Source organism: Miscanthus floridulus, chromosome 5 (assembly GCF_019320115.1).
Source record: "Miscanthus floridulus cultivar M001 chromosome 5, ASM1932011v1, whole genome shotgun sequence".
Classification (NCBI taxonomy): domain Eukaryota; kingdom Viridiplantae; phylum Streptophyta; class Magnoliopsida; order Poales; family Poaceae; genus Miscanthus; species Miscanthus floridulus.
The window spans coordinates 79,105,859-79,177,733 of NC_089584.1; the positions used below are offsets into that span (position 1 = coordinate 79,105,859).

Here is a 71,875-nt window from a genome sequence, read left to right on the forward strand (position 1 = left end):
GTCCTCCAACCGCCGGTGGTACACGAGTTGGTTTTACCTCCGTAACGATGACGGAGGGCTTCCCCCCTACACCGGGCGGATTGTGGGGAGTTGCTCGGAGAAGTGGAAGTGGGGTGTCCCGAAGGTCGACCAGCCCAAGCTGGAGCCGCTCCTGGAGGGGCTAGCGAGGCTGCGGGGCCATGGCCTCACCGTGGCTGTGGTTGTGGCCGCGTTCCACCGCCGGAGGGTGCTGCCGCTGATGGCTCGGTGGCGGCGGCTGTTCGAGATGAAGCCGGGTGAGCCCATTGAGGGCACCCGGATGTCCTCCTCCGCCCTTTCCGAGGAGGAGATTCTTCGTCGGGTGGGGGAGACGGTAGAGGCGAAGCTGAGGGGCGGCAACTTGACCCCTATCGCGATGCGGCCGTCGCGGGGGTTCCTTTCGCTGGTAAGTCGTGCGCCGCTGTAGCCTCTGAACCTCCTCAGTCTCCCCTTACCCCTTGTTCCCTCATGTGCGTTTGTCGTTCCTTCAGGGGATGAGGGACGTGCGCTCCTCTCCACCGCCCGTTCCCGAGGACGCGGGGCGGCGGGCGGTCAACCGCGCTCACGCCGATGCGCAGAAGAGGCAAAAGGACGCCAAGGCGGCGAAGCGCACGAAGCACATCCTCGCGCGCGAGGAGCTGGATAAGCGCCGCCGTCAACAACGGAAGGATGGTCTCCCGCTGGAGGAATCCCCATCGACGTCGTTGTCGACGGAGGCCTCGAACGGGAACAATAAGGGCGAGGGAGGGCAAGGTCCCCTGGACCACCTTCCTGATGTCATGGAGGTGGCGCCCGGGGTGTCGGCAAGCAGCCCGGCACCCCCGGGAAGGGGAGGAGAAGCGGACCCGGGGCCGACGATTGCCCGCTCCGGGGCCGAGGCCGACACGCCCGAGGCATGGGCGTTAGGCAAACGCGCCGTCAGCCCGGTAGACTCGGCGGCCATGGTGGAGCAGGTGGTAGTGGAGGCGACGCCACCGCCCCTACAGAGGACCGAAGGGGCGCCGGGGTCTGCTGAAGACCGATCGGCGTCGATGGATACGGAGGCGACGCTTCTGCCGCCGCCTCCACCGCTGTAGATGAGGTTTGCCATGGCGAAGCGAGGGCTGCCCCGTTCAAGGCAAGTGTATTCTTGGCAGGGTCATGGTGTCCTTCAGTCGCTTTTTTAGTTTTGCGCTGACCCTGTAGGTTAATTTTCCTTAGTCGGAAGCGGCCTGCGGACGACCTCCCCTTGGCGCCCCTTAAGGCGCTTAAGGCGAGCCTCGGCTCCTCCGCCCACTGGGTGGTGGAGGCACAAGCCGCTATCCAACGCGGCGCGGCGTCGGTGAGGGTCGACCCAAAGGGGCCAGCCACCCAAGGAGGGGCTGTCGAGGCGGCCCCTACACAGACGAGGGAGGGAGCGCTTCCGCCTCGTGGGGGCGAGGCTCATGAGTCAGATGGGGCCAGCGTGCCCTTTGTTGCCGAGGCTCCCGGGGTCTCCGAGGCTGAGGCGACGGAGGCTACGGCGCCCACGACCGCCGAGACCGTGGTGGCCACGGTCGGTGTCTCTACGTCTACCGAGGCCACGATGGCGGAGGCCAGAGCCCCCGAGACCGCCGAGGCCGTAATTGCAGAGGACAGAGCCCCTGAGGTCACCAAGGCCGTCATGATGGCGGCGAGGCTATCTGTGCAGGAGGCGGAGATGTAGGCGGTGGAGGCCTCGGTGGTGCCCTTGGTTCAAGGCCCGCCGTTGTTGCGAGAGAGCGCCCGGGAGGCGGAGGTCTATCCGATCTCCTCCGACGATACTTCTCGGGCGCGGGAGGTGGTTGACACCGAGGAGACCGATGCCGTGGAGCAGCCGGCGCCGCTCTTGGACAAGGGAAGCTCGGCCCTCGTGCGGGTCCGGCCCGAGCCTCGCGGGTGGGATCACCCGTGGGTACTGTGGCGGAGCCGGGACGACCCTGAGGGGGAGCCTCTGTTCGCCCTTGAGGACGCGGCCGAGGGCGGGTGCTGGAACAACTTTGAGCAGTACCGCCAGCTGGCGGAGCGGTCGCTACGGACGGCGCTGTCCATGGTGGCCGACGAACTGCCCGGAGTCGCCCAGGTTCGTGTTTTCCTTTCTCGCGCAACATTTCCTTTCCTGATTTTGTTGCGACCAATGACCCTTGTTCTGCTTCCCCAGGAGCTCGAGACCCAGTCGCTTGGGAAGTCGGTCTTTCTCCGGCGGGAGAGGGGCATCTGGGACCAGCTTCAGCGGCAGAAGGGCCTTCTTGCCGACGCTAACGAGCTTCTATCGGCACGAAGCGCGGAGGTGGAGGACCTCCACCTTCGCTGTGCTGACGCGAAGGTCGAGGCGGCCACGGTCCAGACACAGCTCGCCCCTTTGGCGGCGCGGGTCAAGGAGCTGGAGGAGGAGCTTACCCACGCGGTCAGCGATCAGGATGCCTTTAGATCCCGGGCCAAAGAAGCGACAACCTCGGGCAAGGCCCTCGCCGGGCGGCTGGGGGTAGAGGAGAGTGCGCACCGGCTGACAAAAGGCGCTCTGAATGAGGCCCTTCCTACGGTTGAGGCCTCGCAAATCGAGGCTGTGGTTTTGAAGGGGGCGGTCGAGGGTGAGTTCCAGTCCCCTTGTTTTGTTTCCCTTTCCTTATGTTTGCTCCCTGACTTCCTTGTATGACGCAGAGCTGGGCAGTGAAGCTTCCAGGGCGGCCGAGGCCTCTAGGTTCGAGGCCCAGCGGTTGAAGGAGAAGGCCGAGGCCTGTCAAGCCGAGACCCGTCGCTGGGAGCAAAAGGCCAAGGGTGAGTTCTGTGGGCTTCCGTCCCTAACTTAGGTTGTCCTTTCTCTCGCTCGACCTCATTCCATCTTCTGCGGTGCAGAGTCAGAGGCAGAGATCATTCGGGCCACCGAGGCTTCCAGCGCGGTGCAGACGGTGCTCAAGACTGAGATCGGGGAGCATGAGGCGCTGAAGCATGCTGCCCTTTCTACCTGCGAGGCCTTGGAGGTCGAAGGGGTTCAGTCAGGCAGCTCCCTTGGGAGCCGCTTGATTGCGCTGAGCAGCCAGATGCGCGAGCGGCTCCGAGGGGCACTGCACACGGGTGTCAAGCGGACGCTGGCCGTCATCTCCTCTCACTACCTTGGCGTCGACCTCCTGGCCATCAGTGATGGCTATGTTCTGCCTGATGATGATGAGGAGGCCGATGCGGCGGTCGCAAAGCTGATGGAGGCGGCGGAAGGCCCTGGCACGGCGCTGGCGACGCTCTTCGAAGAGGAGGTGGTTCCTCCCCTGCAATCTGCCGGTGCTGAAAGCCCTGAGCCTTGATCTGGGCCTCGGGGGCTATGTAAAAAATAGAATAGGGGTTATTTTTTGTATCGTAACGCTTGTGGCCATCGAGGCCTTTACTTTTGAAGTACTTGTGTTTCTTAGTTGTTTTTTCTTATGTTTCCGAGCCTCTGCCCTCTGTCGCTCCTGATCGGATTTCGTTTGCAAAACACCCCCTTGGGGCCTAAGCCGTCCCTTGAGCGAGAAGTAGTGAGGGAGTGCCGTAGCCCGGAGGCGTAGGCCGTCTCGCGACTCTACCGGCCTCTTGCTTAGGAAACAGACCTTGGTTCGAGGGGTTTTTACAACTGATTCGTCAGAGCCTGCTAGGGACTTAGCATAGGAATTTTTGAAAAACAACTAAAGAATGGCGCATGGAACCTAGGGGATGCCCAGGGGGGGTCCCCTATCTAGCCCCCGAGGGGGGCTTGGTTCTGCCGAGGCAAAACCGAGTCTCCCTTGCTGTGTTACTGTATTGCCGAGGCCTACGATGGGCTCGGGGGGTTTCTCGAAAAGTTAGACCAACTAAAGAACGCTTTTTAATTGTATTTCAAGAAACGATATATACAATGCTTGGAAATTTAGGGATAAAAGCGACGTAGCTGTTCTATGTTCCAAGCGTTGGTGAAGACTTCGCCCTTCTCGTTGGCCAGCTTGTAGGTCCCGGGCTTCAGCACTTGGGCGATGATGTACGGTCCCTCCCATGGTGGGGTCAGCTTGTGGCGACCCTTGTTGCTTTGCGCTAATCTCAACACCAGGTCGCCTACCTTCAAGTCTCGGCCTCGGACGTGTCAGGCCTGATAGCGCCGCAGGCTCTGCTGGTATTTGGCCGAGTGCAGTAGCGCGATGTCTCGGGCTTCCTCCAGTTGATCAAGGGCATCCTCCAGTTGAGAAGCACCAGATGAAGTCTCGGAGAGACTCGTCTGGCTTTTGGCGATAGCTCTTAAGATCCTAGGAGTTCCCAGGACGCACGTATGTGCCCTGGAAGTTCCCGACGAATATCCTCACCAAGTCACGCTAGTCGTGGATTTGTGAGGGAGGAAGATGCTCGAGCTAGGCTCGCGCTGAGTCCGACAAGAGCAAAGGGAGATTGCGAATGATGAGCAGGTCATCGTCCGCGCCACCTAGCTGGCAGGCCAGGCGGTAATCGGCGAGCCAGAGTTCAGGGTTGGTCTCGCCGCTGTACTTCACGAGATTGGCTGGTTGCCGAAACTGGGCGAGGAAAAGAGCAGCGCGGATGGCCCTGCTGAAGACCCGAGGGCCTGGCGGTTTAGGGGAAGGACTGCGGTCCTCTCCGCTATCGTAGCGACCACCTCGGTGTGGGTGGTAGCCCCGAGCGGGCCCCTCGTTGTCGTGGCGTCGTCGCCTGCTGACCACCTCCTGGTCTCCCTGTACCTCGCGTCGATTGCCGAGGCGGTCCAGAAGCACGGGGGCCCTATGGGCTATCGGTGCTCGGTCAGGCTCGGGACAAGCTGGGGCTTCCCTGTCCTGCCGAGGTGGTGCCGTGGGCAGGTTCGAGGCACCCCCGTGTCGTCAGGAGGTAGAACTCTTAGCCTGCTGAACCGCGGCGGTCTCTAGGAGATCCCGGAGCTCGCCGCGGACCCACCGCCCCTCCGTGGTAGAAGGCTCGGGCATTGCGCGGACCAGCATTACCGTAGCCGTGATGTTCTGGCTAGCGCGATTGAAGACTAGGGGTTGCTCACTCCCTTCATCGTCATGGATGTGGTGATGCACATCGCGGGCCCTCCGTCGGGCTCCCCCGCCTTCGCTGTGACCTCGCTGTTCCTGTTCGAGAGAGTCTCGAAGCTGCTGCAGAAGGAGTTGGTCTTGTTCGACCTTGGCCTGGAGCTCGCGGAGCTGTTCTAGGTCTGGGAGCTGAGGTCGCGTAAGAGCGATGTTCTCATTTCGTGCGGCCGGCAGGACGGCGCGTGGAGGTGTGACGGCGCCCGCGCCTGGGCGAAGCGGGGAACGGCTACCTGCCCCCTCGTCCTCCTCGCCCGCCCTTGGCATCCCGAGCCCGATGTGAAAACACTCGCGAGTAGGGTCATAGGTGCCTTCGTCGTCAGAGTCGGAGTAGCCGAAGCAGTAGTCGCTTGCGGCCAGGAACTGGCGCAGAGCCCCAGGGTTGTTGAGTCCGGGGAAATCCACTCCGGGCCATGCCTCGTTCTCATCCGAGGAGTCAGCGTGGGTGCTCAGGTCGAGAGGGAAGCGCTGGCTGCGTTCTGAGGGATGCTCGTGAGCGGCAGTGTAAGCGTAGGCGTAAGAGGCGGCGGCATTTCTCAACCCAAAGGGGTATGGGGACGGTGCCGTCGCCAGATTCTGCCCTGCCGGGGTTGGCTCTTCAGGGAGTGGTGGAGCGGAGCTTGATGACTGGGCATCGCCGCATGCCACAGGCAACTTTCCTTTGTCCAAGCTCAGGCTAGACAGGTCCCCAGCCAGGGACCCTGTGCCAACAGCTGGTCGTAGGATATCGGCGGGGGGGGGGGTGGCGTGTCGCCCCGGATTCGCGTAGCGTCGGGGTGGCCTTGTTCGTGTCGTGCTTGGCGAGCGCGGCGAGAGCGGCCGCCCGGACACCGCCTGCGCCTGGGCTGCCGGGGCGTAACTTCATCGTCGGATGGTGGGGCTCGAGGAGTGAGGAGTACCATGTCGTACTCATGCCCTAGAGACATGAACTCTAGGCTCCCGAACCAAACCACGGTGCCAAGACGCAATGGTCGTACGGGGTCTGCCATCTGGAACCTGCTGGGATGACGAAACCGACACGCAGACGCCCCTACCTGGCGCGCCAACTGTCGGTGTTTCGGATCGGGGGGTCCTCGACCAACCAGTGAATTTGTTCTACGTGCTCCCGATTCCGGATGGTGATGCAAAGAGACATAAGGTTTATACTGGTTCAGGCAATCGAGGCCCTACGTCCAGTCTGAGAGATCGATCTTGTATTCCTTGCACCGAGGTGCTCGTAGTAGGGGGTTACAAGCTAAAGGAGAGAGGGAGCTGGTCCTAGGTCTTGGCAGGGTGTCGTGTGGGCCGCTTGAGACGTTGCTCTCAGGCGGCAAGGATGTGCGTGTGTGTGTGTTACAAGGTGTTCTTCCCCTTTTTTCTAAAATAGCCCAAGTCCTCTCCTTTTATAGCATGAAGGGAGGACTAGGACGGTACATGAGCTAACTATACGGCGTCTTGTGAACAGAGATGGCATGTCCGGGCCCTATAGCCTGTTCCTATGGCGGTGTAGTCGTCAGAGTGGTCTGTCCTTGGAGCACTGGGGCGGCGTGGCCGTCCCATCAGATCCTGTGCGTCATGGGAGCCCCGGGACTGCCTCAGAGTAGGTGCGGCGGTGAACGTGCAAGCCACTATGGACAGACTTTGCGCAAGGCCGAGACTTGGTCGGTGTCGAGGCTGCACCGCGGTGGAGGGGTCTCGGCAGGCACGAACCCCAAGATAGCCGAGACCTTGGTGTATAGTGCTGAGGCCTCGAGTGGGTGGCTGATCGTGGATACAGCGTTAGGACACAGTGGCCGGTAATCCCCGCTGTACCCTGTCCCAGCCGGTATGGTGCTGATCGTGGACACAGCGTTAGGACACAGTGGCCGGTAATCCCCGCCATGCCCTGTCCCGGCCGGTATGGCGCTGATGCGACCTCGGGTCGCGTTGGCCATTCTGTGGCGTTGAGCCGTCGTTCGGCTGAGATTGCGGGAGTGGTTGAAGCATTAATGAGACTTGACGCGTTGTCTGGAGGGTCGGTCGAGGCGGGGGATGATGGGCTGCGGGCGACCTGGCCTCGAGCGACACGGAGACTGAGGCCTCGAGTGAGACGGAGATCGAGCTCCTTGCCGAGGCCTTGCGCGAGACGCCTCGCGCGATACGGAGAATGTACCCCCTGCCGAGGCCTTCCCTGGAGAGCCTCGGGCGAGACGGAGACGGCGCTCCCTGCCGAGGCCTTCCCTGGGGAGCCTCGCGCGAGGCGGAGTTTGTGTCAGGATGCCGAGACCTCCTGCTCGAAGCTTGAGGCGAGGAGGAGGAGGACCCAGTGGGCTCGGTCGTGGCAGGTGAGGGGCCCATGGCTTACCTTCTAGCTTTATTTTTCAGATGGGATTTTAGCGACCCATTTGATGTTTGCTTGGGGTACCCCATTCTAAGGTACCCGACAAGTACATAGATGCATTTAAGTTTTTCTTCCTATGCCAACACTCTCATGGCACAGTGGTGCCTCCTCCAGTCGCAGAGGCCACCCACCCAGGTTCGATTCCCAGTCTTGGCATAGGTTGGGCGTGGCACCGAGGTCTTCCCTTGAGGGAACCGAAGCAGTGTGTGTGCTTGGTAAACACGTATCGAGTCTCGCCTGTATTTGAGTGTGTAATAAGTATAGGTGTCTGTACCAGTCTTATATGATATACCAGTGCTCCTGCGATGTTTAAAAAGTGTTTCTTCTTATGGAAAGTTTGGTATATATCCTTATCGTTTCAAATTATAAGTCATTATGGTTTTTCTAGATACATACTTGTAGCGATGTACCTGGATATAATATATATCTAGATACCTGGTAAAAACTACGTATCTAAAAAATCAAAACAACTTATAATTTCAAATGCAAATGGAGAGAGGCTTCTGGCTCTTCGCGACGAGTGATTGAAAGAGAGAGAAGTAATGACTACAGTATCTATGATAAACCCCATAGAGGAAATGGACTTACATGCTCCTAGTCCCTTAGTAAGCCTACAATTATTACTTTGTAAGATATTGCTTAGCATAGCTCCTCTAAAATCAAACTCAAATTCTGAAATTGAGTTAATCAACACTTAATAGTGTTAAAGCGTGAATGTAAATGAACAAAATTTGAGAGAACTGTTTCTTTCATTGATCTCTGAAATATATTTATACAAGTGAAGGGGTGTCACGAAGGGACACGACTATTCCCAAAGGATATGCCCTTTGGAGTAAAACTAACTGTCTAATCCTATCCACTAATCTTGTAATTGATGGATGAGATCACTTCGTAAACAGGTGTCTGTTCATGGCGTCGTTGATGAGATCACCGAAGGGGTGTCTGTTGAGAGACACCGTTTCGTAACACTCCCCCTTGATCGAATCTTCCTTGAGATCAATGCAGCTGTAAGCTGAAATTCCTCGAAAAAACCCTATAGGAAAAATCTGAGGAATATATGATATGCCATAAAAACTCCTTTAAACCTTATTAGAAAATAAGGAGAAAATAGCATATTTATTTGTGATTTAAATAAACCACTATGTCATTGGTATCCCATTAAAAACCCCAGTGGGGAAAAATATTGGAGATGCGACATAAAGATAACTCCTCCAAAAACCTTTTCAGGAAAAATTTGAGGAGCAATATAAAGTGAGATGTCGCTAAAACTCCTGTAAAAACCCAGTAGGAAAATTAGGAGAAAATATGATGACATATTATTGGTATTGCCTCTTGGATAACTCACATGAAAAACCTTCTCAGGGAAAACCCATGAATGAGTTGTGAGGGCAATATGTGTCTTTGATATTTTCCATAAAAACCCCGGTGGGGAAAACAGAAAATATGACACATGCTTGTGTTAATATTACCTCATTAAAAACTTTGACAAGAAACCTTGTAAGTAAAACTTGTGAAAGAAAAGAGTATAATATGATGCTAGTATAGGTCAATATTTAGGAGATGTCTCCCCCTGATTCTAGCAAATCTCAAAGTCGCCGCATACCAATTCCATGTACCAATTTTTGAAACATAGAAGTTGGTAAGGACTTAGTAAATAGGTCAGCGAGATTATCACGTGACTGGATTTGCAAGATGTTTATTTCCCTGCTTTCTTGTAATTCATGGGGATAAAACAGTTTAGGAACAATATACTTAGTGATATTGCTCTTTATGTAACCTGTTTGCATCTGTGTAATACAAGCGGAATTATCTTCATAGATAATTGTAGGTGATTTAATCGAACCAATACCACATGCCAGTTATATGTGGTTAATCATTCTACGAAGTCATACACATTCATGTGATGCCTCGTATAGAGCAATAATTTCAGAATGATTAGTAGAGGTCGCCGTCAGAGTCTGTTTAGAAGACTTCATGAAATAGCTGTACCTCCATGTAAGAATACAAATCCAGTTTGGGATGGGGACCAGATAAGTAACCAGCATCCGTGTATCCAATCATATTGGGATCATGATTTCTCTTAAAGAGTAAACCAAGATCCTTTATGCCACTAAGATATCTAAGGATATGCTTCGCTCCCGTCTAATGACGGTGAGTTGGATTGGCACTATGTCTAACTAGTATGTTCACTGCAAATGCGATATCAGGCCTGGTGCAATTTGCAAGATACATAAGTACTCCAATGACACTAAGATATGGAACCTCGGTCCCAATATCTTTTCTCCAAAATCTCGTGGTCTAAATGGATCTTTCTCTATTTCTAAAGAACGAACAACCATCGGGATTTTGTTTTGATATGATTTGTCTATATTGAATTTCTTCAATATTTTCTGGATATAGGCTGATTGATGCACTAAAATCCCTGAAGGACGGTGCTCAAGTTGTAAGCCTAGGCAACATTTGGTCTTACCCAAATCCTCCATCTCGAATCCACATGATGGAAATTGTATCTCAAATGATTGCATAATTATTTCTGTATCATGATGATATCAAAATAACCAATATGCGCAATCATGCTTAATTATACACAATATATGTTGCGATCTATATTTGGATTCAGAATATGAAGTCCATTGGGACTTATACGTCCAAATCTATCAAATTCATTTGATCCACCAATTATTGAATTTGGAAAACTTCATTTTCACATATACCATGGGGTATGCTATGCTGGGTCTCTGCGTGAAACCATATGCTACAAGCTCTCATTGTTCACCACCTTGCTTCTGAAAAGAAACTCTGTGAGGGAAGATATTACTATGGTAATACTTCTCATCATTGAATAAGAGCAATCTCTTTAATTGCCACCTTTTAGTTTGACCAAATTTGAGTGTGAAGACACTCTGCCTAAGATTTTTGGTCTGGATCTAGTAAGGTAAAAAGGCAATCTTTGAGGAGTATATGCCGCGACAATTTGTAGTCTTTAAATGATTGATTCAGTTCTTGAAATCAATATAGCATGTGAAAATGTTAACCCTTTTGGACTCTGAGTCATTTCCCATATGGAGTCAGGGTGTTCCAATGTCCTAGGATCAGAATTTGGGTGCACCGTTGATCCGGATGGATTTTGATCCGGGTTTTGGATGCTCATCCATTTTGGGTGTCTACCAACTTGAGGTTGGCTTGGATTTACTGATTTGGAGGATATTGTCCTCGATATCCTCGGGCGCTTACTTGGAGCATTATCCTTAAGAGCGGCCGTACTTCTCCCCCTCTTCTTTGGAAGTGGGAGTTGAATGGTTTTAATTGGTACCTCCATTCTTTCGGGCGCATTATAAGTAGGATAAGAGGATTTTGTGGCACCCTTATTATCAGTAAATGTTTCTAGCAGATTTTTTGCAATATGATGCAAATATAAGATATTCTAAACGATTAGGTTTAGAATTTTTGGTATGTGGATGTGAGGATTGCTCTTTTGATTCCTAACATTCTTAATGTGGTATAAATCTCCCCCTAATGCTTGGAATTATCCTCAAATGTGATCAACATATGGGCAATTTATAAATCCCCTGCAGAGTTACCTCTTGGGATCCCTAATGCCCATTGGTATGTTGGGGTGGTGATATGGGTATGTGAAAACATACTCGATGCGCAGATGGGAAATGTTTGGCTGCGGCCAAAGTTTCACGTACATACTGCAACGGAGGGAGTTGTATAAGTGTAGCTTGATGAATTTGAATTAACGATGCGGTGTGTAAGGCCACATGAAAACAACTTAGTTCTGGTAAATTACAATTCTATTTTAATATGTCATGCAATTTGATTCTCAATAAGAGACTCAATAAAACCATTATTGGTATGGACATAAGGTACTTGATATATAGTACCCAAAAACCAAACAGTTCCATATAAAATGGATTTGATCCCGTGTCCAGGATAATTTGCTCTAAATTGAAGATTTCGAGGAATGAGTTTGGTGTAGTGATGGTTCTCATGACTAAGAGACACACCTGGGACTATATTATGGATGCATAAATGTGCATTACATAGTATCTTTATGGTCCATAAAATGGTAAATAGAGTCACATGTATGTTCTTGAATTTCTTCAAGAATGTAGTGGCTCATATTGATGCTATGACCAATAGAATTGACAATAATTCTCAAGTTATCTCTATAGTTGAATAACCAAGGCAAATGTGCCAAGTCTTGTTGACATCAAGAGAGAGAATTATTTATACGCAACATTGGATACAGGTTATGTATGTGTAGTCAAATCGAACTGAGGATGTTTTGTTTAAGTATTGCCATATCCGTTGTTAAGAGAAAAATACTCCTCTTAGTTGTTATCTTGGGGTTTCCATATGAAAACCACATTGACGGATATCTCTATAATTTTAATTGGGTACATTTTGAAATCAGAATACAAGAATGGATTCATGATTATTATTGGAGTACCAATAGAGAGTATGATAGTAGCACGACCAAAGCCCACTATCATGACATCACGTCAAGCGATTAACAAAATATTTCCTTGTCTCTATGTAAGAGTTTAGGAATATTTTGCTTCCCTATATATAGAGTTCGTGGTGCAACTATCCACTAGGCAAAATTCCTCTTTGCATTTGGATTGACTCCCGTATAAGTCTATATATAGCATGAAGAATATAATGACATTCTTTGTAGATATATAGATTACATACAAGTTAATTAATGGAATATCAAATGTGATGGCACATTATTGTGATATTCAATTGAAATTGATGACAATATTTTATATTACAACACCAAAATGGGACGTAGATACTAGGTATGTTTGTAAATGAGAGACAATTTTTTTTGGTCCCCAAAATGGATCAAGTGAAGTAAATTCGATGATCGTGCTCTCCATGCTCATAAGACCCACTTATTAATTAAGTGTTTGGTTGCTACTTGGTTTCTTCATGAAACTTGTTGTGAACAACTGGCCTTCCTGATGGTGTCAGGGTGAAGATAGAAGCGTGCTTCATATCTTTATTGTTGAGCTGGATATTTATGTCTAATGGATTTGTAATACCGATCAATTAAATGTTTCAAGGCATGATATTTCCAAGTTGTGTGGCTGTAACATACACAATTGGGACAAAATATGGTTCTGTCATATTTGGAAAATGCCTTGACCCTAAGGAATGCATGGGGCTGCTACTTCTTTTTGCGTTAAATCTTACCATTAAAGTTCTTTGGATGGCATTATTACATGGCATCGAACTTGTATGATTCTAAAAATTCAATGTACTTCAGATGATAGAGCATCACTATAATGCTAATGGTGGTTCCTCGATAAGAGTTTATCATACACTTAGACCTAAAGTAATATAGGAATTAATCTAGAATACATTTGGTAAGTTGTGTGCTTTCATGAAAATACAATAATGTTGGGGGATATTTTGGAACAACATAATTATATTCTCAAGTGGACTTAAGATCCTAGAGATAAAGTTGTGGCCAATCATGGTTGGCATTGGGCAGAATGACTGCCTTGTGTTGTTCGTATCACTCATTGAAAGCTAGCCATTAGTGCTTCCATTTGCACCCATTGAGATACACATACGTGTGACCTGGATGTATATGGTGCTTTATTTAAATAAAACTCCGTATTTAAATTGATCATAAGTGATGATGCTCTCTTATGAGGAGCATCAAATATTACCATGAATCCATAGAACATTAAGTTTAACATTACGTCCATTGACCATGTTAGATAATGGTGGCCATTAAGAGCAAGAGATCAAACTCTTTGCTAGCTATTATTCTAACAAGGTTTAAACCATATATTTTCTGAATTTACGCTAAGGGTAAATTTTAAATTGCTATGGTGATGCTGTATTAATTAATGCAAAATAAATAGGAGACAAGATCTATCTCACTAATTGTGTAAACCTCATTTATGCTAACACATTAGAGGTAGTCATCATAAAGATGTAGACCTCTAATAATATGGACATAGTCTGTTGAACAGTAGATGCCAAGTGGTGTATGCAATTTGTATAAACACATTTTAAGGTAATCATCAAAAGATTGATGTAGACCTTAGTTAATCCGCAAACGAATTGGGTATGCACGTTGAGGATAGTCACTAAGTTGTGGACTTAGTGTAAATCCCGCAGTAGCAACTATGGTGCTACCTTGTGTATGGCCAATAGGAATGCTGATTAATGGTAATCATCTTGTGAAAAGATGTAGACAGTATGTTTCAATTTGTGATGTTGGGTACGCACATTGAGGATGGTCACTAAGAATTTAGTGTAGATCCCACAGCAGCAACCATGGCGCTACCTTGTGTATGGCCAACATACAATGTGGAACATTTGTGTTATACAAATAATGAGGTAATACACTTAATCGATTTTGCATTAAAAATGTAAGCGCTATGAGCCTTAAATAAAGCATGAATGGGCTTAACATGAAATAAAAATTGCAAATAACAAAGTAGTTGTAATGCAAAGGTCGTGATAATAATATTACATGTTTATTGGGTTTGCCAATTTAGACAAACATTTTGAACAATGTAATAATAACATATGTTTATTGGGTTTGTCAATTTGAACAAACCCTATGAACATGTAATGTTAATAATACATGTTTATTTGAAATGCCATAGGACAAACTCTTTGAACAGTACCAATTCTAAACTGAAACAATTTCCAATCTAGAACAATAATTTTATTTGCTTGTAACTTTAAAAAAAATTACATTGAACCGAGGGCTCAGAAGCAAACAAAACTTATCACTTATGCAATTTTCTGAATACTTAGGGCTCTAGAAAATATATTTGCACGAGGCAAATAAAGCATAGTGAAATATTGTACACTGGTGTCGAGAATAGGCTGTGTGATTAATGTTGTAACCTTTGGCTATAACACAAAGGCACGGAACATAATTATCTAGAAAGATAATTATTTAATTCATAGAAAATATAAGGTCTTTTCTGCAAAATTTACGCAGCCTTATCATCCAGTCGACCGGTCCTTCTCATGGGCGGTTTCTCCTCGGGAAAAAAATCGTCGTTAGGCCGAGAGACCGTGAGGATGCCGCCGATGGCGGCTTGTGGGAAGGCCCGGCGCGGATTATGGGGGCGCGGAGGCTGCCGGCCGCGAGCCTCAGGGAGCAGGAGTGTCAGGCCGCTCGGCGTGGAGCAGCAGGGGGCCGTCTCTGGGCCGCTGCGGGGCCACCGGCCGTGGCGCGAGGCCACTGGCACGTGCGGGCTCTGCGGCCGGCCTGGCGCGCAGCCCTGCTGTACGGGCGGGCACGCGGCAACTGCCGCCGGCCAAGTGCACAGGCACCGCTGCAGGATTGGGACGCAACCCCGTCTCTGGTCTGGCCCACGCGAGCGCCGCTGCTGGTGTAGCGAGCAGGCCCACCACGACCTGTCGGACGCGCGGACTCGCGGCCATTGCCGTAGAGAGGTAAGAACATGATAAACTGAAGAAAAATCATAGCCGGTGGTTACCGTCTTTTGTTCTGAGTGCGTCTTTCATCTTCTTTCTTTCGATGTGGAGGACGACCACGGTGTTGCGATGAAAACGGTCATCGATTTCTTTGTCGATCCATGTTGATGGTGACTGTTCGGGCAGCCATCATCTTGTACGCATCAGTTTCCTATGGATAAGATGAAGAACAGATCTTCGTTTCTTTTCCGGTCTTGGAACGATGAAGGCCTGCGTGCCCTCTGTGCTTGCATCGAACATGGAGGCCGGCAGGATCCAGTTCTGCCTCCTTGTTCTGACGCAAAAACAATGGTGAAGGAGCATGTCACCGGCACTGTTCCTTCGAGGACGGACGGCTCTGCATCATCGATGTCGACTTCATCTCCGGTATCGAGTTCGGTGATGGTAGAGAGGCACATCGTTCTCCTCCTTGTTCACGTAGAGCAAAGTGCTGATAATGTGTTAAAGCACGAATGTAAATGAACAAGATTTGAGAGAACTGTTTCTTTCATTAATCTCTGAAATATATTTATACAAGTAAAGGGATGTCACGAAGGGACACGACTCTTTCTAAAAGACATGCCTTTTAGAGTAAAACTAACTGTTTAATCTTATCTACTAGTCTTGTAATTGATGGATGAGATCACTTCTTAAACATGTGTCTATTCATGGCGTCGTTGATGAGATCACCGAAGAGGTGTCTGTTGAGAGACACCGTTTCGTAACAAATATTTCATACAAATGTGAGTGCATATATATAGCCGTCTGTTGGACTGCTGTTACCAAGCAGAGGCATGGCTGTGCCAAAATGAACTTTGGGCCATATTGGGCTGGAAAATCAAACCATTTCATCCTTCTATTTCAGAGATATCACTGAAACGTGTTGTGGCCTTCATTTGTTACTTCAAAGCATAAAAGGTACAAATGCAAGTTCCAGACCAGGGTAACATGGGTAACCAAAAAAAAAAATTAATAATAGATGTAACGTTATGCAATTTTATCTTCAAATTCGACAACGCGTGCTTTTCACATTGCGAATTGAATAGGTCAAACACCCAGGGTTAACATTGATCATTATTTCTCATAACAACTGTAACACAGTTTCTATAAAAAGAGCGTACCCAATGCAGAGAGCTCCCGCTCTATGCAGGGTCTGAGAAAGGGTATCGGTGGCAAGTCTTACCCTCGCCTGTGCAATACGAGAAGACCACGACTCGAACCCGAAACCTTCCGATCACAGACGGTAAGACTCTACCGTCTGCACCAGACCCGCCCTTCAATACAGTTTCTATGTTCAAGATCAACTAATTTACAGCGTCAAGGAGCAAATGTTGCAGAAGCAGAAGAGATCAAGGCAACCCCCGACACACCAAACTATCCCGAAACACATAGTTGTAAATTAAAAAAGGTTTAACCTTATACACCTGCTTTATGCCAAAATTTTGTAGTCCAACAAGAGTGAGGGAGCAGCGCAAGTCATAAGAGAACCAACTACACAATCCATGATCGCTGCTTCAAATGAATGGTCACACCCTGATATCGCCAGGCAACAAATGCTGACGCAACTTCATCGTAACTGTGATGGAAGATTTTTCTTTCACTGTCTACAAAATGGCAACAAAAAGGTACAGGCTGGAACCAAGACAATAACCAGACTGAAGGCACCTCAGCTCCCAATCAATAATATACTCTTCAAATGTGATGTGCCGACAACTACTTCACCAGAGCACTTTGTTCCCCTTGGTTCTGTACGCTTTGGTTAATTGGGTACTGGCTCCAGTTCTAAAATATGTTTTGTTCCAGTTGTAACCATCCAGCTGCTTGTTCATGCATTACCGAATGCTTAGGCTGCTCAAATCATCCACAATATGCACAGTCCCGTTCAAACTGCCTTGTTCTCCCTCTTTTGATTTCAGCTGAGGGTTTGAAGCAATTCCATTTTCTGGTGAGCTCTCGAGACTATGGTCAACAGCATAGGCTGAAATAGCGCTCTTTATGCCTTCAAAGTACGTCGAGTAGGGAAAATATTCCGCACACCGTGCCTTCCACCCTGTTGAAAAAATAGGGTTATTCCTGGTTATGTCAAAGGACCAAACATCTATAGGCACGCTTTATTAGTAGGTGCATGCCAAGAGCATCCAGCACCAGTATTGTGTTGTACGAATCTGCTTAACATGCAATGGTTCTAGCTACCGGAATAAATCCTCAAAGCATGCCATCATGCAATACTAAGCACCTAGTGACATAAGTATTCATGTAATGTGAAATTAAAATACCTAACACAGCAACAAAAGAAAAAGGAGAAAACCCTACCATATTTAAAACAATGTAGCATGTGACACAATACAGGTACAACAATTTTGAAACTTACTATTTGCAACATCCTGATCACCAAAGACTGTCTCCAGCAATTTATGAACATCGATACAATCTTGAATTTGCCATTCTTTTACAGGACCAAGCACACTATGCCTGAAAAAAAAACAAGAAATGTGAACACCCATACAATAAAATACAGCTGAGCAAATAGAGGTTATTTTGTTCTTTACCCTGACGATGTAATATTTGTTGAATCTTCAATTAATTTAATTGCCTCCATCTTCTTATCTGGCTCCAAGAGATACATCATTTCAGCACCAGCTGCTCGGTGCATCAAGGAAGCTGGCAAAGAGATATCATCAACAAAGAGTAAGATTCCTGATCAGGACAATACCCACTAAGAAGAGATACGATTAGTTACCATTGTGTTTTTCGAGGAAACTTCTGTTTACTTCAACAAGGGACTTTCCATGTAATTGCCTGTAGGTTGTTGGTACTTGTTAGTCAGATAAATTGGTAATAAACACACAGTGATAGAGCAAGTGCCAAATTAGAACCTCATGTCAGGTCGTTCAGCTTCCAAAACATTCCAAATTAGCTTCTCTGAATCAGTCACTGGTCCAGGAAGACTGTTTATCTTGTGGAAGAATTTTATCTGCAAAATAAAGATCAATTAAATAAAAACACAATAAAATGATCAGATTTATCTTGAATTAATCAGGTGAAGTATTTCAAAAAGTATCACTAATGTAGTATGCTGTCATCCAACAACTACTAGCTCATTTTGATTCAGATCCCTATCTTCCAACAACTAATAACATTAACCACTGTTTATCTTGTGGAAGAATTTTATCTGCAAAATAAAGATCAATTAAATAAAAACACAATAAAATGATCAGATTTATCTTGAATTAATCAGGTGAAGTATTTCAAAAAGTATCACTAATGTAGTATGCTGTCATCCAACAACTACTAGCTCATTTTGATTCAGATCCCTATCTTCCAACAACTAATAACATTAACCACTGTTGTAGCCTCTAATCACCATCACTATCACCTAACATAATCAAAGTGGTGCATTATTTGTGCGGTCACTGGTGTACAAGGCATTACATCAAATATATACAAGCACAGTATGTCGCTCAGAAAGCATCTCTGTAAATGTCAAAAGATGTCAACCAAAGTAGCCACAATTCTATATGAATTAAGTGCTATCACTGAGCAAGAAACAACAACAACAACAACAACAACAAAGCCTTTAAGTCCCAAACAAGTTGGGGTAGGCTAGAGTTGAAACCCAACAGAAACAATCAAGGTTCAGGCACGTGAATAGCTGTCTTCCAAGCACTCCTATCTAAGGCTAAGTCTTTAGGTATATTCCATCCTTTCAAGTCTCCTTTTATTGCCTCTACCCAAGTCAACTTCGGTCTTCCTCTGCCTCTCTTCACGTTACTATCCTGACTTAGGATTCCACTACGCACCGGTGCATCTGGAGGTCTCCGTTGCACATGTCCAAACCATCTCAACCGGTGTTGGACAAGCTTTTCTTCAATTGGCGCTACCCCTAATCTCTCACGTATATCGTCGTTCCGAACTCGATCCCTTCTTGTATGACCGCAAATCCAACGCAACATACGCATTTCCGCGACACTTAGCTGTTGAATATGTCGTCTTTTCGTAGGCCAACATTCTGCACCATACAACATAGCAGGTCTAATCGCCGTCCTATAAAACTTGCCTTTTAGCTTCTGTGGTACCCTTTTGTCACATAGGACACCAGACGCTTGCCGCCACTTCATCCACCCTGCTTTAATTCTATGGCTAACATCTTCATCAATATCCCCGTCCCTCTGTAGCATTGATCCTAAATATCGAAAAGTATCCTTCATAGGCACTACTTGACCTTCCAAACTAACATCTTCCTCCTCCCGAGTAGTAGTGCCGAAGTCACATCTCATAATGAAACTATTTGGGACTTTATCACTGAGCAAGAAAGCACTAAAAAAATGCATGGCCCTGAATCCATACACTCGAGAAACCATTAACTCGTAATGAAACAATTGACTCCACATTAATTCTGAGTGGACAAATAGAGAACTATACAGCCTTTTCCCCACTGACTTAACCCAAACAAGAGAAGAAGAAAAAACTATCATCAGACTTCAAAATGCACCCGATGTGTGTGGTATGCAGCAATCCTAGTATGTATTGACCAAAAACAAACTCACAACCAAGGTACAACGCCATGAAGGCACACTGAAGAATAGCATTCAGTTTGTTCTCATCGAAGATATCATGGGCTCAAGGAAGAATTATCAGAACCAATAAATTCATGAATTAAAAAAACATAACTCATCTCACTAGCTGTTAGGTCATTAGTGTACTGTAAGAAGGGAATTTATTATGACATGTCATATAACTCATGGAAACAAAGCTTAATGGAAGGTGTAGTTTTTGAAACTTACCAAACAGCGGTGACTGTCTGGATTATCCTCATCCAATTTAATGAGCTGTTTAACTGCCTGAAATTATAGATGGATTACAAAAATTAAGGCCGCTGTACAACAGAAGGCAACAAACTAAGAGCATGTAGCGAGTTAAGTATAATAATACTAACCTACATGCTTTCAACTAGATAAATTCAGTATTATATTCATTAACATGCAATGCTCAGGGTATCCTTCTAGTTATTGTAGAAGATGATGCTCAGTGATTGAGGGAGGATATAGGAAACAAATTCATATATAAAAAATAAAACCCATCAAGGGCGAACACCCATGTCCATGCGTATCTATCACAGTGCCGACTCGCTTCTGACATGTTTAGAAGAGTCCTACTGGTAGAGGGAGAGAAAAAGATAATACATGAGAGAACGATGAGATAAAGCCTAGCATCTATATACCAGAGAGGTAAGTGTTTCGCTGCTTTTTTTTATCTTCACACAAGTTACTTTTCCTTTGCACAAATTGCAAGTGTACTGCTTTTGCAACTTGTAGAGGACCTTCCTTGCATACAACACTAAGAGGGATCTTCTGTGACCACATACCATAGGTTTAAGTTTATATTTACTCACCCTGTTTCAAATTAGTAGTTGTCATTCTAGCATTGTCCTAAGTCAAACATTTCTATCTTTGACAATATGTGAATTATATATTACGAATGTATTTCTCATGATTAATCTAGAAACTTAAAACTTATGATAATAAACTATACGGATTTCTAGAAATCGATGGTTAAAGAAAGAAAGGTTTGGATTTGGACAGCTGGAATGACACCTGCACCCCGCCTGGGAATGGATCGTATAAATCCAAGGGCCGAACAGAGCCCCCAACTCATGGGCCTTCTTTTATGGATCGTTTAAGGGCTGTGTAATGGAACAAGTCGATTTGGATTGGATTCTGTTGTAGAAGGGCTGGATTCTAGAGTTGGCTCGAGTCAACACGTATGGATAATAGAACAGGGCCGGCCCACGGATCGGGAGAAGGATCCGTCTCTTGAAGCCCTCGCTAGTCGCGACCTGAGGGGCGGCGATGGTCCTCGGAGCTGAGGGTCAAGGCGGCGGAGGTTGCGGCGGCGGCAGCTGCGATTCTACATTCGAGATGGTTCCTCGTCAAGATGCGTTACTCGCCAATGCTAGAGCTTGAGGGCATCAGTTCGTCGGGCCCCATCTCTTCTCCATCCATCGCCAAGATCCCCACCTGCCGCTCCTCCTGGCCCCGAGCCGCTGATCGGGCCTCCGACGTAGGAAAGAGAAGCCGTCCCGCCAGGAAGCAGCGTCGCCCCTCTCCATCCGCCAAGCGCCGTGAATCAGGGCCGACCCTCTCCAGCCGCCTGTAGGAAGAGCCGGCGTCTCTCCCAAAGGTTATTCCTTCGATCTGTTCTTCCGATAAGAAATTGTTCCTTCGATCTGTTGATGTGGCTTCATTGTCAGCTACGGAGTACTTACAATTAGTTCAGCTGCATCATCGGTTCCCACAGTTCGGTAATGTAGTTGCAAAGTGCAGAGAACTCATGTCTAGCACTAGATATTGTATCAATAGAGTGATTAGTTATTTCTAGATTCTAGATGCAAATCCGGTTGCTTGATGCTGAAATAATATGATGACGAAACTGGTGCCGGCATTTCAAAATAGAAAATTTTCATTTTTGCTCTTATGGCTACTTAAAATTATTTGGACAGAGACACCACAGATCGGTACTATTTGGTAGATGTGCTCCAACAGATCGGTACTCTTTTGTAGATGTTCTTTGTATGTGGACTGTGGCATTCAATTTTCATCATCCACACCTCTTTGTTAGTGCTTCTGAAACATTGAGCTAATCTTCATCCTATATTCTTGTGAAATGTCCAATAGCGGTAGAGTTAATAAGTTATTTTAAGTGTCATTAATATCTATTTGAGACTGTAATGAACCTGAAACATTGATCTTCCTTGCACAAAGTAGATTAGAGTTCATGGTAGGGTCCTGCATAGTTGCAGTAACCTGATTTCCTCATCTGACACTTTTTGCAAGCTTTGTTTTAGTATCAGGGATGCATGATTAGAATTTAGAAAAAATATGTACAGGTTACCAGTATCATGAGTGAATATCACTTTTACGGTTACTAGTAAATGGGACTTTCTGTTTTCTGAAAAGTACAGTACAATAGTATTGTATAAACTTGTACTTGTGATATGCTGCAACATCAATTCCAGATTTTGCTTTAGTTGTATTGCTAGCTGTATAAACTGTACAGTTGTTTCAGTTCTATGCTTTTTTCTATACAATTGTTTCAGTTCTATGCTTTTTTCTATACAATTGTTTCAGTGTACCGCAGAAATAGCTTGCTAGAGCTGTGCTGACTGCACTTATAATCTTGTGATATAGGTATTATGGAGAGGGTTTCATCAGCAACAGCAGCAGAAGTTGAGGATAGTCTTGATGCTATCTCCACTGATCAGTCAGGGCGGTCAGGGAAAAAGAGGGCTAAAGTTTGGGCTTATGTTGACTCGGAAATCGTTGATGGAATTGAGAAGGCTGTGTGCAAGTATTGCAAGCTCCAGTTGTCTTCTGTGTCAGGGAAAGGGACAACTCACTTGAATAGGCATATTGGATATTATTGTCATCATATCCCTCAAGAGGACAGGGACAGATTCTTAGCAACTTTGAAGAACAAGTCTGATAGAGATAATTCTGTATTTGATCCTGTTGTATTCAGAGGTCTGATTGCAAAGTACTTCCTTAGTGCTGAGGTTGCATTTCGAAAAGCAGATGATCCTGCTTGGAAAGAGATGATAAATTATTGCCAGCCTTCATTCAATGTGGTGGGTCGACAAACTGTTCGTGCAGACTGTCTGATCTTGTATGAAGAAGAGAAATTACAGCTACATCAAAAGATCACAAAGTTGAAGTCTCATGTCAGTTTAACTGCTGATTTGTGGTCGTCAAACCAAAATTTGGGGTATCTTGGAGATACAGCTCATTACATTGATGAAGAGTTTGAGCTCCATAAGAAGATTATTGCATTCAAGCAGATCTCTTTCCCCCATAACTCATTTGCTGTGCAAGATGGCATCACGGCTTGCTTGACGGAGTGGGATTTAGTTGATCGTGTGTTCACAGTGACTCTAGATAATGCAAGCGTGAACAACAGAGCGATTAGAGACTTGCGTGCTGCTCTAGGTGCTCAGATGTTCTTTAAGGGTGAACACATACATGTCAGATGTGCCGCTCATGTGCTCAATATAATGGTCCAAGCTGGATTGCAAGTCATACCAAATGCAGTTGGAAGGGTAAGAGACATTATCAAGGTTGTCACATCTACACCTTCTCGTCTGCAAACATTCAACTCAATCGTTCAGGCATTAGGTCTCAAAGGCAAGTCGGGGCTGGTTCTAGATGTTCCCCACCGCTGGAATGCTACGTATGACATGTTGAATGAAGCTCTGAAATATAAAGCAGCTCTCAACAGATTCGCAGCAGAGCAGTATCAGGATGTTCCTAGTGAACAAGACTGGCAGAAAGCTGAATCGCTTCACGAATTCCTAGAACAGTTCAGTGAGGCTACAAAAGCATTTTCTGCGGATAGGCATCCAACGGCCCACCTCTTTCTGAAGATGTTGATGGCAGTTCGAGATGTATTGCTTGATGAGACGTGGAATACCAATGAACTGCTCAATGAGTTGGCTGAAGCTATGTATACCAAGTTTCAGAAATACTGGGCTGCGCCTAGTATGGTACTTCTCATAGCTGCAGTCCTGGACCCATCAATGAAAGCTGATTTTGTCAGGTTCTTTTACTTGACTGTTGAGAATGCAGAAGCAGAAGCGAAGATGAGAGAGCTTAGACAATACTTGAAGAAATATTATCTAGAGTACGAGAGGGTTGTGAGGACCAACACAGGTTCTGTCTTCGTTTCATATGAAGAGGAAGTTTTAAGTCAAGGCGAATCGAGTTCTTCTGGACTTCATGGCAAACGGCGTTGCATTTGCTCAATTTTCATCACAAAACTCGAGTACTCGCTTAGAAAGATCAGAACTGGATATTTATTTGGATGATCCTAGAGTAGTTGTGTGACCGATAGAGAACTTTAATGTTCTAGCATGGTGGAAGAAAAACTCGGATGCCTATCCTATCTTGTCTTTGATGGCCAGAGACTTCTTGTCTATTCCTGTTAGCACAGTGTCCTCAGAATCTGCTTTTAGTGCTGCTGGAAGGATACTTGGTAAAAATAGGACATCTCTCTCTCTCCAGAAACTCTTGAAGCGTTAGTCTGTGCAAAAGATTGGTTGATTGGCTTTAATGATGCAGAAGAAGGTAATTGTCATATTTCAGATACATATTGCAAAGCCGATTTTATTTACAATAGTGGTTTAATATGTTTGTCTTGTTCAATGCAGGTCAACCAATGACCGGACATCGTATGTTTGAATCAGATGAAGTAGATGATTGACAGGTTAGTGCCCTAGCTGTTGGTTCACTAGGAATGTTGTTTCACTAGGAATGTTGTTTCACTAGGAATGTTGTGATATTCATTGTTTAAAAAACAACTTAATTAGACCCTTTATTTGCATGATTGATGTTTGCTATATGCAATTGATCTTCCTTGTCCACTTAGTTTTTGTGTTACGAATGCTAGCGTCACTGTTACTAATGTTCCATTTATTATTTCGCCAATTTCTAGAATATTGAACTGTGTTTTCTGCTTGAGATAAATTTCATTCATTGTCTTATACAGGACCTCTGAGATGTCAATATGAAGGGAGACCTGTAACTTGTGTATATATTAGGGCTTAGTTTCTTGTTCCATATTTGTTTGGAGTTAGAACTTAGAAGCAAGGCTTCTCATGGCATCTCCGCAAGAATCCAATTCCCTGTGTTTGAAGTGGAAACTTGTTGATGACTGCCTGTCAAAAGACTGCAAATCTCACCGTGTCAAATCTGAGAATGGGCCCTCATTCGATTCATTTGCTAAACGGAACATCTTTGAGCATGGTTGACACTTGACACAACTCAAGCTGTCATTTTTTAGCATGGTTGACACTTGACACAACACCTGTGTTCTTCTTTGTTTTGCGTTCTTTGCTTGCTATATATTAGTTAGTTTCTTCTTGAATTTAGGATTGCAGCTGGTATTTCGGCAGTTGGAAACTGGTAGCTTTATCTTTGAGCAAGGCTGAGATGTAATGATTCAATACCCTTGTACTGAGTGATGAGTCTTAAGTGAAGCAAGGTACCACTTTAGTATATTATATTTTATTTGTGAAATGCAGGCAGGCACTAGCGCTCTGCACTGCACTGCACCAGCCGGCGAGTGTGTATCTGTACACTGTAACCAGCGATCAGGCCCTAATACTGTCCAAGGATCCAATAACCAGCGAGTGTGTATCTCTACACTGTAAAAGGATCAGGCCCTAATACTGTACAAGGATCGGGCCCGAGGATCTACATAAGAGTGGATTGGAGCAGGGTATAATTTAAAACGAACAGGGCTGGATCGGACTATCCTCCATAAAAAAGGGTTTGGATCAGGATCGATCTATTGCTAAAGTATTTAGGATTGGGGTGGGGTTAGGAGTGGATCACGATCCATTCCCAGGCGTACCTGCACCCGTGTCGAATTCAGACTACTGCAGCCATGGTGCATAAGCACTGCATGTTACTCCCTCCGTTCCAAATTATAAGACGTTTTGGCTTCTAGATACGCATTTTTTGCTATGCATTTAGATATACACTGTCTAGATACATAGCAAAAGCAATGTATCTAGAAAAGCCAAAACATCTTATAAATTGGAATCGAGGGAGTACACCACAACGTTTATCCAGAACTGACCTAGACCTATAATAGTAAAAAACTGTTGAACTCACCACCCACCTTGCTTGGCAATGAAACATGCAGTTTCCAGACTTTGCACATATCTAACACTTTCTTTATACATATGAACTTCTTAAGAATGGTTTCGAATATTCAGTTTCAATTACATTGCTAGGATAGTAGGCAACAAATCTGGCATTTCTCTGTGATGTTGGTACCAGGAAACTGTTAGCTTATAATTACAGATTTTTTTCTCCAACTATAATTACAGAGTTTCTTCATACCAGGAAACTGTTAGCTTATAATCATTATGTTTATATTAAGAAGAAAAATGTATAACTAAAGATAGCAGCGGTGTAACTAGCATCAATGAATTTACATAGATACATATGACACAGCGTATCAGGATGTAAACAGAGTGGGGAAATCGCAATGAGAGCGAGTAGAGGTAGAGTAGCCTAGGGCAAGATAAGTGATATTAGACAGAAATAACATACCTGGAAAGCAAGTAAAACTTTTTGCTTTCTCATGCTTAGCTCAAATGAAAGTATATGGGTCTCTAATGAGTCTGACGAGTTATTCTGCAGAAGCTTCAAGTATTTCGTAGCTTCTGCAAGCGGGTTTTCAATCTGCAAACAAGAAATTGCATAAACCAAGGTAGAACTTCTAGCTAGCACAGATAACTTGCGACTTGTGAGTACCAAAAACTGATAAATATTACACAAAATATAAGGCCATGCAGTGCACATAAATACCTGGATTAATTTTTCACCATGTGGATCCAGATCAACTGGTCTTGCATGTTGTTTCTTTCCAGATTTTGAACTGTTAGATGAAGCTGTTTCATCCTCTTGTTTCTCTTCAGCCTCCTGGAGGAATATGGGACAAAATCAGAAAACTAGGTAAACATTGATCCTATGTGAGTGTCTGAGATTACCCTTTTAGCACGCGCTTCTGCTTTCTTCTGCTTTTGCCTCAACTTCTTCCTCTGAGCAGGTGGCAGTTTTGACAACTCATCATTCTCCTCCGTAGAAGATTTTGTTGGAGAATCATGTAGTTTCATATAGCACCTGCAGTTTGTGCCAGCAGCATCACCAACTATCCTGGATAGAGGCACAAACTAATGAAAACAAAACACCAGAAGCAAACCATTACCTGATAGCTCCAGCAGCAGCCTTGTGGAAGTATTCATGAGCATGCAAACGATCTTGAAACTTCAGCATAGAAACATATGCTCTAAGTGTCATTTTCCGCAAGCAATACGAATGGAAGTCAAATTGATCTTCAGTCATATCAGCGTAATGCTTTTCAACTGCCAAGAAATTTTTTAGGGCCCGGCCAAGATCACCTTGACGGTAATAGCTCTCCCCAGAAGCAAGCTCATACCTTAAGTGATATATATCATGTAGTTAGATAGAAAGTGAACATATGAGATGGATAGCAGAGGGCAAAGAGCACATACCACATGCACTGCATGTCATGAAGATTATTGTGTTGATCACCATCTTTTGTAAACAAGACAGCAGTCTTCTCAGCAAGGCCAACCTTCATACATCCCAAAAAACAGCTAAATGTAAAAGAGCTTGCAAGTATACGCCAAGAAACTCCAGTGCTTTCTTATTGGATAAATGCTACAGTCTCCATATATTCCCTTTTCTTGAACCCAGCATTGGCATATCAAAATGGCCTCCAATACACACATTTGACGATAAACTTTTTAAAAATTATAATGGAAGAAAAAGAATTATACGATTCATGGTGGCAAAGATACTTTTTCCACACAGCAAATCTAAATACTTATATGCATATGAGTGGTCAAGTTAATAGGTTGACTGCAGTGCTCTGAAGCAACACTGATGATAACAAGTATAAAGGCCACATAAAAGTGGTCTGTTCCTAATTAGCTACCTGGTCAGCCTGAAGCATCTGCATAACACACTCGCTGTTTAAATAACGATCAGCAAGATCCATGGACCTAGCTTCATCTGCTAATGCGGCTGCTGCTGTGAAATTTCCAGCATGTTGCAATATCTTCCCCTGGAATATAAGTGTGAGTATTAGCAGAGTTATAGACAGCATGTGACTTAGATATATTAGTATTATACAATCAATTGAAACCTTTAAACCAACATACAACAGAACAGACTAAGAAATCATAATGGTGCTGGCAAGATTAGACGGTAATTAAAAACAATGTTGGTTCACTGCATGTATATAAATAAGAGATCACTTAAATTAACAGGAGACATTAGCTATATAGTAAACAAAATACGCGACAAAACTTAAACAAAATGCATGCGCGTGCATGTGCGGGTGTGGGTGAATGTGAGTGAGAGAGAAACCTTTACTGAATATAAATCGATGACAGTCGGTGTATGTGAGATAGCCTCATCGATTTTATTTAAAGCAATGTCATATTGCCCTCTTCTGTCATAGTGCTGCGTTAGACAATATGGGGAGGAAACATGATTATTCAAGTTCATGATATTTTTCTATACAAAAATGAGAAGTTTGTCACAAAACATGTAAAATGGCACAGCAAATGCAGACCTGAGAAATCAAAAACAGAGTCCACAACAGTGTGGAAGGAGGCTCCTTCTGTGGACTGCAAAGCAAGACAGTGAAAATCAATAGTAGTCATTGGCAATAACTCAGTTACCTCGATAGTTATAATGGCTGCCTTCTTGGGCAATATATTTGTCACAGATTGTTTACAAGCACAATCTTGAAAAGTGGGGCAAACACTATCTAGTTACAGTTTGTTGCATTACAGCAAAATGCTGTCTCGCAATTCTGGTATGTGTAAGGAACACGTGAATATTTTGCACAGTTCAACGAGTAACATCAGATGCCTATTGATGATTATGTATTTCGAGTTGGAAGCTCCAACACAGGGCATTTCATGTATTTATTTAGGGAGCATTGCCTCTCAGAAAACCATCTATCCATCACCAAACAGAATCTGGTTAAGGCATCAAGTACTCCATGCATTGCAAAATGACACAACAGAATGGTTGGCTAACCATCAATGAGTAGATAAGCAAGTAAGAAACATGCATTCACAATAGTAGTCGGGCACTAAGGATTACCATCCAGGAAAGCATCCGGAAGTCCTAATTGAATCTTCTATTTTAAGAAATAACTGCTCCAGTATGTTTGCCTGTCAACAGGATTTAGAATTCGCATATGAAGTGGCTTGCCGACTTACAACATGACCAGTAAACGAAACAAAGCACAAAATAGTGTTACCTTGCCAGGATGTTCATAGAGTGGGCTTAAATCAGAAAATAGTGAGGGCACACCCTGAGAAAAAAAATATATGGGATGCACTACAATTGATTATACCAGCCTAATGCTGAATGATAAGGAAACAAAATTAAAAATAACCACAGATGAAATACCATATATGTATTATCTGCAAACTAAACTATCACTTACCTTTGTTAATAGAGGTCTGACATAGTTGTCTGCTGCCTCCTGGAACTTCTCACCTTCCAGAAAATCAAGTGGGATACGCTGTCGCACAGGGAAGATGCACAAATTTAGATTCACATATTCTCAAGTATATGCATCTGCTTACTACCAATACATGCAGGGAAAGTAGAGTTTAGGATAAAACCAGGCATGTCCATGTCAATGGTATTATTTTTGTATCACCGGGAAGTTTAGTAGTGAATACAAGAAGAAGAAAGAGTGTGACAAAAAATATGGTCGCAATTTAACGTAGTTTATTAGTTTACCTTAACAGCAGATGACCAAGCATACTTCTCTTTAAGTGAGTTGTATAATGCACTTAAGCGTTCAACGTCATCAGCAGAATATTGACCATTATCAGAGTATAGGCCAAGGCACTTTTGCACAGCAATGAAGTATCTGAGTGGAAACAGTAAGAATTCATTCATTCATAAGAGTACCAAAAGGTAGGTTATAAATATAATGCCAGTACAAATAATGTTATGAAAGGTACACAGATGCATGTACTTTCATAGCACACAAGAAATCCACTCATATTTTCAAGATCAGATGTGCTAATCCAAAATTTGATATAATTACAAAACAGCATGGCTGTTCTTTGCCTGATGTCCTTTCCTACTGGCTACTGGTAGCAGTAGAGGTAGATTAAGAACATAAATAGGCAAATCCAGTCCATGCGAACAATACACCTTCCATTCTCACTCTAATCAAGGAATGCTAACGTCATTAGAGTGGATGGCACCCTACAATACACAAAAAAGGAGCAACTACACATTTTGGTGCATGTGCATACCATGAGCCTGTGTAGGGAAGGTAGTGCAACATCAAGCAACATGCTGGAAACATCTAGATCATACTTAAGCCTCCCTCCTTGATTCAGCTTAACACGTTAGCTAAGATATCATTTATCATGGTGGCTCCCCAAGGTTTCAATCAGACCAGAGTAGCCATGTGAGGGTAACACACCCACTCGTAATACATTGCCACCCCAAGTATGGCTGATATAAACCACATATGGTCAACTGTTCAACACAAATTAGTAAGTTTATTTCCCACACATGGGCATCATGTAAGGAGGCAAACAATTCACTGCACAAATTTTCCTTGATCAAATTCAGAACAGTCAATTCAACATTTTGTCTATTCATTCATAGGTAGGGACAAAGGACACTAAACAAATTGATGAAATTGCAATGCCTAAAATCATATATCCGAGTTGAGAAGATGCATGACATTTATGTTGGTCCCTCACTGCCCTGCACAGCTAAGCAGCTAGCTTACCAGCACACACACTCACTCACTAGAAGAAGGGGTGAGCACAGCGCACACACACACTGTAGAAGCTCCAGCGCTAGCCAAGACTCTGCCTCTGGTTGTGGCAACTGAACTGCCTTTTTTCATTGCATAGTGGTAGAGTAACTCATGTACCAACTATAAGGTACACATGAGCATGGCTGAGTACAGCCCCAACTACTCCTAGTACTAGCAGTACAATTCCTACCTCAGCCCACTACCAAGACATGGCTGATGCATTAGCTACCAACTAATGTACCAGTGGTGGCCTATTGCCCTACTGCTACAGCAACTAGGACAGCAGAGAATGACCTATTGCCAAATCTGTTGTGCAGCAAACAAAGAGAGAGAGATCAGCAGCAGATTATGTCTTACAATTCTTCCCCTAATCCTGCTGCTAACCCAAAGCCTTGACCTCATCCATGCCAATCATCTTCCTCAGCTCCATGAACCGCAGGCGCCCGAGTGACTTGGTGAGGATGTCAGCGAGCTATATGCCGGTCTCGACAAACTCGATGACGATTTGCCCTCCATCGTCGCAGTCCCGAAGAAAGTGGAACTTAATGTCGATGTGCTTGCTCCGGTCATGGAGGACAAGATTCTTGGCAAGGGCGATGGCGGGCTGATTGTCCACCATCAGAGCTGGCGGGTGAGCTTCCTCGCCGGTCAGCTCGACAAGCAGCCGGCGCAACCAGACAGCCTGGCACGCCGCTGTGGCCGCTGCGACGTACTCCGCCTCACACGTCGACAGCGCCACAATCTTCTGCTTCAGCGATTGCCAGGCGACGGGGGCTGCTCCAAGGAATACAAGCACACCAGAGGTGCTCCGTCGCCCGTCGATGTCGCCCGCCATGTCTGCGTCGCTGAGAACAGTGAGCTTCGGCTTACCTTCCTTTGCCTTGGGGGTGCCTCACTGAAGACCGTGAGCCACAGCCCACCCTCGCCACCACTCTTGGGGAAGATGATCGCTTGATCGAGCGTCCCCTTGACGTACGCGGCAACCTTTTCACCGTCGTCCAGTGATCCTCACGCGGTTCCTCCATGAACCGACTAACATACCCGACTGTGAACGCGATGTCCGGCCAAGTATGCGTGAGGTAGCACAGCCCGCCGACGATGCTCCGGTAGCGCGTCGCGTCCACCTTTGCCGCCGTGTTGTGCTTGGACAGCTTCAGCCGCTCCTCCATTGGAGTTGCGCATGGCTTGCACTCCACCATGCCACTGCGCTCCAGCAGCTTCTCCGCATAGGCGCGCTGGCCCAGGGAGATGCTCTCATTCCCTTGCCGCACCTCGATGCCGAGGTAGTAGGAGAGCGCGCCGAGATCGCTCATCTTGAACTGAGCCGCCATCTCGCGCTTGAATGCTTCAATGTCTTCCGCTCGCGCTCCAGTGACGATCAGATCGTCCACATACACACGCCGACAACGAGCTCCTCCTTCCCCCGTCGCCGTGTGTAGAGTGCGTGCTCTGTGGCGCAGCGAGTGAACCCAAGCTCGCCCAAAGTGGCGTCGAGCTTGGCGTTCCACGCCCTTGGAGCCTGCCAAAGCCCGTAGAGCGCCTTGCGCAGCTTGAGCCCCTTGTGCTCAGCGCCCTTGACGACGAAGCCCGAAGCTTGCTTGACGAAGACCGTCTCCACGAGCTCGTCGTTTAGGAGCGCAGACTTGACGTGGAGGTGGTGGACACGCCAATCCTTTGCTGCTGCCATGGCCAACAGCAAGCGAACGGACTCCATCAGCATTGGGCGGCTGGACGAGCCGCGGGCAACAAGCCGAGCCTTGTACTTGACAATAACACCACGCTCGTCCTGCTTCACCTTGTAGACCCACTTCAACCCGATCGGCCTGCAGCCCACCGATGGATCCACTAGCTCCCATGTCCCATTGTCCTCGATCGCCCTCATCTCCTCCAGCATCGCCCGGCGCCAATTGGCGTCGCGTTCAGCCACTGTGAACGTCGACGGCTCCTCTGCGCTGACAAGGAGTAGCTCTGGGTCATCCAGAAGCTGGCTAGCCAGCCCAGGAGCTCCCCCTTCGTCGACAATGTTGTCCACCCGCCTAAACCGAACCTCCTCGCTGTCATGGAAAGCATCCACAAACTCGTCGATGTCGGTGGGTGGTGATGCGAACTCCAATGGGGGTGTCCCCTGCGCTGCCGTCGCAGGGGACTATGGTGGAGGTGAATGCGCCGCTGCTGGTGGAGACTGCTCTCCAGCAGCAGCCTGTTCTCCAGCAGCCTGCTCTCCAGCGCCATCATCTCCTCCTTGGATCACCAGGTGCTCGACAACAAATGTGCTGCTGACACCAGCAGCTTCCCCGGCGCCTTGATCCTCCCAATCCCAAGCAACCATCTCGTCGAACACTACATCCCTAGAGACCACCACCTTGCCTCCCTTGGGATCATAGAGCCGATTGGCCTTGCTGCCCTCCTCATAGCCCAACAGCACCATGGGCGTGCTTCTGTCCTCCAGCTTGCCAAGGTGGGGCTTTGTGTTCTTGACATGGCCAACGCAGCCAAATGTCCTAAGGAAGGACACATTCGGATTGCGTCCATGCCAAGCCTCGAACGGCGTCTCCCCTTCAGGGCCTTGGCGGGCGCGCGGTTGAGGATAAACACCGTCGTGGTCACCGCCTCTCCCCAGAACTCCGCCGGCATCTTCTTAGCCTTCATCATCGACCTCGCCATGCCAACCACCTGGTTGCGCCTCTCCACCAAGCCATTTTGCTGCGGCGTGTACGCCGCGGTGTGGTGGCACACCACACCTTGATCCGTGCAGTACGCTACAAACTCTACAGAGGTTAATTCGCCGCCACGATCAGTCCGCAGCACGCACAGCTTCTTGCCGCTCTCCGCCTTCGCGCGCGCCTTGAACTTCTTGACCGCCTCCGCCGCCTCGTTCTTGCTCGTCAGGAGCTGCAGCCACATGAACCGGCTGCAGTCGTCCACGAGCAAGATGAAATACTTGCGGCCTCCATTCGTTGCCGACGTGATCGGCCCACAGAGATCACCATGGACCAGCTTGAGGGCATCCGCCGCGCAATACTTCGCCATCTTCGGGAATGGCAACCTCCTTTGCTTCTTAGCCAAGCAGCTGTCACACAGCTCGCCGGCGTGCTCGATGTGAGGCAGCCTAGTCACCATCTTCTCCAGCCGACCAAGAGCGTCGAAGCTGAGAAGGCCATACCGGGCAAGCCACAGCCACGGCTCCTCTGTGCGCCGTGCAGCCAGGCAGATGGGTTGCTCCACCTTCAAGTCGAGCAGGTACAGCCAGTTCCGGGATCTCTTCACCTTGGCGAGAAGGCGCTGCTCCCGGTCCCTGAACCTGAGGATGCCATCCTTGATCAGCACCTCACTGCCGCGCTCGTCCAGCTGCCCAACGCTGATGATGCTCAAGCACAGCTGGGGGATGTAGTAGACGTCCGTCAGCGCATGGTGCTCGCTGTTCTGGCACCGGAAAATGATGGTGCCACGCCCTCGGATCGCCACCCTTGAGCCGTCACCAAACCTCATTGTCCCGGTCACGTTGCCGTCGAGCTCGGAGAAGGCCGCCTTGGAATCCGTCGTGTGGTTGCTGGCGCCGAAGTCCAAATACCACCGCTGCTCCTACTCGCCGCCCACACGTCCGAGGTGGACTTGGGCGCGTGGCTCGTCGAGGTTGACAGCCTTCAGAGCCATCCCGTGCTCCTGTACCGCCATCACCTCTCCCTCCTCCTTGGCCTCAACATAGTGCAGTGCACAGAACATCGCCATCAAGAGAGTGGCCTCATCATCATCAGCCTGCGCCAAATGAGCCTCAGGTTTCTTCTCCTGCTTACAATTTGGGCACACATTTGCCCAATGGCCTGTCTTCCTGCAGCGCCAGCAGGCGTTAGGGTCGATCTTCTTCTCCTAAGAAGCCTTGCCGCAGTGCTTGCCGTCGCCACCGCGGCTGGAGGCTTCCCCGGACTTCTTCTCCTTTATCCGGGCAGCCCACTCCTCTGTCAGCAACAGCTTGCCATTGTCCGTCGTTGTTGTGGCCTGCTCCATGCGCTCGTCCACCGCCCGCAGACGGGGTCACATCCTCAATGGTGAGGGTGGATAGGTCCAGCATCGTCTCTATGGAGAGAGTGATCTAGATGTACTTCACCGGCACGATGTGGAGGTACTTGGAGACCGCTTCCTCTTCGTTGATGGTGACGCCGTGGCTCCCCAGCTTGCTGATGAGCGACTGCAGGCGGAGGGAGAAGTCCTCCACCAATTCACCATCGCGGAACTTGAGGTTGGCGTACTCCTGCTTCAGCAGCTGGGCCATCGCCTTCTTTGCGAGATCAGAGCCGATGCGCATCGCAGCAATGGCCTCCCACACCTCCTTAGCAGTTTTCTTCGCCCCCAACGGCTCCTTGTACTCCATCAGCACGGCAGTGACGATGGCCTCCATCGCTGACATGTCATCTTCTTCTACGTCGGTGCCCTTGTCGATGGCGTTCCAGAGCCGTCGGGGTCTGAGCTTGACCTTCATGGTCACCGCCCACTCGCCATAGTTGGTGCGAGTGAGCTATGGCCAAGTAGTGCCGCTGAGCTCCCGCACCGTGCGCACGACGACCTCCTGTCATGGCTGGGCCACAGCACCACCGCCGCCTGCCGCAGCTCCGCTGCTATCACCCGTCTCCGAGCCAGGTGCCATCGCCGGCGGTTAGTCCGGCGACTCCGATGATGGGATAAGTCTCTGTGTTGACTGGTCTTTGTGGGGCTGCAGCATATGGTCCTTGTGGCTACATGGTGGTCCTTGTGGCTACATGGTGGTCTTGCTGCCCATCAAGGACAGCATCCTTGACTGGCTAGGGCAGCATCTTACATGGTGGTCTTGCTGCCCATCAAGGATGGCATCCTTGGCTGGCTAGGACAGCATCTTAGCATCTAGCATCTTGGCATATGCTTGGCTGGCTAGCAGCCTATAAATATATATCCCCAACCCCTCAGGTTGGCATGGCATTTGTGTGAGAAATAAACCAGAAAATTGCCCCAACTCCTAGTGTCATCCTCTCTCGATAAGAGTAAGAATTTTGCTACTACCAAGAGTAAGAATTCGGCAACTAACATCCGATACCGCTTGTTGGTCCCTCACTACCCTGCACAGGTAAGCAGCTAGCTTACCAGCACACACACTCACTCACTATGGCTAGAGGTAGAAGAAGAGGTGAGCACAGCACACACACACACTGCAGAAGCTCCGGCGCTGGCCAAGGCTCTGCCTCTGGTTGTGGCAACTGAACTGCCTTTTTTTCATTGCATAGTGGTAGAGTAACTCATGTACCAACTATAAGGTACACATGAGCATGGCTGAGTACAGCCCCAACTACTCCTAGTACTAGCAGTACAATTCCTACCTCAACCCACTACCAAGACATGGCTAATGTATTAGCTACCAACTAATGTACCAGTGGTGGCCTATTGCCCTACTGCTACAACTAGGACAGCAAAGAATGACCTATTGCCAAATCTGCTATGCAGCAAACAAAGAGAGAGAGATCAGCAGCAGATTATGTCTTACAATTTAAAGGGAGTGGTTGGTCCATGGCTCCATGCCCTCAATCAACATTACCAATTTTTGTAATGCCTATGCTTATAGTTCATTTGGTTAGGCTATTTTTCTAGCTAATCCTAAGCCAACCGTGGGCTAACAAAACCTTATGCAAAATTTTGCCTAGCAAATGTTCTAGCAAGGTCAGTTGTAGCACAAACCAAACGTTAGCAGCACAAGTTGTGTCAAATGTCAAAACCCATACCCATTTACAGTGGCCCAAAAATAAGGCTGAACATAAGCATGTAAAACGAGGACACGAGTAACTCACTTGTAGTTATCAGGATTCATAAAAAGCAGGGATCTGTATATGCTCTCAGATTCATCAAAGCGGACAAGTTTGAACAAGACGGATGCCATTTGTTCTTTGAATGATAGCCTGTCAACCTAGCAGACAATTGACATGAACAAGAACAAAACATTATTATTTAGACATCATCTTTAGTGATCCCCAACCACCACCACATACAAGCAACATAAAATGGAAGGATAGGACTCACAATTTTGCTCTCCTTCTTCTGCATTTCCTCAAGGGCTCTGTCTAGCATCCCACATTCTTCAAACAGTGATATCTATTAAAAAAAGGACAATAAGATTACATGAAATCATGACTGCAACATATATTCATATTATAGATGCAAAGTTAACAGCAGAATAATAGCAACCTAAAGAAATGAACATGGCCATAATGCGTGAACCAATACCATCGAAAATAGAAAGTAATTAGGTACCACTTATTTGAGTATTTCATAATTCACACCACAAGCTTCACACGACATGGGGTGGATGTAGAGCAAATGAACAGAATACTACACGGTGAACATAAACAGACACTGAATGCTAAAAAGTAATACTAAACTAATATAATAAATAAACAAATCTAGATGGCATACAGTTAAAACAAAAAGAAATATTGCATCAAGCCATCAACAACATGCAAAACAAATGGGCACAAGTTTTCAATTAACATCTAGTAGTACAAAATTGGCAATCAAATATTGTTTTATAGCGAAAGCCAAAGTACATATATAGAATAATAGAAGTGTCAGAAGAACATGAACCAGTGCTAAATGTTTTTTTCTAATCCAATACTAACAAAAGAAACTGCAATCCTATTCAAGAAACACAAACCTTATACAGCAGCATTTCACTATGTTCATATCGCTCATTCTCTGGAGGATAATCATCTTCCAGTGTTCCCTCGTATGCCTCCAATACTTCTATTGCCTTAGAAGAACTGCAAGTGACAAGTTAGTATCAGAAACAAGTCAAAAAACCACGTTAAGTGATCAATTTTTTTCACACAGTAAATGCTCTGTCTTAATCATAAGCGTTAGCACGTAGATCATGAATAAATGAGCAAGTTAACTCTCCATCTGATATGAAAGAATACAAACAAAAACATAAATGGTCAGGTTTGGATCATAGAAAAAAATATCTTCAGGCTGTACAGCTCAATTATAAGGTATATACAAGTGAGGTAGGGACATCTGTGCAAACCCTGGACTAATGGACCTTTAGACTATCTACACACTTAGCAGAAAAGAACACCAATATGCCAAAAAAATAAACAGGCATATTATACAAAGTATGTTTTGCAATGATGACATGGAGCAATCAAATAATTGACACGATAAAGGAATACATGAGCCAAGAAGATTATATCCAGCTCGCACTTGACACCCTGTACTACTTCAATTGCTTACAGCGCACACCCAACAATGTTTGGAATGAAGTTTGCTACTGGATTTTCACCATAGCGTATATAGCACATAAAAAATCAGTAGAGGTCAAAGACATATTATGATAAATCATATAAGATTGGTTCTAATCAACATCGATTAGAAAGTGGCATACTTAGAATTCAAATGATGAGCGACCGCAAAACCAATCCAGTTCATGCGGTGATTTGGCTTTAACGACAAAAGTTGTTGCCTAGTCTCAACAAAGCCAGACAAGTCCCTCATCTGTGCCTGTGTAAAAGATGAAAAATAAAATATTAGAGAGCAAATAAAATTCTGTTCTTAAAATAAGCCCTGAAGCCTAGATAAGCATTATACATTTTAGAAGGATGACAATGGTGAATTCAAACAGCAATCTGCAGTGGCATATAACATAGTGATGCCAACACACGTTACAAATTCGGACAGCAGCTATTATGCACTCCCCCCGTTCCAAATTATAAGACGTGTTGGCTTTTTTAGATACATTGTTTTTACTATGTATCTAGACATAGTGTATATCTAAGAGCATAGCAACTTTACAAATTCGGACAGCAGCTATTATGTACTCTCCCCTTCCAAATTATAAGACGTGTTGGCTTTTTTAGATACATTGTTTTTACTATGTATCTAGACATGGTGTATATCTAAGAGCGTAGCAAAAAAACTATGTATCTAGAAATACCAAAACGTCTTATAATTTGGAACAGAGGAAGTATTATCTTTCTTTAGTGTTACATGTTCGGCAATAAGATAATGAACAAAATCATGTGCTTTGACTGAAATAAAAATGAGGAAAACGCTTACTGACCATTTCATGATAACAATGCGCTATGCACAGAACATTGAGTCATAGGTGACTGGAATGTGGCACATTTTAGTTGGCAGCAATTCATTGAGGCTACACTTAAGAAAACTATTGTGCCAAAAGAAATATAAATAAAAGACACTTGTTAATTTACACCAACCTGGAGAAGCGACAAGTCACGAAGAATTTCTATGTTATCTGGATCAATCCTCAATGCATTTCTGTAACATTTTATAGCTTCTCTGTATTCTCTATCTGACCGATAAAGCAAACCATAGACATGCCAACAGACATGACTCTTCAGATCATTCTGCGAAAAGTTTAATGTGAGTTAGTTCTGAGACACCTGTACCCATGTAATCATCACATCAACAACAGAGAAAATGGAATGCACTAATTGATAACCTTGAGGCCTCGTCGAACAAGCTCATACGCTTCAGATTTTCGGTCCATGCAGTTTAGCGTCAAACCTTTCATTGATAGTGTTTCTACATGAAACGAGACAGAGGGATGTTACGAGTGGATACAACAGTATGAGGTAATAATAGAACCAGAACATATCTTTCAACATACCACCATGCTCTGGAAACTTTTTTAATATGGAATCTGCAGCCTTAAGCCCTTTCTTATATTGCTTAGTCTCGTAGGATTTCTGTGGGGAAAAAACATTAACACAAAGTTTTAGAGAGTTAAACATGTAGAGACAGCTACCATGCAACACAAGTCGCAGTGATAATCTGATATTAAGAACAGAACATAGTGGACTAGCTTATATAGGCATCAAACGAAATTATAGGACATATCAAGAGTATGAACAGTTGAACACTTTTCATACGTGCAGAAATTCTGCATGTTAACAACTGACGAACATAATGAATATCATCCTCGAATACCCAAAGCACTAAAGCACAACAAAGGCTACAGTAAATCTCCAGAGCCATAACCACTTATTACCATCAGCATTGTGAAGCAGCTAGTCCAAAATTTTAGAACCAAGAGGCAACTTAGCGATTTTTTTTGTTTTTGAAACTTCAACTTAGCTATTTTGATGCTATGCGAAAAAAACTAAAATCATGCCATCATGCTAAGATTTTGAGCCCATCCAACCTATTTACAATGTGAACTAATAGTGCTAGGATTTAATTATCCATGTCATAGCAAAGCTGTGTGCCATCTATCTACTAGGACGCCGAGATTAGAATCCACTTCTTAAAACAATGCATATAGGATCAAGAAATCCATTCAGTTCAGGTCACTACTCACTACAATCAATCAATAAGGTCCTATAGATGTGAGACAACATTAGTCACCAATCACTGTCGGTATGGAATCACTAAACAAGGTGACAGTCATGCACGGTTAAGCACAGCTCATGGCTCAAGCTACAAACACTGTTTCCCGAGCTAACAGGCTCAGCTTGTTTATCACGAGGCACCCCTGTTCATCCAGTTACAACAAACCACAGCTTCATAGAGCAGACTCGAAAACCAGAGAAATCCATGCGTCTGGACACTCCTGGAGCAGCTCGGATCGCCAGCATACCGAATCGAGCAGAACCGGACCACGAAGCAGGCAGATTCGCGGATCGTCTCGATTCTAGGAGGGTGGAGGCCAAGTGGAGCGGGGATGTGGGGTGCTTACGACGATGACTTTGAAGAGGTTGGCCTCCTTGGGCGGGAGCGAGGACCCCATGGCTACGACAGCGGCGGCGCGGCGCGGCGAGGCGAGGCGGCGCGAACCCTAGGGCGGGGCAAGGAAGGGGAAGGGTTTTGGAGGCGCAAGGCGGAGGGTGGGCTGTCAAGCGGTGCCGTGGTGTGGTGCAGACGTGCAGTGTAATGGGAGGCGTAGAGGCATGCGTGGTGCCGTGACCGCTTCGGCCGCAAGGAACCCTACCCTCTGTTCGGTCGTTGGAACCGGAAAGGAGGCTATTTGGTTCTGGAAGCATAGCAGATAGATTTTCGCGAGACAAAACATGCAGCTTAGGCTAGTCTCGATGGGTTTCAAAGAGATTTCATTCTCATTAAGCCCCGCTCGTTTCTACCGGATTGGCCCGTTCCCGGGCCCGTTCCGGGTGGATTGCTGCGGCCCGTTTTCAATCCGGATGAAAACTAGAATATGCGTTCGTTTCGGGCCGGCCTGGAACGAAAACTGGCCCAGAACCAAAACTGACTTCTCTTTTCCCAGTCTCCATGGCCCGGAACGGAACCACACCTCCTACCATCCGGATCGGTGCCGGCTCCCTGTCTCCACGACGCGAGCACACGACGACGCAGCAGAGGCGACGGCAGGGCAACGCGAGGTGACCACGGGGCGGCGCGAGGAGACCGTGGGGCGGCGTGAGGCGACGGCAACCCTACGTCCTCCCCCTTCCTCGTCCTTCTCGCCGGTGATTCCCTCGCTCTCCCCTTCGTCCTCGTCCTCTCTCCCTCCTCTAGGGTTCTCTAGGGTTCTTGGAAAAGGAAAAAAATCTCCCTTCCATTCGAGAGAGAGAGAGAGAGAGGAGAGGGGGGAGGAGCACGCCGTGAGCTCTGGAGGGAGAGGGCGGCGGTGGCGCGGCAGATCGAGCAGCGCCGTGTAGCTCGCATCGGTGGGGGGACCCGCCGCCCATGCGTCGGTGAGGTAGTGGGGCCCGCTTGGCGCTCGAGTTGGAATGGCGGCGGCGGCTGCGGGGAGGTGGTGGTGGGCGGTGGTCCTTGCCGTGGCGGTGCTGCTCGGGCCGGGACGGGTCGTCGCCAACACCGAGGGTGAGTCCTGCCTGATCTCATACATACTAGTAAGCCGTGCGCTGCCCCGGTTTGGATTCGTCCCAAGTTGGAAATCTGTACAACTGGGATGGAGCATATGGGCTTGATTCTTTTACGGGTTTGATTGATGCTCGTAGGTGTTGCCTGCTCTCTACTTCTTGCTTCCGTTCGTGGTGATGTATTTGGCGGATATTTGTTGTTTATGCATAGAGCGTACGTTTCGTTATAGCTCTGCCTCGATGGATCAGAGGAATGAACAAGCCACGTTCAGTTGGTTTCGAGGAAAACGTAGACTTTTTGTTCGGTGTAGTTCTTTCGTTGCGCCATATATTTTTCTCGTTTGGGTGTTCAGTCCATCGTTAAGTCTACTTCCAATAGCGACGCAGCGAGAGACCACCAAGCTTAGCCTAGTTCGTTTGTACTATAAAAAGAGAAATTCTGTTAATATCGTCCTCCAGAATTAAGGAATGTCCCTTTGTTTTGGTCTGTAGTGAAGACTGAAGTTGACATACCTAGCCTATTAGCTCACTTTGTTACTTGTATTATTATCTAGATGATATCTTGATTTGCCAAATGGTTTCTTGTTACTTGTACATCTCTCCAACACCATTTAGAGTTGGGGAAGGTGAACCTCCGCCTTCTTGGGATCCGGTACCAACTCCAAAAGATACTCCAAAAGCTTCTATATGACTATAAGTTTATATATGCTTCTATAAGACGACTATAATATTTATTACAGCTTCTATATGACATGGTCAATAATATAACTTTTATATGACATGGTTAATAATATTTAGCTTCTATATGACTATAAAATTGTATGCTTTAGTCCTGCAATGCGTCTCTTACTACGAGATCGTATTAGAAAGAGGAGGGAGGAAGAAGACGATGACATGATGCTATTTATTTTCCCCACCTTATATCTTATGAGTTCTGCTAGAGGAGAGAAAAAGAAGAAACGTCATACTTCAGAAGAAACAGGCGAGGTTAAAGTTCAAAGACTTCTCGAGGGACATGTCAAGAACTATCAAGTTGCATTTAGGATGGAACCACGCATCTTTAGAGAATTGGCAAATTATCTTAGAAGCAAAAGGCTTGTTGTTGATACTAGGATAACTGTGGAGAAGTTGGGTTTCTTCCTATACATGTTAAGTCACAACGCCTCGTATGAGGATCTCCAAATGTTCTTTGGGCACAGCAATGACACCTTCCATCATCACATCAACCACTTCTTCAAGGTGGTCATTCCCGCACTCTCTCGCCGTTAACTTCAAGCTCCTGATCCTAATCAAGTGTGTGGGGGATATACCCCCGGGTACCACAAGATGGTACATGGGCCGCACCATCCGAGGTGGCCCGGCCCGTAAGATCGAGGCGTTCACGGCAAGATTACAAGTTGTACTAGATATTATAATAGTACCAAATAGGATACTTTACTTGTAACCCTCCTCCTCCAGACTATATAAGGAGAGGCAGGGGTCCCCCTCAGAAAATAGACCTCAATCAATACAGAATAATGAGACACAGGACGTAGGTATTACGCCAACATGGTGGCCGAACCTGTATAAATCTTGTGTCTTGTGCCTCTATAACCATCTGGTTCCTAATTACATGCACCGTCTACCGACAATCTACCATCATGGGCATACCCCTAGATGGACTGCCGACCATATTTCGTCGACAGTGGCACGCTAGGTAGGGGGTGTGCGTGCTGATCCATGGCGAATCAGATGGGAATTTTCTTCATCAAAGACGTCACGGTAATTCGACTCCCGCGGCGGCGTGCTTCGGAGACGAGCCGTGATTCCAGCGCTCCCACGCATCCGTGTGTCGCAGTAAGCCACCACCGATGATTCACGGAGTTTAGCGACAACCTCGTGGATCGACAACATGTGACGTGCGGAGCAGAAGCGGCGGGGCATCATCGTAACAAGGGCATTCGGCACCTTACTGTGAGGCCTAGACCCGATCTACAGGATCATACAACCTGGAATAAAGCAAGTCGTGACCAGCAAAAAGAAAGCAATCAACGTATCATGTATATGCATGTATACATCACGGATGCATGTGCATACAAGAAAAATTCCTTTGATGATCGCCTACGTCTCCAAGATCAGATGACCACTCCGGTTAAATAAGCTAAGTCAAGTCAAGATTTACTATTTAGCAAAATACATATTTTTATATAGTTCCGGCTACATCTGCGTGTCTCCCTGTCTACTATGGGTAGGAATCAGATACGGTACCCTTGCCATATGGGCGGTTTTCCTTATCGACGACAGAAGAATCATCACGGATCATCACACACATCAAGCGGCACCGCAACACGATTCCGTCCCGACGGCGAACTCTGCGGCAGACAAGAATTAGAAGACGAGTTCACCTGGAGGCTAGCAACGAGGCCGCGGAGTCATGCAAGCCAATGACAAACAAGCAAGCTAGATCATCATGCAAGCCAATGACAAACAAGCAAGCTAGATCATCATGCAAGCCGCAGATACTTCTGTGTATACATGCATCTACGCTCGACGTTCTCACGAACAGTTTCGGCAAGCTAGATCATCATCCAGTCACCGAGATCCAATCAAGACGTACGGCCTGCAGCCGCATACATGCAACCTCGTCATCGGCGTCTTCTCCGACTTCACCGACCCGCCGAGGACTCGGCGATGCAACTACGTGGCGTTTGCACTCCGAGCCGCATCCGCACGGGAGTTCTACTCCAATTCGAATCAAACACAACAGAGATCTCCATGGAAGCAAATCTACATGCATGCAAGCAAATAAGGAAGAAGTATGTGTACATGTACGTGCAGGCCAACTACAGATCGCTGCGGCACTTGCATGTGCACACGCACATATGGCATCAAGCACGCTTCGACCACGTCCCAAATGGCTACGCCGAGCTCCGACCACGTCAACCATGGACCACGTCGACCACGTCTCGAGCGGCTCCGCCGAGCTCCGACCACATCGACCACGGACCACGTCGACCACGTCCTGAGCGACTCTACCGAGCTCCGACCACCTCGACCACCAGACCACGTCGCAATGATGATCGCCGCGAAGAACGGCGCTACGACAACCGCGACCACCGTCATGATGACAGGTCAGAAAGCTCGAGGACCGGACAACTTCATCACCGCCGACCAGATTTCTATCCAAAGATAAGTACACTTCTAATATTTATATTTAATATAATTTTCATTACGATGTTTCTCCACAATGTTCTCGTCATGATTGTTCTTCAAATAACGTTTGTCCATGTATACAATCTTAAATATAACGTACAGCTATACTTAATGCAAATCCTCGACCAGTCATGTTGACGCTCGATGTCTCCAGAAATGGCCCTATCTCCGGCTCCTCCCTACACATGTACGAGCGTCTGCCCTCTGCGTTATGGGTGGTCGGCAGCGGCTCCTTAGCGACGCTTTGTTCTTCCTACACGTGCACGGACTCCGCGCCTCGTGTTATGGTTAACGGGCTAGCTAGGGCTGGAGACTCAGCTATATACTAACTGGTCGGGCAGTTTATATTAAATATAAACACAAACTTCACATTAACATTGATGTTTACAAAGCACCAACTGCTTTATCACATCATGCTCATTTGCAAATGACTGCTGAGCGTCATACGTTATTTCTTCACCGCTGATTTTTTCTCCATAATTTATTATTTTGTACATCATGTACTACCATTCTACAGGAATTCTGACCACAGCTCGGGGACTTCGTCGCTCGCTTCTCGACCTACGCTCGGGGACTGCCTCGATCACTCTCCGACCATAGCTCGGGGACTTCGTCGCTCGCTTCTCGACCTACGCACGAGGACTGCCTCGATCACTCTCCGACCACAGCTCGGGGACTTCGTCGCTCGCTCCTCGACCTGTGCTCGGGGATTGCCTCGACCACTCTCCGACCACGGCTCGGGGACTTTGCGTCTCGACTACATGCGACTGGCGACTCGCATACAGTTGGGATATTTTTTTCTCACTTAGACCTTGCTACAAGGCTTATACCTCACCTTCCAGCAAGCTCGGGGACTACATCGGTACGATGCACCTGCCGGTGCAGCTCGTATCGCCTGTACGACGATTGGATTCTCAACTGAACTGGGAATTCTTTTTAGACCCTGGCACCACGTGCCTACGTCACCTACTACTAGGCTCGGGGACTAAGTGGGCACACTTCACCTTGTGGTGAATGTGTTTGTTTTTCGACCCCTACGCCTCTGATGATCAAAGACGCTACGCTTCAAGACACCCTTACGTTTCTTCATAGAAACCTAAGTGGGCACACTTCCCAGGACAGAAATCTTTTTCTTTCTTCTTAAGAGCACCATACATTCTTCGGACAACCTACTTCTCCAGCGACAACGGTGGTTGGAGATCTCAAGAACTCGAGCCTCACTATTTAGAGAAGGTTAAAATGGCGTGTCGCATCAGAATACATGGCGCTCGGGGACTAGCTGTGGGGGATATACCCCGGGGTACCACAAGATGGTACATGGGCCACACCATCCGAGGTGGCCCGGCCCGTAAGATCGAGGCGTGCATGGCAAGATTACAAGTTGTACTAGATATTGTAATAGTACCAAATAGGATACATTACTTGTAACCCTCCTCCTCCAGACTATATAAGAAGAGGCAGGGGTCCCCCTCAGAAAATAGACCTTAATCAATACAGAATAATGAGACATAGGACGTAGGTATTACGCCAACACGGCGGCCGAACCTGTATAAATCTTGTGTCTTGTGCCTCTGTAACCATCTGGTTCCTGATTACACGCACCGTCTACCGACAATCTACCATCATGGGCATACCCCTAGATGGACTGCCGACCATATTTCGTCGACAAAGTGCATAAAAAATCCAAGACAATCCTAGATTCTATCCATTTTTCAAGAATTGTCTAGGTGCCATTGATGGAACTCATATTCCTATTTCCATAGCCTCTGAGAAAGCTTCTCCTTTTAGAAATAGGAAGGGCACACTAAGCATTAATGTGATGGTGGCATGTGATTTCGATCTCAACTTCACTTTCATTTCTAGTGGATGGGAGGGATCGGCTATAGATTCCAGAGTGCTACGATCAGCTATGAGCAAGGGCTTCCAAGTACCTCTAGGCAAATTCTATCCGGTTGATGGAGGGTATGCAAATACTCCATCTTTTCTTGCTCCATATCGAGGAGTTCGATACCATTTGAAAGAATTTGGGGCTAGACATTGAAGGCCGCAGAACCCAAAGGAGCTCTTTAACCACCGCCACGCACTACTGAGGAACCATGTGGAAAGGGCTTTGGGGGTGCTTAAGAAGTGCTTCCCCATTCTGAAAGTTGCCACATTCCACATGTTGGAAAATCAAGTAAAGATACCTATAGCTGCTTCCATCTTCCATAATCTGATCCGTTTACTTCATGGAGATGAGGAATGGTTAGATCATCAGCCGGATAATATCTCTCCAAGAAACTTTGTTGCTGTACCAAGTGGTGATCAAATGAATGACCTAAATGTGGGTTCAGTACAAGGCAACGCTTTAAGAGACACCATCGCCCAAGAAATGTGGGTTCAGTACCAGCAACATTTAAATTAGTCTTTGAATAGGCTATAATAAGTTAATAAGCTTGTAATAAGCATGGATTATAATTAAGCAGAGACTTCTTTTTAGTCTTTAAATTAGTCTTTGAATAGGTTGTAATAAGCTTTTGTCATGAATAAGCTTGTAATAAACTTGGCTTGTAATAATTGAATAAGCTTGTAATAAGTGAATAGGCTTGTGTCATATACTCATATTTGACAGCGATGGTTGAAAAAGGCTCCCCGAAGCTCAATATGATTGCAAGGGCGTCACCAAAGTTGCACCGGTTCTTGGGTACAACAAGTGGTATTAAAAAGAAGGCTTCTCTTAAATGCAATAAGGCAAAGAAGACTGGAGGTTCTCCGAGAGGTATGGTGTTTATTTCTCTGCTATTATTGCTGTTATTTCTCTGCTATTATAGCTGTTATTTCTTTGCAGCTATTTGCTACTAAAAAGAACTTTCTTGAAGTAATTCTCTTCTATACAATTTATTCCACCATGTGCTATTATAGTAGTTTTAGTAAACCTATAACCTGTAAACTGGTATTTCTTTACTGTTATTTCTATTTGCTGATTTTTGGTAACCTAATGTCTGACCATGGTTTACGTAGTAGTAAAACAAAGAGCAGACTGGAATCCGGCCCTTGAGAAGTCCCTGGTAGACATTCTCCATGAGTATAAAGATAGTGGCTACAGAGGTGACAACGGATGGACCCCTGAAGGGTGGAATAAAATGGTGAAGGAGTTCCATCTAAGGGACAAGTATGTCAACTACACAAAGAGTCAGATTCAAGATAAAGAAGGACAGCTAAAGAAAGACTATAGGATGCTCAAAGAGGCAAGGAGGCAGAGTGGGGCCACCTGGAATGAAGATAGGCATATGGTTGAAGGATCACCATCTATGTGGGATAACCATGAAATTGTAAGTTGATTTCTTGAAGTAATTCTATGGATATCCTCATAGTGATAACCTCATATTTGATCAATGGTTCTCTTTGAATGTGCAAACATTCTCTAAAATTAGGAAGTTCCGCAACAGTAAGGCAAGATTTCCACTATTTGATGCTTTGGGAGAGCTTTATGATGGTAGGTTCACTTTCTATAGTTGCAAACAGTGACAATCAATATATTCTTTCTGCTTCTCACTTTAGTATTTGTTTGTTTCTATCTTGCTGATCTATATTATCCTATGATTCACTTGACTTGTCTACTAGTTCTGATGACTAAGCAACAATATGCTAGTTACAGTAATGCTTCTAGTTGTCATAACTATATTCAAGTATTTTTATAGTGCTGATGACTAAGCAACAATATGCTAGTTACAGTAATGCTTTTCTATTAGTTCTGATGACTAAGCAACAATATGCTAGTTTTATAGAGTTAGGTTATATGCTTCTACTTGTCACAATTTATAGATGTCAGAATAGCAACTCTACATCCATGTTCTTCTCATCTGTACTGTGATGAGTTTTCTTCAGTTCTGCACTACTAGTTGCTCTGCACGATATTTCCCCCCCCCAATTAACTCCTTCTAGTTGTCATAACTCCTTCTTGAATTTCATGAGGAAAGACCACTTTCTATAGCTATTTCCTTGTTATCGTGTATGTCATTTGGCTGAAGGTACTTACAATCTGACTTCTCTTGAGCCACCACAAGAGGAAGCACCACTTCGACAAATTCATGATGTAGATGACTTGGACAACATTGAGGTTCATGAGGTACTAGATGAAGATGATTCAATCACTGAGATACAAGAGGAAGCAAGTGAGGCTGTAGCTGTTGAAAGAAATGGACAGCCAGGTTCTCTGTCACGAGATGAAGAAAATGAGGTCGTAGCTGTTGAAAGAAGCAGGCAACGAAGAACTACTACTACTACATCAAGCAAAAAACATGAAAATGAAGAAAAGAGACCTAAGAAGGGTGAAAGGATTGAAGAAATGATGGGGAGATACCTAGACATGAGGACTAAGCAAGTACAAGATGAGTCTGCAGATCTAGCCAAAGCAAAGGAGGTTGCTGAAGATAATGACTTCTCTATCAAAAGGTGTATATTCGTTCTGAGCACAATGGAATTGACAAAGGAAGAGAAGGCAAAAGCATTTGCAGTTTTCATCAAGAGCAAAGAAAATAGAGAGGCCTTCCTAAGTGGGTGTGAACTAGATCGAGAAGCAACTTTGGTTTGGCTCAAAAGTGCGATGGTCTAACAGGTCAGTCTACTTAACTGCTGAAAACTTGATGTTTTCCTTCTATTTGACTACAAGAGTCCTTTAGTCACTACAAAACTGAAAGAAGAAATATTTTCTAGTTCTGTGCAACCCTTAGAGATGAGAACATTTTGATAGTTGAGTTGCTAGTAAGAGGATTTGGACTGTAGATATGCATTTCTAGTCAGGTTGAAAGCTGAGATCTGCTTCTTTCATTTAGCTTGAAAATTGCTGTCCTTTTACAGTAAGGTTGAAAGATGAGATCTGCTCTTGTCATTTAGCAAATGAAACAGCTGGCTAGATAGGCCTGTACAAGGTTGAACAGCTGTCATTTAGAAAATAGTTTAAAAAAGTGTTTAAAAAAAACTTGGCTAATACCTCGCTAAAAATCAATACACATTATGCACTTCAAAATTCAGAGCCTGTGCGATGAGTCTGATGTTGGAAGGATGGTGAGTTGACTGTTGGAAGGATGGCAATGTCAAGGAGTATATCTGCACTATATAGCCAAGAGTGGCACACCTGTGCTGTTTTCAATCTTATTGAGCCTACACCCAACTAGTTTAAGAAGTATATCTGCAGTCTGCTAGTAGTAGGTTTGTAATGATGTGGCAATGTCAAACTTAAATGCTACTAAATAATAAAAGGTCATTGTGCTGTTTTCAATGCCTTTTTTTGTTAACAATCGTTATATAACTAAACTAGATAGCCAAGAGTGGCACACCTGTGCTGTTTTCTTATCAGTGATATGCTGGGCAGCAAAAGATGTCCTCTAGAGATTCTGTCATTGACAATTAACTACTTGTCGTACCAACTGTGACTTCTGCTATGTGATTTCTTCTTGTGGTTGTATTATTGTGTAGTGAGTGAGATTCATAAGATACTAAAGATAGTTCCTTGCACCACACCATTTCATCCAGCCATATGCCCATTTTCTTTCTTTCCTGAAGATTCTGAAGATTCGGTTAGTAAACCAACTGCAGAGTTTAGTTTTTTGTTCAGTTTTTTATTCTTTGGTTCAGTTTTTGAGCAACTGCAAATGACTACTTTGGTTCAGTTTTTGTGCGGCCTGAAATGTTTAGTTTATAACCTATAGCCTTATATCTTATAACCTTATATCATTGATCTTCTCTTGTGTAATTGCAGGGTTTCAAGGTTAAGTTCAAGGCTGATTCTGCAACTCAGTGTCCTTACTGGAAGGTCTTTCGGTTTGCACTATCCAAGTGCTATTGTAATGTGTTGGAGACCTTTTCTGTGTTTTTTGGTTATTTATTAGAGTTTCTTGTACTGTCCAAAAAAGTGCACTATAACACGTTCAAGTTCTCACATTCCATACTCTGCAACTTCTCACATTGAGGCCTTGTACTGTCCAAGTTCTAATGTGTCTGAGTATGCAACAACAGTGTATGTGTGCTAATTGACATGATAGCGCTGCAGGTTGCCATGGTTTTAATTTCTACCTCTGCAACTGCAAGTTCCCATTGCCACACTCTTGATTTCTTGTGTCCTCACTGATGCATGTGTGAATCTGAGCTAATAATAATTTGCTACATTTGTGCAAATGTGACTTGAAGCATGGAGGTATCCCCTGGATTGGTTCCCATCCAAAACCGAACACAAGGAAGGGAATACATAAAGAAAGGGATTTAATCCGCAAGGGGTTTGAGTGACATGGACGGATTCGCTCAATCCTTCCCTGGATTGGTTCCCCTGGTGGATTAAATACTTGCCAACCGAACGTGGCCTAAATGACATGATACATCAGCGAATCTATTTTCGTGGCAACATATTTATGAGGAGAAAGAGGAAAAAAGTTTCATCAGGATGAACCCAGTCCACACGCGTATACAGGAGATGAAACCCGATGAATCCTGCGTTGAGGGCGACGAGTTTCATCTCGGGCGCTCGCGCAGGATCATCTGAGTCGCGCGTCTCTCTCCTTTTCTAGCTCTGTAGTTCACGAAGGGTATTCAGATGCAGTGACTAAAGTTTAAGAGGTGTCACATCGAATATCATATGGGGTGTCGCATGGGGTATTCGTATATTAATAAAAAAAACAAATTACAGATTCCGTCAGTACTCCGCGAGACAAATTAATTAAGCATAATTAATTCATCATTAGCACACGTTTACTGTAGTATCATATTGTTAAATTATAGACTAATTAGGCTTAAAAATCATCTCATAAATTAGTTCCAATCTATGTATTTAATTTCGTAATTAGTCTATATTTAATACTTCGTACATACATTACTACAAAAAGCATTTTTAGGGGCGGCTGGTAATCCTTTGTAGGGGCGGTTTGGCCAGCCGCCCCTACCGAACCGTCTCTACAAATCATGCATTTGTAGGGGCGGTTCCCAGGCCGCCCCTACAAATCGATTTATAGGGGCGGTTGGTGATTGAGCCGCCCCTACAAATCGATTTGTAGGGGCGGCTGGTATTACGAACCGCCCCTACAAATCTATTTGTAGGGGCGGCTCAAGAACCAACCGCCCCTACAAATCTATTTGTAGGAGCGGCTGTAGTGCCAGCCGCCTCTATAATACCTGTTTGTAGGGGCGGTTCAATCTAGAACCGCCCCTACAGTACGTTTTCCCGCCAAAAAAAATTTCAAATTTACAATTCAAATTCGACCAGAACTGTTTGTTTCTGCGTATTCCATCCAGCATCCGCGTTGCCGAACGCCCCGCGACCAACATTCCGAACCGCGTTCGCGTTGCCGAACGCCACGCGACCAACGTTCCGAACGCGACTACAAGCACAATAGTATTATATAAAGTACAATTACAAGTCCAATTCGTAATGATATATATATACAATCCATCATTAAATATACAAATTTCATACATATTGTTATCAACGTCCTAAAGCTAGCCTTTCAGTCTCACGAAGGTGTTGGTACTGAGGATTTATACCTAAGTCAGACTCTCGATCATGGTAGGCGCCTCTGACGTGTACAATCTGGTCCAATATGAAGTTGCAAAGGTCGCCGACGAGCTCTAAGAGTTGGTCATCCTTGTATGGGTCTCTTTTCATTCCTTTCTCTTCTCTCCACTACAAGAAAACAAGTTTCAGTTTAGTATTTCATACCATTTATGAAGTTTTTATACTACGGGTGAAGAGGTTCAAACTTACCCTTAAGGGGTGTCTCCTGTAGGCACTGGTGTTACTCATCATAGAACATATATAGTATCCACAATGTACACTCCCAGGCCTCTGCTTGGGGTAATGTGTGTTTTGCATATGAAAATATTAGGTAATGCTTTTGACAGCCATGTAATGGAGTACTGAAGAAGTAAGTTACACTTACCTCATATAGTGTTTTTATAGCCAACTTTTCCTTCCTCGCTGGATCATGCCTTCCGTGATGATGAGAGACATAGAACCTAAATGCCATGTTCGAATTATTTTAGCAAATACAACTTGTTAGTATGCATAAGTGAACGTTACAAGTATGTATACAGACATATAAGCTAATGAGGATTGTCGATATGTATACATCTTGAGAATCGATATGAAGTCTTTGTATGTCGCCGGGTCCTTATCTATTGAATCAAAGACCCATGCCATGCTCTTCCCGACATCGATGGCTATACAAATCCAGTGGTTGCTGTATGGATTTAATCATAGAACTAGATAAGCTCTTTTACATCGAATAAAATATATCGAACATAGCTTTAAGTTATAGTTGAACTTACTCGAAGTTGTATGGTAGCCATATAGTAGAGTGTTGTTGGAGATTTTTGAAAGCCAGAGCAATGTATGCCGCAACCTTAAGGGACTCTTCCCTTAGCTTCGCACTACGGATGCGCTCTTTCTCCCGAAGAGTCTTTGCAGCTGCTAGCTCTTTGGCATCCAGTGTCCACCGTTTAGGGTAATTAAAATTTGTTTGGGCTATAGCTTGAGGGTCTACATACCCGGCTTTCACACTTGGCATTTGTTTAACAATGTGCACTTGCATTCTACAAATCACGGCGTGGGTTAGTTACAACAAAATTCAAAGATTATATTCATATCATATCGGGAGGACAATGACTTACAGGCACCACGTGCGAATTAGATTCATCTCCATTTCTCCCAGGTGAAAGCATGTGTGCATGTCATTGAAGTCAAAGACAATTTTCCCGGCTGGGCTTCCAAATGTGCCGGTGGGAAAGCATGCTTGTATGATATCTATGCTCGTTGGGAGAACACGCAAGTACCAATCATGGAACCTTCTCATTCCAAGTGGTAGGCGCTGGATGTCCCGGTTTGGTAGGAAGGGCTTGCCTCTTTCATATTTTTTCGGGCAATCCTTTGACCATTCGATGGCATCAACATTTGGATACTGCTTTGCAATTTGGTGAAGTTTGCTACTGACGGCCTCCTCAGAACCCCATGATGGGACTTTTTTAACTTGGTTTTTAGGCTTGAACTGATCATGGGAATACCACTTGGACACCGACGAGACATCTTTGATCGGAACATAAACTGGCCTTATGTGGATTGGAATCTTCTTTCAGAGTTCCCATTCAGGCACGTCCTCATCTTCTTGTGCATCACCTTCTTCAGGAGGCACTTGTTGTTCATGTATTGGTTGTGCTTGTTGAGAAGACTATGGCATCTCATGATGCACTTGCTCGGTACGAGCTGGAGAAGGTTGTGGCATCTCATCAGGCACATGCTCGATAGGAGGCGGGGAAGAATGTGGCATCTCAGGAATGTGGGGGTCACGAGACGGTGAAAATATCTCCCCGGCCTCAACAACTCGCTCCAAATTTGGGAGAGGGGGAGGCGGCGAAGAAGCAGTCAATATAATGTCCCGTTTGTGCCAGAGGATGAACTGCCCCATAATGTCTCCGAGTAACACCAGCCCCTCGGGAGTTGCGTAGTCTATCCTCCACTGCATGAACTCAGGCTTCACTGTATGCACCTTGACCCTAGTGTAGTCCGGCGGTATGTTATTATTGTGGTGTAAGCCACTGGGAGGATGTGCAACACCCGTTGCCACCTCCATCACAGTGTTCTGCCGGCCACTGAGAAACACCAAGGTGCAACTAGTAGGTTCCCGTATGAGATCGACTGAGGTTGTGGCTGCAGTGGAACCTTGGCTGCTAGGAACTTTCGGAGGGCTGCCAACTAATGCCAGTTCTCCCGGTGGCGTCACTAATATACGTGGCTCCATAGACATTCCTTGCTCCTCCAGCACCTTCGCAACTAGAGCCTTCACTTGGAGCTCAAGACTAGTCTCCCGGTCTCAGCCATGTTTCTTGTACATGTGCCTGTCCTCTTCGAATCCTTGCTTCCAAGTCATCCTTTTCCCTAGCCCCCTGATGCGGCCTGTGTGCTCCTTGTTTCCCAAGCCAAGGCTAAGCTCGTCCCTCTCTCTGGAAGGATTGAATGATCCCTTCTCTTTGTCTTCAGCATATTTTAGTATCCTTGATACCACCTCTTGGGTCTCCGGCTTATCAAACTTAAGATTACTGCCGGATGGTTCTATACTCCTCGCATATATCCAGTTCCTTGAGCGTACCTTCAACTTCGTCACATCGATATTCCCAGCAGCTATGGCCTCTTCATCCATCTTTCTAAACTGCTCTTCCTTGGCATAGTAGCCACCGGGGCCTAGATGATGGTGGTATTTGTTCCTCTTCGCTAGCTCGGTGTTACGAGCACTGAGCTCCAATGCCTCCACTGAAGTCTTCTGAGCCACGAGCTCCTCCCATTGACTAGGAGTTATTTTGCCGAACTCGTTGAAGGGAGTTAACCCCTTTTGGATATACTTCGTGTTAAGCTCCGACCTCCAACGTCGCAAAGACTCTCCCATCATCCTGATAGCATTTTTTTACCAATTCGTGCTTACCCTCTGGAAATCTAAAATTGACCTTCAGCTGCCTATCCCATAGTGCATTCTTTATGTTCTCTGGTACCTCTTTCCAGTTAGGGATTGCTGGGTTCAATTTATCTCTTACTAGGGCCCCGATCGCATTACGGAATCGTCCTCTTAATTCCTTTGGCTCAAGGATCTCCCCTGCTGGCCCAACCTCTGTTATCACATAGCAAGCCTTATCTGGATATAGATTTCCTTTTCTACCCCCTTGTTTCCTCTTAGGCTTGGTAGTCATGGTTGTGTCTTGAGTTTGTGGAGCAGAGGCATCGTGATCCGTCTCTGTGGTTGTTGCCTCTGCTCTCCTTTCCTCTACTCCGTCTTGTCCAGCGAGATGTCGTGGACGTCGACGTCGTCTTTTCTGAGTTTCAGGAGGGACCTGTATATAGGATAGGTCAAAGTGTTAGCAGAGGTAACACAGCCAAAGCTTTAGCAAAATTTACAAGCTAAGGCTTCTTCCCTACCTCCTCGTTCGGGTTAAAATCCTTGTCCAAATCTTCCTCCGTTGGCCTCCTTCTTGCATCAGGTGGGAAAGGATCCTCAGAACTTTCATATCCCTCTTCTGACTCATCATCCTCTTCTTCTTCGCCTTCAGCAGCCTCTCCTTCAGGGCCTTCCTCCTCGTCACACTCCTCCTGAGTAAGCATCACTTCTAGATCTTTTTCTACCTCGTTATCGAACTGTTCCTGAGTAAGCTGGTCCTCTAGTGCTTGCTCCTCAAGGGTTGGCTGCTCATCATGCTCGGGGCATCGAGCTGCACGGTCTGTTGTCCACGACATTATTTCGCGCTTTGTTCTAAAAGATGCAAGAAAGTGTGCTTTAGGTACGCGAGAAGGTATAAGAAATCAAAAAGGTCTATAAACCAAAGTAGTCCTATAAAACAACAATATAAAAAAACGAGAAGTAGCAGTGGTAGAGGCCTCAGAAACATGTCAATCATCATCTGATCTTGAACTTGGAGCATCAAGGCATCATAACAAAGAAGAGAGGAGAAGGTAATATAGGGGCGGCTGCTAATGATGCCAAGTTCCTCACAAGTTCTTGATCATCAGCTCATATTCCATATAATGTATGGACTTGGACAATTTCATCATCGGCAAAACAAAGGAGAGGAGAGGAGAGGGGAGATTTGGCAAAAAAAAGCAACTGCTGCTTAACAAACATAGTGCAGCAGCTGATGGAAAAATACAGGACAACAAGTCCTGGGCGAGTCCTGGGAGATTTGGCAAAAAAAGCAACAGCAGCCAACAGTTAGTAGCTAGAAGTAGCAAGTAGTAGTAGTAAGTAGAAAGTAGTAGAGTAGAGTAAGTGTAGCAGTAGAGTGGTAGTAATAGAGTAAGAGCAGCAGCCACTTAGGAGTAGCAAGTAGTAAGAGGAGTAGTAGGAGTAGTAAGAGGATTAGTAGTAGGAGTAGTGGTAGGAGTAGTAGTAGTAGCAGTAGCAGCAGCAGCAGCCACTACACACCAGCAGTATATAAGCAAAAAAATAGAGGAGTGGTAGTAGTAGAGTAAGAGCAGCAGCCACTTAGGAGTAGCAAGTAGTAGTAGTAAGTAGAAAGTAGTAGAGTAGAGTAAGTGTAGCAGTAGAGTGGTAGTAGTAGAGTAAGAGAAGCAGCCACTTAGGAGTAGTAGTAGGAGCATCAATGAAAGAAGAGCAGCAGTAGGAGTAGCAAGTAGAGGGAGGAGTAGTAAGAGGAGGAGGAGTAGAAGGAGGAGGAGGAGTAGGAGCAGGAGGAGTACTAGTAGGAGTAGTGGTAGGAGTAGGAGTAGTTAAGTAGTAGTAGTAGCAACAGCCACTACACACCAGCATAAGCAAAAAAAATAGAGAAGGAGTGGTAGTAGTAAGAGGAGGAGGAGTAGGAGGAGTAAGAGGAGTAGGCGGAGGAGGAGGAGTAGTAGTAGTAGTAGTAGTAGTAGTAGTAGTAGCAGCAGCAGCCACTACACACCAGCAGTATATAAGCAAAAAAAACAGAGAAGGAGTGGTAGTAGTAGAGTAAGAGCAGCAGCCACTTAGGAGTAGCAAGTAGTAGTAGTAAGTAGAAAGTAGTAGAGTAGAGTAAGTGTAGCAGTAGAGTGGTAGTAGTAGAGTAAGAGCAGCAGCCACTTAGGAGTAGCGAGTAGTAAGAGGAGTAGTAGGAGTAGTAAGAGGAGGAGTAGTAAGAGGAGTAGTAGTAGGAGTAGTAAGAGGAGTAGTAGGAGGAGGACGAGGAGGAGTAGTAGTAGTGGTAGGAGTAGTAGTAGTAGTAGTAGTAGTAGTAGTAGTAGTAGTAGTAGTAGTAGTAGTAGTAGTAGTAGTAGTAGTAACAGCAGCAGCCACTACACACCAGCAGTATATAAGCAAAAAAATAGAGAAGGAGTGGTAGTAGTAGAGTAAGAGCAGCAGCCACTTAGGAGTAGCGAGTAGTAAGAGGAGTAGTAGGAGTAGTAAGAGGAGGAGTAGTAGGAGTAGTAAGAGGAGTAGGAGGAGGAGGAGTAGTAGTAGTAGTGGTAGGAGTAGTAGTAGTAGTAGTAGTAGCAGCAGCAGTAGCCACTACACACCAGCAGTATATAAGCAAAAAAAATAGAGAAGGAGTGGTAGTAGTAGAGTAAGAGCAGCAGCCACTTAGGAGTAGCAAGTAGCAGCAGCCACATGGTCGAATTATACAAAATCTCAGAACTGTACAACACACCAGCAAAGATAGGATAAAATCATGAAATTTTTAGGACAACAAAGATACTTAAATTATCTACAACTTTTATATTATCTAGGTTCACATAAAAGGTCATTTAAAGCATGAAAACATTTTTCTAACCAAAACTATACCAGCAGGAATTTTTTAAGCACACAAATCAAATGTTCTTTTATGCATTTCAGTACTCTTAAAGACAGGTCATTTAAACTGATGAAGCAATAGTTTAAAGGGTGGGGGCTCAATCTTCAGGGGGAACTTAGAAAGCTTAGGAAAGAACTTCAAGAAGAATTGATTACTCTTGAAAATTTAGAGGAAACAAACTCTCTTTCTACAGACCAGTGGCAAAAGAAAACCTGGATTATCAGTGAAAATCTTAGACTTCTTAAACAAGAAGAGCTATATTGGTATAATAGATCCCATGAAACATGGTTGTTGAATGGTGACCTAAACACCAAATATTTTCATAGAGTTGCTAGTGGAAGAAAAAGGAAAAACATGGTTGTTGAATGGTGACCTAAACACCAAATGATCATTCAGACCATCAACTACTAGGTACCACCAGCAGAAATGAGCCAATAGCAGCAGCTAGCTCATAGTTACAAGGACAGATTCAACTTTCATTGAACAACAGACATTTTAAGATAGTGGATAGCTGTAGTTTAGGTAACTAAAAATGTTGGCATGCAACATCCCAAGCAATAAAACAATCAATGTTGCCATAATAGCGACAAGCAGTTCTTTGAAAAAAAAACAGTTCCTAGCTAGATGTCAGTAGCAAATGTCCTAATAATATCATGGTTTAGTTTTGTGTATTGCGGAAGAGAAACCTTTAATAGATACATATCTAGCATACACAGCGGTAGAAATTTCTAGCACAACAATAACCCCTTGGAACCTTAACCCTTTTACCAGAACAGAAAGAGTGCAGGTTAAATCATGATGTACAGCATAAAGAGTTAACAACTGGCACAAAATGGAGGAAATGCTCAACAGATGTATGGCAACCTCAAGAACAAGCCAGCCTACTTCAGAATGACATCTAGCAGGCAAAATTACTAAGAACAGATCATGCAAGATCAAACAGCTTCATGGTTTTCATGAATCATTTTCACCATAGCCTTGAGTGAAGTTGCATCAAACCAGATCTAACAGCTTGATGACCGAGTAGTTCTACTAGATTAACACACAAGCTATTGAGCAGACTCGCAAGGCAAAGCTAGCAAGAATCACCAGGCGGAGGCAGGGGCGGAGATCACCTGCGTGGCTTGTGGCAGGCGGGGTTGAGCTCGCCCGTGCGGCGCGTGGGGCCCAAGGGCAGTGCGGGAGGCGGGCGCCGGAGCCGGTGTCGTCGGCGTGCGGGGGCCGGGCGCGGGGCGCTGAGAGCCTGCGTCATCGGCGTGCGGGGGCAGGACGTCGGGGGCTGGGCGCGGGGCGCCGGGAGCCTGCGTCGTCGGTGCGCGGGGGCGGGCGCCAGGGGCCGGGGGCGGGACGCCGAGCGTCGAGGGCTGGTGTGGGCGGGCGCGGGACCGGCGGTGGGGCCAGCAGCGTGGGCAAGCGGTGGAAACCCTAGGCAGCCTGACGACGTCGGAGGAAGAAGACAGCGCCCAGACGATGACTCCCGTGCGCTACCCTCCAATTTATACTAGGTATCATTTGTAGGGGCGGTTCCTGATCCAGCCGCCCCTACAAATACATTTTTAGGGGCGGTTCCTGATCCAACCGCCCCTACAAATATTTTTTTAAATTATAAATTCTATATTTTTTATATCATAAAAACACAATTATAAATTCTACATTTTGTTCAAACTTTCTCAAATGAAAAAATGGACTATATAAGTATTGTAGATCTTGATGAGATGAACAACCTTGTTATTCAGAGTTTTTTCATCTGAGGTCATTTAGTGTCTCATTTGAGCAAGTTTGACCAAGTCAAATTTGGTCAAATGAAAAAACAACACTTTGACTCTAGTATTATGAACTCTAAATAACTTCAAATTGAAAAGTTTTGAATACCAAGTTTGATCATCTCAGCAAGATCTACAATTGTTGTTTTGGTCAACTTTCCATTTGAGAAAGTTTGGACGGTTCAAATTTGTGATTTTTAAATTTCAACGCCTACAAACTAGTTTTCGGAACCCTAGGTTATCTCAAATTGAAAAGTTTTGAATTCCAAGTTTGTTCATCTCATCAAGATATACAATCCTTATATAGTACATTTTTTCATTTGAGAAAGTTTGAACAAAATGTAGATCAAATTTCACAAGTGTGTGACATAGTTTCAGAAAGTCTATATGAGATTCAAGAATTTGTAACTAGTGTTTGATAAAACTTTCTCAAATGGGAAAATAAGCTATGTAAGGATTGTAGATCTTGATGAGATGAACAACCTTGTTATTCAGAGTTTTTTCATCTGAGGTCATTTAGTGTCTCATTTGAGCAAGTTTGACCAAGTCAAATTTGGTCAAATGAAAAAATAACACTTTGACTCTAGTATTATGAACTCTAAATAACTTCAAATTGAAAAGTTTTGAATACCAAGTTTGTTCATCTCATCAAGATCTACAATCCTTATATAGTCCATTTTTTCATTTGAGAAAGTTTGAACAAAATGTAGATCAAATTTCACAAGTGTGTGACATAGTTTCAGAAAGTCTATATGAGATTCAAGAATTTGTGACTAGTGCTTGATAAAACTTTCTCAAATGGGAAAATAAGCTATGTAAGGATTGTAGATCTTGATGAGATGAACAACCTTGTTATTCAGAGTTTTTTCATCTGAGGTCATTTAGTGTCTCATTTGAGCAAGTTTGACCAAGTCAAATTTAGTCAAATTAGTGTCTCATTATGAACTCTAAATGACTTCTGGATGTTGCAATAGAGTGGATGTTCAAATAGAGTCATCTGGATGTTGCAAAGGGTAGTCTCACACACATGCATAAAATGTAGTATCACACACATACAAAAATATATAGTCTTACACACGTACACAAATATATAGTCTCACACGCATGCATAAATGAAGCCTTACAAACACACACAACTAGCTAGCCCGCTGTAACGACTTTCCCATTGACACCTTTTCATTCCCATGGCATTATATCTTTGGGGATGTTCTTTTCCACAACACTGATCTTCTTAGGAAAGTCTGTGAATAATGGCATCTCATCATAGTTATTGTAAGCTTCAACATCGTTCACGCCATCAACTCCAATAATGTGTTGTTTCCCGGAGGTAACCACGTGCTTTGTCTTCTTCTTCGGGAGGAGGTTACTTTGTGGGTCAGACATATAGAAAACTTGTGCGACACGTGAAGTGAGCACCCAAGGGTCATCTTGGTAGCCTAGATTCTCGAGGTCCAGGACTCTCAATCCGATCTCGTTCAGTTGGTGTTGTTTGATCCAGCGGCATCGAAACAGGGCCACCGTTATATCCCTTCCATAGTCAAGTTCCCATATCTCTTCAATGATGCCAAAGTATTGGATCTTTCGCCCTAATCCATCGAGAGCCTCTATTCGAACGCCGCTGTTTTGGTTCACATATTTACTATCCTTTGCGTGGGTATAGTACGTGTACCCATTGATATCATAAGTATTCCAAGATGTAACTTGTCTCGATGGCCCCTCTGCCAACCTACTGATGGTAATAGAGTCTATGGTTTCTCCAGGCGGTATGTTTTGGTCCTTCAACCATATAGTTAGTCGTTGCTTGTGCTGTTTCATGACCCAATCATCCGAACGGCCATTTCTCTCCGCCATAATGATAGCCAAGTGTTCATCAATATACGGTTGCATCAGTTGTGTACTCTGCAAGACACTGTAATGCGCCCGACTCACCTCTTTGTAATCATGGTCGATGAACACTTTTCTACCACTGGTGCCCTTCCCAGCCAGCCTACCCTTGTGACGAGAATCGGGTTTACCAATCCCTTTCTGTACTTTTAGGTACTCTTGACAGCACTCGACGACTTCTTCAGTACTGTAACCCTCTATCATGGAGCCCTCTGGGTATGCTCGATTATGCACGTATCGACTTAAAACCGACATGAACCGCTCATAGGACCACATTTCATGCAAGTAGCAAGGGCCAAGCGCCTGTATCTGATGAACCATGTGAATCATGAGATGTGGCATTATATCAAAAAAAGCAGGAGGTAAACACATCTCCAGTTGGTTTTGTGTCTCCACCACAAATTCATGTAGGTCACTCAGCTCTTCCTTGCTAATCGTCTTCTGTGAGATCTTCGAAAAGAAGTAGCACATGCGGGTGATGGCCATTTTCAAGAACTCTGGCTTTATAGCCCTGATTGCAATAGGTAGAAACACTGTTAGCATCACATGGCAATCGTGAGCCTTGCAGTGTGTTATTGACAAGTCCTTCATCGACACTAGCTTCTTCACATTTGCTAAAAACCTAGTCGGGACTTTGATCCCCCTCAGGAAAGTGCATATAGCTCTCTTCTCGTCTGGTGTTAGGTTGAAGCACCCGCAGGCAGAGTGTATTTTCCATTAGCCTCAGGTACCGGGTGAAGCTGTGGCATCATGTTTAGCTGCACCATGTCTTTCTGTGCTTTCAGACCATCCTTTGACTTGCCTGTGTCCATCAAGGTAGCAATGAGACTCTCAAAGACATTCTTTTGTACGTGCATAGCATCAATGGCATGGGGGACCTCCAAGTCTGGCCAATAAGGCAGATACTGAAAGAAGATCGATTGTTTCTTGAAAGGTATGCCTTCGATAGGAGGTGTGCTTCTATCTCTGTTCGTCCCATCTGGATTCTTCTTTCCATAGACGACGCGTATATTTTTCACCATTCTGTACACATGTTCTCTGTTATGACGTCTCTCCGGAGGGGGTTCAATCTCTAGGGCGTTGTCATAAAATCTAAAGAATAATTTGCTGCGGTACTTGTGACTTGTCTTTAAGAAGCGTCGGTTCCTTAGGTAAACTATCTTCTTGGATGCATCCAGGTACACCCATGTAGTACCATCCAAGCAAACCAAGCATCCCGTCTTCCCTTTGATCTGTCCAGACAAAGCAAACAACATGGGGTAATCATTGGTAGTAACAAATATTATTGCTCTACATATGAAGTCCTCCTTTCGGAACGCATCGTACATCTGCTCCCCATGCCTCCATAGTCTCTCCATTTCTTGCATCAAGGGCTCGAGGAACACGTCTATATCAATGCCTGGTTGTTTAGGGCCAGAAATAAGAATAGTGAGGAGAAGGTACTTTCTCTTCTGACACAACCATGTTGGGATGTTGTACATGGTCAAGATCACTGGCCATGTGCTGTGGTTGCTCATCCTCTCATTGAAGGGATTCATTCCATCGGTGCTCAGGCCAAACCGTACATTCCTTGGGTCATCGCTGAATTCTTTGTGCTTCTCATCAAACCTTTGCCACTGACTACAATCAGCCGGGTGTGCAATCTTATCATCATCCACCTTGCGCTCATCATCCCACCATGTCATGAGTGCGGCTTCTTTAGGGTTTAGGAACATACATCTCAAGCGGTCGGTCACTGGCAGGTACCACATTACCAGGGCAGGAATTCTTCTCTACTTTGCATCGTTGCCTAATGGAGTGTCCTCTAGGGGCTGAGATTCTTGTACCACCTTTTTTGTACCCTTCTTATTCCTCTTTTTCCCTGTGGATGGTTCGTCCCCACCGTAAAGGTCATTGTTCTTGTACCGGCTGGCCCCACACCGGGGACATTTATCCAATGACTTGAACGTTTCACCACGAAAAAGTATACAGTGGTTGGGGCATGCATGTATTTTTTCAACCCCCATTGTCAATGGACTTATGATCTTCTTCGCTTGGTATGTGTTGGCGGGAACTGAGTTTGGTTGTGGCAGCACCCATGACAGGAGATGCAATAGATCATTGAAACTACAGTCTGACCAGCCGTACTTAGCCTTCAGGATGAGCAGCTCAAGCACGAAACGTAGCAATGTCCAATGTATCGAACAACCCTTTTCAACACCATACACAGTCTCCTTCGATGCTTTTGTCACTTTTTCCAAATTTTCTAGACCTTTCGGGCTATTTAGTAAAATCTCTGGTCCAAGGGTTCGAATCATGTCATCTAAATCATCTTCAACTCCGACACGTGCTCCATCATCATTATTGGCACCACCTTCGTCGTTACCATCCCAACCACCAGCATCACCACCTTGTTCATTGCCAAACTCGAAATCCGTTTGTGCATCAAGCTCGGCTGAATATTGGGACAGGGATTCTATGGTTTCATCGTCGTATTCCTCCTCATCCTCGTCGTTAACAATAACCGTTTCACCATGATGAATCCACACTGTGTAGTCCTCAACAAATCCTCGTATAATCAAATGTGATCTGATGATAGTCACATCTGTTCATGCCATACGGTTCTTGCAATCTTTACAGGGGCAAATAATTGTATCCTTATTCTCTTTCAATGTCGTTGCATGCTTCGTTGCGGCTTCAATAAATTTATCCACCTCTTCACGGAAACCTGCCTTGAACCTTAACGAACCATACATCCAAGAGTTTCTGTACTCCATCTTTTACAACAACAACAAAATAAACATTAAAGGACTACTTATTCAGATATATATAAAAATTAATCAAAGTAATAATTATTTGAGAATAATTGTATATACCTCAGATATATATGAATATAAATCTAATATAATTACATGAAGCATACAAACACACCATGGTAGAGGAAAATTAATTAATGGCCCATTTATCCATAAATAATTAAAATACATATTTATTGATTACAATAAACAATTTCAAAGACAACAATTAGCAATAATTATACTTTACACAATATCTTTCGTACAAACCCTAGTCCAATTTTATCAAACATAAATTTACAAAAACGAAATTAATAAAAAAACCAAACCCTAGATCTAGATCACATGCACATGAAACATCCATAAAACTAACTAATGGTTCACTAAAATCAAGAAACATGGACCAAATAAGGGTATGATCTTGTTCTCCTCCCTAATTTACCCTAATACATTTAAAAGTTGGGTCTAATTTGCTCATAAATAGCTCAAGCACCATAGAAGAGAGAGAAAAACAAAACTCTAATTATTCACTAATCAACCATTAAAACTTCAAAAAAAAGTGTGGAATAGCATTTTCTTACCTTCTACAACCTCTCCACCAAAGAATTTGAGACCAAAACCTTCCCCACTTAGTAGAGCAATTTTTGGGAGGTGCCCAAGCCCTCCCCAACTTTCTTTCACGGGTTGGAGTGAATGACCCGAGGAGGAAGAAAGTGCTGCTTCAGTTTTATATGGGGTCATTTGTAGGGGCGGCTGGTGATTGAACCGCCCCTACAAATAGAAGCTATAAATACGGGCCATTTTTAGGGGCGGCTCAATCATCAGCCGCCTCTACAAATACCATTTCTAGAGGCGGCTGGTGATTGAGCCGCCCCTAAAAATCATACTCCATTTGTAGGGGCGGCTTGTATCACCAGCCGTCCCTGCTGTTCCATTTGTAGGAGCGGCTGGTGTCTGGGCACCCGAGCACGTCACTGTAGGGGCGGCTCCATTACCAGCCGCTCCTACAAAAAAAATTGAACCGTTGCTACAAATCGTTTTCTACGTAGTGGTATGTTTAAATATCTGATAGGATAGTTAGCAACGCAACACACCGCACGTGTCGCGCGTACGTATCTGATTTTCAATGACCTGATATTTCACGGCTGTCTGGTTGTTGGACTCGACGGGGCGGTAGTGTGAAAGTAGGGGAGTACTACTTGACGGGACATGCTTGCTCAGCTGCATGCAGGAAATTGTTCCCTGCGTCGTGTACGTGAATGAACATGTCGTCTGTATGAACATGATACTTCTACCTTGCATGTAGTGTGAATAATGATTGTAGCGTGTGAAACCCTGCATCATGCTCATGAATATTGAATTAATTAATATATTTTTTGTTTTTCATGATTACTTGTCGGCATGTGATATATTATAGTCATGAAAGTAACTATGTTTAGATAAATATTTTTTCAAATGGCTACATAGTTTACGTGGCACATAGAATCACATCATGTATACATTAATCGCTGCAGCTTGTCTTATAAACAGTGAAATGAAACCCCCAGTTAAAGAGTCAGTTTCAATTCTCAATTAAGTCTTCAAAACTGACATGGCAGTTGTTGACGATAGTTAACAACCATTATAAACCGTCAATATAACATGCATAAAGGTATAAATATAGTCACCAACAAAGGCCTAGGGGTTTAAACTAATAAATTACACAAGTTTTAGTGAATCTGTATTTTCTGTAGGGTTTATTAAGAAAACCGTCAAGGTGGACCTACGTATCAGATTTAATCGTGTTTATCCACAGCGAAAAGGACTCTAGAAGACTCGAGGGGACTCCGCGCCGAGGCAGAGAGGCAGAGGCTGCCAGGTGTGGCCGGACCTACAGGGCGGCCGGCCCTAGGGGGGCATTGTCAGCCTCCGCATTGCAATGTCGGTTCTCCATCGCCTCCTAGGTTGCATCTACGCCGTCTTTTAAGTTGGTTTGATCCAAGGGCTCACGCTGGACTATCCATGTCGATGTTTTGAACCGTCGACAAGTAAATTTGTATTTGCGTGTCTGGCCTGGATGATGTACTCGGAGGACACAAGGGTTTATACTGGTTCGGGCGGAATGTCCCTACGTTCAGTTTGAGGCTGCTTGTGTTACCGACACTTGTTTGTAGTAGGGGTTACAAACGGGCGAGAGCGGGAGAAGGTCCCAAGTCTCTAATGGAAGGATCGAATGGAGTTGAGTCTAGTTGAACTCAGTTCCTTTCAGCCTTGAGCCGTTTAGCCCTTGAGCCGTTTATCCGTTGCCTTCGTGGGGCGTCCTGCTTCCCCTTTTATAGATGAAAGGGAAGGCGCAGGTTACATGAAAGAAATAGAAAGAGCAGAAAAGCGAGGGAGAAGAAGGCCTCCGGAGTCGCGGTGCCCTCCATCTCCTTCATGCGGGTCCCACTAGCCCTGTGGATGATGACGGGAACGGCTCCACGTCGCGACCCTGTTCACCACTAGCGTCACACGCGGGCGCCATCAGCTGGTCATGGCGCCCCATTCCGTCCTAACAGACAGCATGGTCAACAGGTATCTCTGACGGAAAATCATGCAGGGATTAGGTAGCATAGCGCCAGCACGCCCGACACTGTTAGCAACGTGAGTCCTCAGGTATGGCACATCGTGGCCGCGGGTGTGGCAGAACCATCCAAAATAACACGCTTACGGAGGTGCTCGTCTTCCACTAGACTCTAAGCACCCCGAAAGCAAGCTACAGTGGGTGGTATCCGTCGGGCACACTTCAAGGGAGAACCCGAAAGATCCACATTTTTTCCAAGAATCCAATAATAAGAACGAGTTACAATACTTGTCCAATTCATACATCAGAAGTTCTTAGAAATTACATTATTACATTACCAAATGTCAGAGTGCGGAATAATAAACAGCGGAATTTAAAAATAAATATCTAGCGATAAAGGGCGAGGATCCGTCTGAGCCCACCAGAAGAATCCTCCACACAAAGGTACTTCTCATGCATTACCTGCAACAGGGGTAAATAAACCCTGAGTACATAATGTACTCGCAAGACTTATCTGACTAGTGGGAATAATTTCCCGACTCCAAGGAGTATGATAAGCTTTATGGTTTGCTGGTTTTCTTTTTGGCAGAAAGCAATACTAATAGTGAGTCCTTATTTATGTTATTATTACCAGCCGTATTACGTTATTATCTATCCAGTCTATATAAGCGTCTGTTCTACTTTCAAGCAAGAGTTGAGCAATCAGTTCCATTTTCTCATCTTCCATCTTTTAGTTCTTACTATGGTGCTAGACACGAAACAAACCATACCGGATCGCTCGGCGATTCGCGAATCAATGCCTCCAGCTGGGTACCCCAAAAACACACGCCCCCCTTGTATCCTAGGCACAAGCAGGACTAACACATCCCCCTCCTGTCCTGGGTGTCTAGGTCCCCGTCCAAACTTGGACTCTAAGCCCCCACTCCTGAGTCCTGGACTTAGTGCGGTGCAAGGACCTCCACCATCTCTGTCTCCAATCAGTCAGTCCGGAAAGAGCCGGATCCATGACAAAAGAGCAAAGAGTCTTCTCTACGCCCATACCCAAGTATGTGCTCGGGATAATAAGTCTGTGACTTGCCCACGATGCCTTATGCAATGACCGGTCCTTAATCGACATAGATAGGGAAAAAGTGTAACCAAGCTATGCCTTGTTGGCCGTAGGACACAACCCCTTACACCCACCAATACCCAAACCACATCCCTGCCCGGTCATCATTTACCTTTACAACATTTTACCATGAGTGATCATATTTATCACCTATTTATGGGTAACGGCAGGTTACTCACGCTACCGATATCCTGAGCATAGCAGCTACTTGACCTGTACTAGTAGGACTCATAGGTAGATATATTTATGCATGTAGTTTCTATAAAATACCTGTACGTATATGCACATCATATATATATATATATATTAAGTGATCATAAAATAGGGGTTATACACCGGGGCTTGCCTTGGGTAGGCGACGGGTCAGCAAAGTCAGCACCAAAAGGCTCCGGGGCTCCCTCCTGCACGAGGATCTCCTCCTCGTACTCCTCAATGACTTCCTCGTACTCTTGTTCGTCGACGAACACAAACTCTACCAACTCATGATCTACATGCATAAAATGATGAAGCAATACTTAGTAATATAGCAACAGCAACTCTTAAAATAAAAGTATATCTATCTAACTACTAGCTAGTGCTACCGGCTAAGGTACTAAGTTACCTACTGTTACCACTAACAAGTACGAAGCATGACATACATTATCACAGCAACTAAAGGTATTCTTACTCCTAATACCGAATATATGATAACACAAGGCTAATAGCTACTCTATTTATCAACTTATTCTAGGGCTACAAAATTTACAGCAAGTACAAAATAATCTAGTGAGCCTACTATAAAATTTTCATAGCTATAGCTATCTCCAATTTACCACAAAAATTCCTACAATTATTAATCTACATAATACTAAGCTCTCTAGTTTGAATTTATGAACCTACCATTGTCATAGCTAATTGTAATCTAACTACACTAATAGGTGGATGGTATTTTTGTGAACCTAACAAACTTGGTTTCACTATTTTTGGACATCTATAGAATTTACTATAATTTATCAAAGTTCAGCTCAAAACTTAATTGAATAAACGTTTATACTTCATTGGAAATTTGAAAACGTATTCCACTGCGTGGCCCAACTCGCGACGCGGCTTGGACCACCATAGCGACCCGCGCGGCCCATGCGACGTCCCATTCCCGCGACAGCGGCCCAACGCGGGGAGACCCATGCGCGCACCGGCAAATATGCAAAAGAGACCCCGACTTTCCGCTAAATGAATCTATCGTCCCTTCTACTATTCTACTCTCTCACTGACGCTCGCATTTATCCCCCTGTCTCATCTCGAATTTATGTTATGACACCCTCGGCCAGATTTTACAGAGGCCGCAGCGTCTTCGGCCAACGTCGGTGAGCACAGACCCTCTCAGCAGCAATACTCGCCACCGAGACACTCCTCAGCGCAAACACAGTTGAACGAGGTACCCATCATCATGATTGGTGGTGTACAGAGGCACAGCCGTGCACCATGGCGGGGTTTGGCCGCGATGACGCCGATGTCAGCTAAACGTCCAGCCTAGCGCTACCACTACTCCTAGCCTCCATTCCTAGAGTATCGATAACACCCTAGAGGTTCTAGATACAACCATCCTTCTCCTAATCCAACCGACCACGGACACAGTGGCGACACGGTGTCCGCCGGCAGTGGTCACGCACTCCGGTGAGCCTTGGCCCCAATTGACTCACCCAGCTATCCTAGGAGTAGGAGGGCCTTACCAGCAACGCGTAGGATGGCTTGGACGAGGTCATTGGGCATGGCAAGGCAACTGGTCATGTATGTGGGGTCGCTCTAGTTCTCGGCAAGCGCGGCGATGACGTTCTCGGTGACCTGCAGCTCCGTCGGTGAAACCGCTAGACGAGCGAGGCCACCAAGTCAATCACTATGTAAAGCACAGCCTAATTGAAACAGTGGAGCACCATGCGAAGCCCTGGCCATGCGCCCGCTTCAACGGCCATGATGGACCACCGCGAGGGGAATGCCGAACGCCCCTCATTACTTCACTGTAGGCCGAATGAACGTCGGGACGACTCCAATCGGAAGCTAACTACCCAAGCTCGTAGTGTGTACGGTTAATTGGAAAAATATGGAGAATGCGAGGCCAATTGCAAGGGCGACGCCTACGAACTTATGGCGGCCAGCGATGGCAAAAACTTAAATTGACACCCCTCCATTGTACCACCGCAACAGTGGTAGGTTAGGCATGAAGCTATCCTCCCACTCAACCACCAAACGTGCTCGGTAACAAGGATGGGGCCAGCTCATTGGTTTGGCTTTGGCGTGGCTCGGTCGGCCGACGACCTTCCAGGCGACGTGACAGAAACCTTTGGCGTGGCCTCGTGCGCAAACGTGAAAACGAGGGCAAGCAGGGCACGCCCACGTGCGCGTAGCCGAACATCAACGGGAGTAGTAGCTGTGCGGCAGCGGCGGACAACGTAGTGTGACCGGGGTGCAGTGTGACACGACAGCGAGCAACAGCTTTGGGCGGACGCGATGGAGGGGCAGCGTAGCCAGGCTTGCCGGGCCCAGCGTGCACGCGTGCCGTGTGCCAGAGCGCGGCTACAAGAGGCCGTGGCCGGCAGCACAAAGCCAAACGCGCGGGTGTGCGTGCGCAGGTGCGATGGGTGGTCGGCGCGGCAATGCCAAGTGCCGGACGGTGACCGCGCCCAGGTGTTGGCACCATCCAAACATGCAACTTGCACACTTTTTTAAGTTACTACAAAAATCAACACGATGATCCAGTAACTACACCACCTATTTTATGCTCTAGCTGGTATATCAGGCTACTAGAGGAAACCCTAAAACCATGCCACTACCTAATCCGATCGTTCTACAAAAACTGCCGAACGTAGCTTCGTCAACACATTGTTCGACGTGGGAAATTTCCTCTAAGTCCTAACGATTTCGCGTCGAATGCGATTTTTAAGTTACCCGATACACTAGCTAGCGAATCCCGTTCTTGACCGCACGTATTTCATCGTCGCCTATGAAGTTTGGGCTACCAACTTTACTATGTTTCGCTGATGCGTTCCATAGCATTTCTGTCCGATAAAAATTCATTTAGAACCCTAAGTGATAATACGCGACATGAAATATAACATTCGTTTCTTGTTTCAAATGAACATTTCAAGTTCCGAATATCGATATATACTCTATATTACACACATTTACACACAAGTATGATGCTCATGCAGTGTTTTAGCAAAAACAGTACAGTGTAACACCGTGGGTGTTACAGCGGGTCATGTCAAGATGCGCCCATTCTTTTTTTATGTCAGAAGTTTGACCCTGGGTTCATACTCTTCGACCTGTAGTGGTTGAAGGCAGTACGGACCCTCATCGGGTGAGGCGAAATCCCCCTTCGAGGGGTCTAGCGAGGTGAGGTCCATGCCCGAGCGGTCGGACGAGATGGAGCCCGCACCCTCAGGGTCGGATGTGATGGAGTCCGCGCCCTCAGGGTCAGGTGAGATGGAGCCCGCTCCCTCGGGGTCGGGCGTGACGGAGTCCGCACCCTCAGGGGCGGGTGACACAGAGCCCACACCCTCAGGGCTAGGAGAGGCGAAGACCGCGCCAGAGGGGTCTGGCTAGATGGAGCCCTGAAAGGTCCTAATGGCTAGAGGGGGTGAATAGCCTATTAAAAATTTCTACAACAACACTAAGATAAATGATTAGTCAATAAGATGGCGAAGCGAATTTTACGCTAGCCCTATACTTGGGGTTGCAAGCCACCTACCCAATTCTATTTTCTATGATCTCTAGTATATCACAACAAAGCGATGTTGCTAATATACACCTAGGTGATCAACCTAGTGAGAGTATTACAATTAAATGATACACTATCTAGTCTTAACTACCACTAGCTCTATCCAAGTGAATGTATAATGAAATATAAGAGAGTGGTATAGAGGTATACTGCCGTGGCAAGTGACCAATGAGTGAATACCAATGAATATCAAGGGTACAATCAAGGCACAATGATTTTTCTTTCGAGGTTCACTTGCTTGCCGGCAAGCTAGTCCCATTGTGGCGATTCACTCACTTGGAGGTTCACGCGCTAATTGGCATCACACGCCAAACCCTCAATAGGGTGCCGTACAACCAACACAAGATGAGGATCACAAAAGCCACAAGCAATTTACTAGAGTGCCTTTTGGCTCTCCACCGGGGAAAGGTCAAGAGCCCTCACAATCACCATGATCAGAGCCGGAGACAATCACCAACCTCCGCTTGATGATCCTTGCTGCTCCAAACTGTCTAGG

At 45.5% G+C, this 71,875-nt stretch overlaps 2 protein-coding genes, 1 long non-coding RNA gene and 1 pseudogene across 5 annotated transcripts; 3 read left to right on the plus strand and 1 right to left on the minus strand.

The window, feature by feature from the left end:
- Positions 1-14,162: 14,162 nt before the first annotated feature.
- On the plus strand, positions 14,163-15,082 carry LOC136450113 (uncharacterized). The gene is made up of 2 exons (XR_010758268.1): positions 14,163-14,856; positions 14,950-15,082. It is a non-coding gene; the product is annotated as an uncharacterized lncRNA (long non-coding RNA).
- A 1,170-nt stretch (positions 15,083-16,252) lies between these two features.
- On the minus strand, positions 16,253-40,182 carry LOC136450109 (N-terminal acetyltransferase A complex auxiliary subunit NAA15-like). Of its 2 annotated transcripts, XM_066450399.1 has the most exons (26): positions 39,986-40,180; positions 38,918-38,996; positions 38,750-38,832; positions 38,505-38,654; positions 37,673-37,788; positions 36,947-37,052; positions 36,316-36,387; positions 36,087-36,202; positions 29,232-29,364; positions 28,930-29,007; positions 28,741-28,794; positions 28,581-28,651; positions 28,042-28,096; positions 27,834-27,929; positions 27,400-27,528; positions 26,954-27,036; positions 26,647-26,877; positions 26,429-26,561; positions 26,247-26,360; positions 25,989-26,120; positions 19,662-19,718; positions 17,754-17,851; positions 17,618-17,676; positions 17,427-17,538; positions 17,249-17,349; positions 16,253-16,927 (listed from the first exon to the last, which is right to left on the minus strand). In XM_066450399.1, the coding sequence occupies exons 1-26, from the start codon at positions 40,034-40,036 to the stop codon at positions 16,710-16,712; spliced, it is 2,727 nt and encodes a 908-aa protein (XP_066306496.1). In that variant the 5' UTR covers positions 40,037-40,180; the 3' UTR covers positions 16,253-16,709. The 2 variants fall into 2 exon arrangements, 1 of the variants encoding a protein (XP_066306496.1); XR_010758267.1 differs by lacking the exons at positions 16,253-16,927; positions 17,249-17,349; positions 17,427-17,538 and having other exon boundaries at positions 17,626-17,676; positions 17,754-18,049; positions 39,986-40,182.
- On the plus strand, positions 19,737-24,977 carry LOC136450110 (zinc finger BED domain-containing protein RICESLEEPER 2-like). 2 transcript variants are annotated; one of them, XM_066450400.1, is made up of 4 exons: positions 19,737-21,057; positions 22,065-23,993; positions 24,077-24,132; positions 24,415-24,977. In XM_066450400.1, the coding sequence occupies exon 2, from the start codon at positions 22,070-22,072 to the stop codon at positions 23,732-23,734; it is 1,665 nt and encodes a 554-aa protein (XP_066306497.1). In that variant the 5' UTR covers positions 19,737-21,057; positions 22,065-22,069; the 3' UTR covers positions 23,735-23,993; positions 24,077-24,132; positions 24,415-24,977. The 2 variants fall into 2 exon arrangements, with proteins under 2 accessions (XP_066306497.1, XP_066306498.1); XM_066450401.1 differs by lacking the exon at positions 19,737-21,057 and having other exon boundaries at positions 21,973-23,993.
- Positions 40,183-41,924: 1,742 nt separating the features above from the next.
- Positions 41,925-46,683, plus strand: LOC136450112 (uncharacterized; annotated as a pseudogene).
- Positions 46,684-71,875: the final 25,192 nt, after the last annotated feature.

Excerpts from the sequence above, each read along its gene's own strand:
- LOC136450110 (XM_066450400.1), top strand. The coding sequence starts at position 22,070 with ATGGAGAGGGTTTCATCAGCAACAGCAGCAGAAGTTGAGGATAGTCTT.
- LOC136450109 (XM_066450399.1), bottom strand. The coding sequence starts at position 40,036 with ATGGGGTCCTCGCTCCCGCCCAAGGAGGCCAACCTCTTCAAAGTCATC. Across the intron at positions 29,008-29,231 it reads CTTGGTCATCTGCTGTTAAG|CGTATCCCACTTGATTTTCT; the intron begins GTAAACTAATAA and ends CCTGTGCGACAG. Across the intron at positions 28,652-28,740 it reads TCTATGAACATCCTGGCAAG|GCAAACATACTGGAGCAGTT; the intron begins GTAACACTATTT and ends TCCTGTTGACAG.